Raw genomic sequence first — 72089 nt, 5'->3', positions numbered from 1 at the left:
CTTAAACAGTTATTACTTGAATATGAGCACTTATTGCCAGACGTTCATACAAGGCCAAATAAAATCTATCGTAACAATGAAATTGTAAATTCCACTCCTGTTTAACAACACCCGCACAGGATGAACAGTCTCAAACAGGAATGTTTAAAAAAAGAAATTCAATATTTGCTGAAGAATAATTTCATTAAGCCTAGTAAAAGTGACTGCTGTTTACCATATATTATCCGAAACCAGATAATACTTTCCACATGTGCACTAATTATAGAAAGATGAACAGTGTGACTAAAGAATGTTCATTTCCGTTATCAAGAAACGATGACTGCATTGATAAAATTGGAAATGCAAAGTATGTCACCAAATTTGACCTTCTGAAAGGAGTTTGGCTAATTCCACTAACGGGAAGTGCAAAGGAAATTTCGGCATTCGTAACTCCAGATGGACTTTATCAATATAAAGTGATGCCGTTTGGGATGAAGGGTTCGCCTAGTACTTTTCAACGTTTAATGTACACGATTACATCTTATATAGATAATTGTGATACTTACATCGATTTCAACGACACCTGGAAAGATAATTTAGCGACAGTTCGGAAATTCTTTGATAGACTCACTGATGCTAATTTGGCAATTAATTTATCTAAAATTGAGTTTTGACGTGCTTGTGTAACATTTCTAGGACATATCGTGGGACATGGACAAATTAAACCTATAGACGCTAAGTTAATGCTATCTCTGAATTCCCTGTGCCTATCAGTAACAACAATTGATGCGAATTTTTGGGTATGGCTGGATATTCTGTGCAAATTTTATACTTGCTGAACCCCAGACAAATTTATTGAGCAAGAAAACCAAGTTTCGTTGGTCTTAAAAATGTCAGGCGGCTTTTGATAAGTTAAAGGCCATACTTAAGAGTGCACCAGTTCTTACAGCTCCAGATTTCAGCCAATCATTTAAACTGTTGATGTATAGTTTGTGTCATTCATAAGATTTCATCCTATGTGTTTCTTACCACATGTTTATTTGATCTATAGTAAAAAGAAAGCGTTACTGTATAATTCATTCTATTTCTTTATGAGGGGAACTGTTATGCATATTTAATTTAATTGGGTTTTTTTGTTAGTTTTTTTTTCTAAAAATAATTATTTTATTTATTGCATGTTATTGTAATGTAACATTGTATGCTGAACTTGACCTTGTCCAAAACTGAGTTCATTTCTGCTTGACCTGATTGACTTTTTTAAATTGTTTTATTTCATTTTATGTCACGAAATAATACCTAGCTAAATTATTCTCTATGTGTATGATCATAAATCAGGATTTTTATTCAAGTACACAAGAAGTAAATATGTTAATTTGGGTCAGGTTTTGGAGTTTCTTAGTGAATTTTACAGGTTATTGTGTTGCGTAAGTAAACAAGGCCCATCAGATCATTCTAGAATGGTTTCTTCCATTAGGTGATATAGATTTTAAAAAATGCTTATTGTGACCTGAGGTCAGGTAGATAACTATATAATCTTGTCATCGAGAGAACTTGGTCATTGGTGCTTTACTATCTAGCACTTTCGAGTTGTATTATGCTGTGACCAGTTCGAACTGAATTTTATTTTCTTAAAATTAATGAATTCAAGTGATTAGTTTCTCTAGAAATACAAAAGTGGTCTGATAAAATTCTTTGATAAAGATATTCACTGGTATTTTACTGAATTTTATGAATTGGACTTGTGCCTGTTATTTTTGGATTATTTTGAGATTTAATTTGCTATATCGTAAGTTCTTTTTCTTTCTTCTTCTCATTTTCATTTGTGCTGTAGGGAAATAAAATTATTTGCTAAATTTTGCAAAACTTGTTGTCCATCACTCTTTTATATTACTTATATTAGGAGCATAGACCTCGTAACAATTAGACATAATACAGTCTGAGAACCCTAAACCACCATCGACGTCAACGTCATTGGGTACGACCACGCTCTTTACTCTATGTGTATCTCTGATAGAGCTCTGGATAAAACTGCCTATCTGCTTTTCTGCCGAACTAAAACAATAGACTCTAAATATAGACCTTTCATGGACGGTGTTTACGTAATAGCAGTAACAGGAATCCATATCGAAAGCAGATCTGCTGCTGATGCCTATGTTCCTTCTCCCGACCTAACCTTTATGAAAGCCACATTAAGGACTGTTAGGGCATAGGTTCAAAGCCGCAGAAGACATTCCTCCCAGAGCTAGGAATAAACAGTTTTACTTACGCACCTTTTTCATCGGATGGCCGTACCCTACATTATATCACCTGATCTCGAGGACTTGACGTGCCGGTGAAGCGGGAAGAGGTTGACACCACTTACAGTGATACCTATAAGACCTCTAGCCAGTCTCCATGTAGTTTTGTTACATCATCAAACCACGTGATGGTAAAACAAAACTGCCTGTGACATACTGAGAAACGAACGCGGTGGTCTAACTTGGAAAATGCCCGGATGAATAGATGATATATCCCATTAGTAGAATTAGATTACCCACGCCCTTTGGTGACGACGCCTTCCAACACTACTGCGTTCGTTCCAAGAGGCTAATGTCTGTCATAAAGTCCAGAGCAAACGAAAGTCACCGTTTTCGTCCACAACCTGCAAACTATGACAGTCATTTGCTGATGAGAACTCTGGGAAAGTCCTTAACGACAGACAGTAATGTCATTTCATTCATCATGGCGAATTATGTTATATTTTCTCTGAATCAGCATCATTTTATAGATAGCTATCAGTTCTTATCCTGAAGCCTATCTAAGCTGACTGATGACCTCGTCCATGACGGCTTCTGCATAACCCAACGATATACTGCACACGATGTTCCTCTTTTGACCGCCAAGAGCGTATATACGCAAGTGTATGTGGATGGGTGATATGACGTAGATACCCAACCAATCCTTTCTACAGATCCATTAACCGTACTGGTATATTATCTAACGACAGTTATAACGCTCAAAGAGTATTAAATACCTTTAGTTGCAAGGCGATCGGCAACTCTCATGACATGTTCCTTAAGAAAGACACGTTCCTTCTGGCAGATATCTCTGAAGCTTTCTAGGTCACCTCCTTGAAAACGTATGGCACACGGATCTTATCCACTACTTTTGTACCCCTAGGATGAGCTGGGACGCTCAACTCGAAATCTTAGCTGTAGTGGTTGTTGAGTATCTTCCGCTACAACCTGCTATTCTTGAACGACTCCAGGGTCAGGTGGTCGATCACCAACTTCATCAGGTGACTTTTCTGGGTAGTACATGACGAGCTGGCCATGCATTTCTCGTCGGTTTTATTTAACGTACGTAAACAGTGACCATCGGTCGATGATGCGGCAGTTTTCACACTCTAGATCGCCAGACGTGTACAAATAGGGCCAGGGCAATAACATTGAGGGGCTGGCCGGACGGCCTTCTCTGCTTCATCGCAGCTGCCGAAGTTAGGGCGTGTTTTGCGTGAACTGACCTTGCTCTAGTAAGCCAGATTACCTCTCCATTCAAGGTAGACATCAGAGTGAGTTCTACCAAACCCATTCCATGTTGCGCGCCGCCACCCATTTTTCAGAGAGCAATAGCTCGTGGACATACTGTTACCCAATAGGATTCAGCTGAGCCATCGGGTACATGTTTTTGGTCTGTAGACTCGCGTCATAGCTGTGTAAACGTCAGTAGCTTGCTTGCTTGTTAAGGACTCGCCCACCTTGTAGCGACTGGCGAAGTCCACCACAGTCAGCTATTACTTGTATATGTTCCATCTAACCTTGTCGTGAGGTAGGAGTAAGACGTCGGACTGGTGCATCTCGTTGTGAGGTCGAGAGTCTAAAGCTCAGAGCGACAATCTCGCGTGACGCTCTCATGTAGATCTGTCACATGATCTGTTTTCCTAGGCACTTCCTGGCTGTGTCTATCAGAGCCCTTGTGGCTGCTGCCGTTATTTACCGCTCGCTTCCAGTAACTGTTTGCCGAACTCAAGCTTGGATTAAATTCGCCTGTAACAAGTTTGCCATCGGGTCGCTCGCTGATATCAAGTCCCTGATGTCCTTCTTGCCACATATCAGGTGCACATCGGCCTTGAACCGTTCGTGCATGTCATTGCCGTGCGAGTACAACAAGTTGTACAGGTAGCACGCGGCTTCCATAGATATCACACCCAGCTTGAGGCTGGTGAAGGCATCTATTATTATGTGCAGGTGTGTCATACGCCCTCAGTAGTTATAGCATGCAAATGCTTTCACTCAGAATGTTTACGCCGGGCAGCCATGGTAGATTTCCGAGTCTAGAAGTGACATCGCCTCCGAGCTATTGTGTCTTACCAACACACAAAAATTTGGCATATATCGCAGGTCTCCGAGAGGGCACTCGCTCCGCAGATTTATAACAAAACTGTGCGCTAGAAGATTTTACTCCTGTGAACAGCCAGTGGCATAAAGCCTGTCGAAGATGAGGTCACCGTCATAGAAGACTCGATAATGATCGTCGCTAGCGTCTACAACGCACCTGATCCATACGACCTTGATCGTGAAAAAAAACAACGTTATTGTTTACTATGAAGTAATGCTGGAAGGTCATACGAATTTCAACAGCCTCTTTAGACGCATGAGGGACATAAACATCGACGTACTGCGTCTAGCTCATTTGTACTCCCACATCTCGAAGGTGATCCGCATAACGCCAGTACGGTAAGCTTTTTTCCATGGCCTGCGAAAAGAGCCGTCAATGTGGAATAAAGAGTGTTCCGCCTCATTTTTTTATAGAGGCCATTGCAGCGCTAGGCATATTTGCCTACGTATACCTGACAGGCATTGGATTGGTGAACTGTCGGTGTTACATTCGGGTTTAAAGGACACACAAGCATCAAGTAAGGGTCCTACAGCTTTATGAAAAGTAAAACTAAAATCTTCACAAAAACTATAAACCAGCGTTGCTTACAGTACCAAGTCCATAACTGCCCGCTCTACCACTCTGCTCTTGTTTTAGTAATTTTTAGAAATGAGGGAAGATAAACAACAGAAACGGAGCTTTTGACAGTCTCTGGTATCAAATATCCAGAGTGCTGCTATTAATGTTCTGGCCAACGGTCACTACTAACAATTATAATCTGCTAGAATCCGATACATGCACTGAGCGTGAAATCATACTTATAACACCTCCCTTCTTAAAAGGAAATGTTATGTTTTTGTTACAATAATTTTCTTAAAAATAACTTGCTGACTTGGTACATCAGTAAAATGATAAAACTTGCATAAAGCTTAAGTTACTACTAAAATGCATAAAGCTTAGAGTCACTACTATTAACCTCTGTAAAAAAAAATGAGTCTTGAATTCCATCAGTGACCATTCAGAATAGCGGAAATCCTACAAATTGGTTACCGTCTATATCCGTATGTATTCATTATGATTCCAAAAGCACAACACAGTGAAGTTCGAAAAATCCAGAAATCCTGAGCTATTCTACAAGGCTTCTCAGCGCCTTTAAAGTGTATCAAGGAAGCCAGTATCTTTTGTTGTTTAATTCCTACATACACAGTTACATGCGCGATAATCCATCTGCATTCTCATCTTGTTTGCCGCTCCTTTGCTTTATAATGAATTTGTAAGGCTCGATTACCAAACACAATCTGAGTAGACGCCGATTCTTCCTTTGCGTTTGATTTAACCTTGTCAAAGGGTTGTGGTCAGTCACGATTTCAAATGGTGTCCCTGAGAAACAACACCTTAATGAATCAATCGCCCACACTATCGCAAGACATTCCTTCTCAATAGCTGCATATTTCTACTCTGGCGAAAGAAGTTTCCGGCTTAGATAGACCACCGCATGATCTTCACTGTCTGGCTTTTGTCAAGTTTACCCCCAGCATAACGTCAGCGTCACAATCAACTGCTATTGTTGGAAAATTAGTATTCAAACCATCATTCTCGTCTGCTTGTGTCGCCAGCAAAACAGCACGCTAATACCCACGCAGTAACTTTACACGATAGGTAACCGTACTGCGCCCACCGGACACAAATACCTGGTAGTTAACATGATTTACATTTTGGTCCACACGACAGGGTCCCTGCCATTGTGCCTCCACTTGCACAAACTCGACGGCAAGAGAATAAAGACTTCATCCCCATGAATAAATTCTCTTGTCTTCATGTGACGATTATACAATACTCTGATTTTCTGTTGGCGATTCAATTGTTTATCTTCGAGAAGAGCTCCAATATCGGCCATCTTTTCATGCGTATTCACAATATGCTCCACGGCTGACTTTTTGCTGACATCCTTTTCTACCGTAAACAAGCCTTGTAAAATCTGCATTGGCCCCCTAACTGGCCAACCATGCAACGTATCAAAGAGTGCAAATCCAGTTTCCTGACGTGGAACTTCGCGGTATGCAAACTATAAAACTGGTAACATATCATTTGATTCATTCTTGTTGTCTGTACAGAACTTTCGCAATATAGACTTCAACGTCCCGTTAAAACGTTCTACCTTTCCATTCGCTTGTGGGTGATTACGCGTTGTTGTAATTCCACGGATTCCAACTAGTTCATCCAGCTGTTTCAATAAGGTGATAGTGAAATTGGTCCCTTAGTCTGTTAATATGACCTTTGGAAAACCAAAACGGCTAAACAACTCAATCATTGCTTTAGTTAGATTCGTTGTCTCCATATCCTTGAGAAGAAAAGCTTCGGGATACCTGTTTGCATCATCAACTACCGTCAGAATGTATTTGTGTCCAGACTTCGTTCTTGATAACGGTCCTAGAATATCCATTGCAATTTTTGAGAACGGTTCTTTCATCACCGATGGACAAACCATTGGTGCTTTCTCATCTGCAGTCCGTATCGCTGTCAACTGACATTCATGACACGATGTACAATATCTTTTCACATCGAAAAACATTCCATGCCAAAAGAACGATAGGAGAATCCTCTCTTTTGTTTCTACAAACCCAAGAGACCTGCAAGGGGTCAGTCGTGTGCCAACTCCATTACCATTTTTCTTTTCTTTTCTTGTTGGTACAACAGTTCGCTCCCCTCCACGAGAACCATCACCAGATGGCCATTTCCGCCGCAAAATAGCATTCTCTCAGAAGAATGTCATTGGCTTCTCCTCAGCCTCTTCACAAGTAGCAAAGGACTTCTCTCTAATACTTTGCAGTGAAATATCCGCAATCTGTAGTTTCAACAACACGTCGCCATTCATTGCTGAAAGTTTGTCAACTTCAGTGTCATCACGCTGATCAGTATCTTCTGTCTCGATGATGTTGTTGACAATTTCATTCTTATCCTCAGCCTCACATTAGCCAGTATTTTTCACAGTCCTCTCATCGTCGAGTCCTTTTACCATCGATATCGTAATAACAAATGACCCTTTCTTGCTAAGTATATACATCCCATGTAGGGCTTCAGCGGCTAAATTTGAAGCAAGTAATAGTCCATCAATCTAATTAAATATGATGGATCCATTTGTCGACTGCTGTTCCAGAACAACGCCATCAACAAAACCCATACCGGTCGTTAATAAGAGAGCTTTTAATTATATTTATCACCCACCCTAAAGTGGAGACAAGGACGCTATTGTGGATCACTCTGGAACCGATCACGTCGCCTAACACTCAGATGGTGTCGAGGCAGACGGAGTTTGACGGTGGTCTAATACATAGCTACATTATAAGTAGCTAACTTATTCTCTATGTGTATGAGTTTAATATTAGGATTATTATTCAGGTACACAATAAGTAAATATGTTGATTTGGGCAGGGTTTGGAGCTTCTTAGTGAATTTTACAGGTTAATATGTTATAAGTAAACAAGCCCCATTAGACCAGTCTAGAATGTTATTTCCATTAGGTAATTTAATTTTTTAGAAAATGCTAATTGTGACCTGAGGTCTATTAGATAACCATGTAATCTTGTAATTATGAGGACTTGGTCATTCGTGCTTTAATATCTAGCAATTTCAGTTTGTATTATGTTGTGACCAGCATTGCCTGAATTTTTTTCCTTCAAATTATTGAATTCAAGTGATCAATTTCTCTAGAATACAAAAGTGCTCTAATAAAATTCCTAGATCACAATATTTACTTCACTTTTACTGAATTTTATCAATAGTACTTTGTCTGCTATTCTTGGATTATTTTGAGAGTCAATTCGCTATACCGTAAGGTTGTTTCTTATCTTTTTGACTTTATACTCTAGGGGAATAAAATTATTTGTTAAAGTGTACAAAAAAAAGCATGTTGTCTTTCACTCTTTTCTGTAACAATCAGACATAATACAGTCTGAGTACCCATAAACCCACCATTGATGTGGATCACCCTGGAACAGATCACGTCGCGTACCAATCAGATGGTGTCGAAGCAGGCTGCGTTTTATGCGGTCTTCCGAAGCCGATCGATGCTTCTTGCAGTCTCGACTTGGAGGTCTTGGTGGCTTCAGTACGGTTCTACTCAGTTGGCAGTTGAGCCGTTTGGTGACCTCCAGGCCAAAAATTGGCTAGTGTTTTAATCCAACCAAAGCTTGATCTCAACGCCATTAGATTTCCGTTGGGTGCCTATGAGATTACCGTCAGCAGCAATTTCCAGATTAGATCATTGCGCTAGTGGTATGTGGTGGCAATGGCAGCAAAGTAAATTATCCACGCGGACGATCCTACCTTTCTGTATGCATAGAGGTCACCATGCTAATCTATAACGTAGAAACGGCGCGTTCCAATCTTCGTCAGCTACTGGGGTGGCTGGAGGAGGTGGACGCCACGAATGTTGTTGTGAAGATCAAGCCTACCGTCGCGGTTTACGTTACCTGTAAAGCAGGGAGCGGCTTCTAAGTTGCTTGAGTCTCCTGACAATAGGAACGCCTGAACACCGGAGGCTGCTGACAAACAATTAAAGTCTAACCTCAGCCTGCTCATCGATGAGACCCGAGTCTGAACTCGACAACCACTACCAGCAAGAATTTCCACTCACCAGAATATTGAAGGCAGACGCAGAGTGGTTTGGGGCCTTTATAAAAAATAGAACAGTGTCACCGGCGTGATCGATGTCTACGTTACGTTGAACATCATATCCATGGTGGGCACTGGTGTCTGCATTGTCCTGTTTACCGCTATTGTCTGCGAAGTCATCGAGGTTGGCTTTGAGTGTCTGTCTTTCGACTGAGTTCTGCTATCCCTGGTCGGGACGCACTACAACTACCGATTCACCGCAAAGATTTTAAAAAACTCAGAGAAACTCGCGTCCTGCCAAACGCCAAACACCATCCCAGAACGCTTATCCCGGACGCTAGATGACCGCTCCATCTCCGAAGAAGAATTCCACATCATCTTCGACGGGATTGACAGGTACAAAACTAGATCTGAGAGAACGGGTAGATGGACCACGACGCGGTTTTCCCATAGCGCTCCGATGAACCTTGGATGAGCAGGTCGACGACTCTTCTAAGGTTGCCGTTTTTATGGATCCTCAAGCCCATCTACATTGTTGATAAAGGTTTCTTCAGGGGCGCTAAAGAAAAGTTAGTGCAGGGTGACTATGGAAGTAGACGGATGGAATATCCCTATTGTACAAGGTAATGGCCTTTGGTTCAGTCTTGGGTGAGATCGGTGACTCTCAGGCGATTTAAATAAATGATGACTGGAGGGTTTCTGTTGGATCTATGTAGTCTTCATCTACCTCTTCGTAATAGTCATTGGACTCTCCACAATCAAAGGTATTGTCTTGATCGCTACAGAACTCCTCACCTACGCTGTCTTCCCGCGCATAATGACGGTATCCTATAGACCACTCGCGTGGAAAATTAGCATGTTGGTGATGGTTGACAACCTACTGTTATGCTGTCATAACCACAATTAGCCGGCCTGTCTAGACCCACCCTCCTTTCACCACCACCACCACCCACCCACCAAAGGACAACGGTATTTAGTGAAAGCGTTGCTACTCCATGATTTAGCGAAATGTCATGTATGGTGGTATAAAATCCCCATTTTACTATTACTGCATGAATTATGAAAAGAAGAGCTTAATAATACCAAATCTAAAGGTTAAAATAACTCTTGACGAAAGAAACTTTTAATGAGAATTTTTTATTTATACCCAAGACTAAATGACTGGACATTGATTGAACTGTCAATTAAGCAAGCGAAACAAGATTGGGAACTTCAGCTAAGACACCGTGGCATCAGGAAGATGCAGAAATATTACGAATCGTATGCATACTTGGCACTTATACAAAGTGATAGATGAACCCACCAAGAATAACTAACATAGCTCTACATTATTCGATTTAATACTTAACGGATGTTGTGCTAATTTGTTGTGAAAAGTTGGTCTTAGATACTTTATGTAGTGTGCATTGTTCTACAAACTTTATGAATGGTTGGCAACGTATTGTTAATTGACTATAAAGTCTCTAATTGCGACATGTTAGAGACTATACAGAGTTCACTGGGATTTTTATAAGCTTGGACTAGATGAACAAGACAGTAAGATTTCTATCAAAATTTAGAAACAGCCGGTTCCGCTAATACTGATTAGATACAAAATTAGGAACTAAATTGGATAATGGAAAAGAAAACGCCGCTTGGCTAAAGGAACCTATATTTCTCTACACTGGACATAATTTAGAGATGTTAAAAACTCCGTAATGTGCACCGTGCCAGGAGAAAAGCTTCAGTATTGTAATAAATTGGCTAATGCACATAAAACTGTTACTATCGGTTCAAATGTTTGGTGTAATATTGCCAAAACAATTTCTGAACCAGAACAAAATCTCTTCCTTCAAGTTTTGATATGGCAAATTTATTTAATTAGTACATGCCGGTACATCTCCTAACACTCCTTTGCAAATAACGCACCACACTCCTGACCGCTACAACGCACTTCTCTTAACAATCCTTTGTATATAACATGTCCACACCCCTGAACTTTACAACAATCCTTTGTATATAACACGTCTACATCCCTGACTATTACAACAATCCGTTGTATATAACACGGCCACCCCCTAGACATTTACACCTCCTTATAGCATGTATCCTTGCAATTATTTACATGTTGAAGCGATATGACTGACAAAATGATAAAGCTACGTTAAAAATCCAAATCACACACACACACACACACACACACACACACACACGTGCTGAAGCACTAATAATATGGCTACCTAAGGAAGGCAATTCCTGAATTATCTCAACAGTTATCATAAATGTATAATAATTTGCTTCATACATATTTTTCAAAAGCGTGAAAATGGACAACGAACAAGGTTCGATAAGTGTCGAGTGTGGCCCTGCCCCCCCCCCCCCGCCCCAAATCAGATTCCAATGAAAGTCACATAGATAAAAGAGCTTCTCTCTCTCTCTCTCTCTCTCTCTCTCTCCAAAATATGTATTTAATTATTATCCCGGATAGCTTTTAATAAAGAAAAGAAAACCTACTATTACAAAGCCAGGAGTTTTCTCATCTGTTGTGGAGCCAATTGTCATGGGTTATAGACAGCATGGCTAATACACCCTTATGAAGCTGATTGGCGAATAGAGAGATACATATTAAATTCTGAATTTCCACACAGTATGTCCGATACTCAAAGATAGTATGTGGAAATATGTATGTTTCTTTTCAAACATTGTGTAACTTACATTTCTTTACATTACGTACGGTTGATTACCTTTCACACATATGTCGTTTTCGATTAAACAGTAATGCTTATGTCTATGTTTAACAATGGCAAAGCATATCAGAATCTTCACTTGATTGCCACAGAATAGCAATTTAAATATTTCTTTGCCGTAAAATACACCCAAAACCCACGCAGATCTTTTTTTTTGTTTTTGTTTTTGTGCAGTAGCAATCGCTTAATGTGGCCACAGTGCATAATTACGAATCGAAACAAAATGCTCAGAACATCAGTGATCAAAGCAGTTTTGTGTAACAGTAAAGTGCAAGCCGTCGTTCTTACTTTTCTGGATGTCACTTTTTGGGTAGCTGGAATGTGCACGAGCTACTGAACGAGGTTCCGTCTTGCCTGATCTCTCGATCTCTCAATATATATATATATATATATATATATATATATATATATATATATATATATATATATATATATATATATATATATATATATATATATATATATACACACAGGGCCGTAGAGAGTGATTACGTATGTATGTATGTATGTACGTACGTATGTATGTATGTATGTATGTATGTATGTATGTATGTATGTATGTATGTATGTATGTATGCATGTATGTGTGTGTGTGTATGTATGTATGTATATGTGTATGTGTGTGTATGTATGTATGTATGTACCTACCTACGTATGTATGTATGTATGTATGCATGTATGTATAAACACTACTACCCTTCGTTTGTCTTCGTATATATTTCACCCCTTCTTTTTGCAAACTTTCCACTATTTAGCAGTGTATATAAGTATAGTGTGTGTATATCATCTTAACTGTGATCATCTGAACGCACACGAGATATTAAGAATCAAGCATTAATTTGCTACGGTTCAATAGTTAACAATTTTCGATATTTTAGGATTAATGATGGTGATTTATATTACCTATGCAGGTCACGTTAATAACAGATGACATGGATTTAAGTGGATTTATATTTTAAAAAAACTAGGTTAAAATCTATTCTTGATGAAGATCTTAATTGTTACGATTCTGCACTCACGAACTTAAGTAACAACAGAAGCTAAACCAACAAGTTTTGTAAAACTTAACAAACAATTTAATTATTAAAGTGATAAATGAAAAATGCAAGAGGAACTTACAGTATAATGAAGTTGTTACGAGTCTATGCTCTGAAAAGTAACAGAAAAGAGTGAAGACAACAAGCTTTGTAAAAGTTAACAAATAATTTATTTCCCAAGAGGCTAAGTGAAAAACGAGAAAAGAAGAACTTACGGTATTACGAATTAAATCCAAAAATAATCGAAGACTTAAAATTCACAAGTCCTATCAATGAAAATCTCAGATCAAATCCCAATCAAATGCAAGATGGAAGGCAATGACGTCTGTAATAGTCAGCGTTGTACTGATGTGTCAACAGTCTCTTGTTAAGTCACGGAAAATATTATTCCAGTTTTGAATTCAGTATAAATTCGAACGAATGTCTTTGTCCAAGAATTTTGTCAGACCTTTCTTAGAAAAAATAATCTCTTGACTTCGTGTCAGATGTTAAAGCAAGACTGATAGAATTCTTATCAAAACATCAGTTATACGACTAACTAAGACCCAAAACAGATTCTCGGATGAGGGTCAAAAGGTCATTCTTCTGGGGAAAAAAGAAGTTTGTTACCAATTGACACGTGCTTCATATCACATAATCAAAGTATGACCATGACTCAACGAGTCTTACTCTGAGAAAGATAAAAAATTAACAACGTTGTTTACCAAAAATGTCACTGATTTTGGAACAAGGTCAGCAGCTAGATATAATTTTTCTATTATTAGTTGTTTTACATCGAAAATAAAAATAAAAAGATTTTTAAAAAATCAATTAGGTCAAACAGAACTGAACTCAAATTGTGGACAATCTCGAATCCAGTGAACAATGTTACATTACAATAACGTGCAATGGAATAAAAAAATTAAAACTAACAGACAAACAATTAAATTAAATATACATGACTCTTCCCCCACCCCCCGAAAAAGAAAGCTTTATATAATAAGGAACTCTTTTTACCATATGCCAATTATAAGTGTGGTAGATAAAATATAACATAAGAAGAAATCATATGAATGAGGCAAAATGTACATGAAATAATATATTTCTATACAAGTAAAAGTGTATCTGCTATTAAATTATCTTTTCCTTTGATGTGCCTGATGTCAATACTATATTCCTGTAACAACGAACTCCACCTTAATCATATATGATTTTTGTTTTTCATCTTGCCGACGAAAGTAAGGGAGTTGTGTTCACTAAACACATAAATCAGATAAGGAGCTGAACTAATGTAAACTTCAAAGTGTTGTAATGCCAATATCAATGACAAAAATTCCTTCTCGACTGTGGAATAATTTATCTGGTGCTTTTTTTATTTCTTTAAAAAAATAGCACACTGGATGATCAACACAATGTTTATCTTCTTGAATCAATACTGCTCCATCCCCAACATTACTTGCATCAACAGACAGTTTAAATGATTGACTGAAATTTGGAGCTGTAAGAACTGGTGCACTCTTAAGTATGGCTTTTAACTTAACAAAAACCTCCTGATATTTTTCAATCTAATGAAACTTTGCTTTTCTTGCTCAATAAATTTGTCACAGTCTCAGCAATTATGGAAAATTTGGAACAAAATTTCAGATAGTATTCAGCCATACCCAAAAATCGCATCAGTTGCGTTTTATGGATAGACACAGGGAAATTAGAGATAGCCATGGCCTTATCATATATAGGTTTAACTTGTCCATGTCAAACGATATGTCCTAGAAATGTTACACAAGCACGGCAGAACTCACTTTTGGATAAATTAATTGTCAAACTTGCATCGGTGAGTCTGTCAAAGAAATTCCGAATTGTCGCTAAATGTCTTTTCCTGATGTTGTTGTAGAAGATGACATCATCACAATTATCTAGACCAGATGCAGTCATGTTCATTCAACGTTGAAAAGTACTTGGTGAACTCTTCATCCCGAATGGCATCACTTTATATTGGTAAAGTCCAGCTGGAGTCACGAATGCCGAAATTTCCTTTGCCGTTTCCGTTAGCGGAATTTGCCAAAATCCTTTCAGAAGGTCAAAGTTGGTGACATACTTTGCATTTCCAATTGTATCAATGCTGTCATCGATTCTTGGTAATGACAATTAATCTTTTTTAGTCAAGCTTTCTATACTTGGTGCACATGCGGAAAGTTTTATCTGGTTTCGTAAGAAGTATACATGGTGAACTCTTTTACTCGGCGCTATGAAATCATTATATAGCAAATAGTGAATTTCTTTTTTCAAGCATTCCTGTTTGAGAGGGTTCATCCTGTAGGAGTGTTGTTTCACAGTTGTGGAATTCAAAATTTCAACATCATTGTAAATTTTGTTTGTTCATATAGGGCCATCTGGAAATAAGTGCTTATATTCAAGTATAACTGTTTAAGTTCATTCCTTTCTTGTTGTTGCAAATGTGAAAGTTTCTGGTCCACATTATTCATAATATCTGAATTCCGAAGATTTGTCACTACAAAATCATTTGAGTCCGGTTGCATTCCTTCGCTTATATCCTCAGTTTGTGGGACAGTTACAACGAACTTAATTTCATGATAAACCTGGATATCTCTTTCAACATACTCCATTAACATATTTATGTGGTAAAGTTGTTTTTGTTTTTGACTCCCAGGAGTATTTATGATATACTTTAACTCAAGTATCTTCTTTTCAACCGTGTAAGGACCATACACTTCGCCTGAAGAGGATTGTGTGGTATGGGCAAGAGTGCCAGAACTCTATCACCAGGCTGTAAACTCTTTTTCATTGCATTTTTTATTCTAACTTAATTTTATTTTTAACTGAGTAAAGAGCTGATAAGTTCTTGCAACCTTACAAGCCTTTGACAACATATACTTAAAACTGAAAACATAATCGAGAAGACTGATTTCAGTATCCTTATTAGAAAGAAGTTTCTCTTTTAACAACTTCAGTAGTCCACGCAAAGCATGTCCAAAACTAGTTCAAAGGGACTGAATCCTAAAGATTCTTTAACTGATTCGCTAACAGCAAACAAAAGTAAACGAATGACGTAATCCCAATCTTTAACTGTATCGAAACAATATGACCGAATCATATTTTTCAAAGTTAAATGAAATCTTTCTAAAGCTCCTGGGCTGTCAATGTGATAGGTAGACGATTTGAATTGCTGGATACCTAATTTGTACATAACTTGCTGAAAAATTCATTCCAGACATAATATTTGATCCTTGATCAGATTGGACAGATTAAAGAAGGCCAAACTGAGTTTTAAAATAATCTTTATCAAAGCTTTAATTTTTGTTTAGGTTTTAATATTCTTCAAAGGAATTGCCTCTGGGAATCTTGTTGACGCACACATTATTGCCAACAAGTATTGGTTACCTGACTTGGTCTTAGGTAAGGGACCGACACAATATATCATTATTCTGCTAAATGGTTCGCCAAATGCAGGAATATGTTGCAGATGAGCCTTAGGTATCTTATGATTGGGTTGTCCTGCCATTTGACAAGTGTCGCAAGTTCTGCAGTATTTACAAACATCTCCTTTCATTTTTGGCCAATAGAAGTGATTGGAGATCTTGTTGTAAGCCTTCTAAATCCCTAAATGACCAGCCGAAGAAGTTTCATGGGCCAGACTAAGCATTTTTCTGTCTGTACGATTTTGGAACTACAATTTGGTAGTTTACTGACTACTCATCACCAGCAGGTACCTCAGGAGGTCTCCATTTTCTCATATGAATCCCATTTTTAGTGAAATAACAGACAGGTACTTCAGTGGCGTCAGTTTCACTAATGGCCCTATGAAATAAACAGGGGATCTCGGATCTTTTCCTGTTCAACGACAAGTGATTGACGTTTGTTACCCTGATTAGAATAAAGAGAATGAGTAGTTAAAAGAGGATCACTGTGATCAATACCTTCTGATTGATCCAAACAAGCAGTGAAAGCGACCTCATCAGAAGCAGGATCAATACATGCGTCAAATAAAGGAATAATTTCCTGATCAACGTCAGTCTCAAGAGTTTTCTTTCCCATAGCTCTAGTAACTGCACAAGCTGGATATAAATCAGAGAATTCGTTTTCAATAGGATCGACTTTCTGATCCAAACAAGGCTTGTCAGTTACAAGTGGATTAACCACAACCTTATCTCCAGCTAGGTCATTGCCTAGTAATAATTGAACACCCCCAACGGGTAAAAAATACACTGTGCCGACTCTCACGGGTCCTGAGACTACGTCTGATGACAAATTCACACAATGGAGAGGAACATTAACAAAGCCGCATTCGACTCCTGAATAAGAACACTCTCATTAGAAGAAGACTTCTCAGAAAAAGGCAAAGTACCTTATAATAAAAGACTCTGAGAAGCTCCTGCGTCCCTTACAATTTTAATAGGGATGGGATTGGCGGAATCACTCATGAGTGAAATAGAACCCTTCGATATGAATGATTCATAATTCTCCATAATAAAATCTGACTTGGTTAATTACACCCACTACATGTGTTGCTTTGAATACATGATCGTGACCTTGACCTCTTAAGACTAAGAGCATTTGGAATAAGTCTGTTTTAATTCTGATGCTTATGTTTCAATATGTAGCAATCAGAAATAGCGTGTCCTTTCTTCATGCAATATATACACGTAAAAAGAGATAAGGATTTCTGATCATTCCTATCAGAAACTTGATTTCTAAAAGTTGTGACAGATTGAAATTTAAAAAGGCTCATATTAGGTTAAAAAAAATTACAATAAGATTGCTGAGTGGAAGACTTGCTTGCAAAAGAAACTTTAAGATCTAAGGAATACTCGTCAGCAGTACTAGCATCATTTTCCAAGGTTTCGACCTTATGCTCATCAAGATAAGTCTTAATGTCACTAAGGACACAATTCCTGAACTCTTCAAGTAATACGAGTTGTCTGAGAATTTCGTAATCTTTATTACCCTGTTTAGAAGTACACCACCTATCAAACTGTAGTGCTTTTTCCCATGCAAATCCGACATAGGTCTTGTCAGATATTTTCTAGAATTCCTAAAACCTTGTCGGTAAGCTTAGGGTACCAACTCATAACCCTTCAAGATATAGTCTTTAACCACATCATAATCAGCATTCGGCTGTAGTGAAAATGAAATGTAAATATCACGAGTTTTACCAGTAAGTACACATTGTAACAATAAAGTCCAGTGCTTTCTTGGCCACTTCAAAATTGCAGCAATTTTCTCAATATAAACAAAATATTGATCAACTTCTTTTTCCAGGAAAGGGGGTAATAACTTGACACTTCTTAAGGCATCAAAGGTGATGGAATATTTTCCATTTGCCAGCTCTGATTCTCTTAATCTAAATCGATATTCCCTTTCTTTCCTTCCTCTTTCCATTTGCATTTGCATTAGCCTATATTTTTCCTTTCTCCAATTGCAACTGCATTTGTTCATCTCTCTCTCTCTCTCTTCCTTATCTAACTGCATTTCTTTCTCTTCTTTCTGCAACTGCATTTGTTTCTCTCTCCACTTTCTCCAACAGCATTTTGATTTTCTTCTTTCTGTAACTGCTTTTGGTTCTCTTCTTTCTGTAACTGCATTCGTTTCTCTCTCGCCTCTTTCTCCAACAAAATTTGATTTTCTTTCTGTGAGAGCATTTGTTTCTCTTCTTTCTGATACTGCATTTGTTTCTCTCACTCTCCTCTTTCTCCAACAGCATTTGTTTTTCTTCTTTCTGAAGTTCAAGCTTTCTTAATTATAATTCCGTCTTGTATTTAAATTTTAATTCTTTTTTTCTATGTTGGAGATTTACTGATCAAAACCAAAGCACTTTTATTCAAATATTCTTTTCCTCCAAATAGTGGACCAAAATATTTTTGATTTCTTGCTTCGTTAAAGAAGCTTTTACCTCAGAAAGATCATCTTTTATTTCCAAGCTGAAGCAATTCGTCGTTTTTCAAAAACTCTAAATGTTCCTGTTTAGGATTTTAAAATAGATCTACACTTTTGATGACATTGTAAAAAGCTTGCTGATTTCGCTAAAGATTTCTAAAATTTGAAATAATATTTGGAATGTAATATTCCGAGACCAGGGGAATTTAAATTTCAAAACCAATGTTTTCTGACATATTTTAGCACATTTCGTATCCCGGACAAACCCCCAATTTTCTGTTACGAGTCTATGCTCTTAAGATAAGCAACAGAAAAGAGTGAAGACAACAGGCTTTGTAAAATTTAACAAATAATTTATTTTCCTAGAATACAAAGTGAAAAATGAAAATAAGAACTTACGTTATTGCGATTTAAATTAGATAAAACCTTGTCTAGGTGACATTCCTTCCAAATCTGATGACTCAACCGTTCCAATGAATATGTTAAAATGGGTTTTCTGTGATTGTTATTAAAACCACACCATCGCAAGTCCAGTATCCCCAAAGTCTATATCTAATAGATGATATAACCTACGAAACACTTCTACAAGTTCATGAAGAATCCACATTGTTGCCAGAGGAACCAACCAATGTAAAACTTTAATAGAGCACGTCCTAAGAAACATTCCTACCTAGTTTAATCAAAACTGACACACTTTTACGGGAGGAAAAAAAAGTTTTAAAAAATAAGGGGTTCCCCTGTTGCTAAGAAAGCCACGCCGTTGCTAGTGAAGCTGCTACGGACATAGTTTTCATTGAGGTACATTCGTTCATCCAAACTGAGCCCGCGTTATTTAAAATAAAAAAAAAATGTGTAAAATAATATTGTAGGTGGATAATAGACGACGCACAGCGGACCTCACACTCCAGACGCATGGTCATGCCATAAGCTCACTTGTCTGCTAGGTTATCGAAATAGCAGACACCATGCATTTTTTGTGTTGCCCGTGCAATGCTATATTAATTAAAGCTCTGACTGAAGAATTATTAGTGTGAGCCTAAACTTTTTTATCGCTATATTATTACATTTTTACGATAATGTCGATAACATAAAGACTTAATGTGAATTTTAAGATAGTAGTATATTACTCGGCCTAAATAAACACGCATGTTTGGTCAGGTGTTGTAGACAAGGTTACAGCTTTCTGAAATTTCAATTTAATACGGGAGAGAGAGAGAGAAATTATTCCCTGGTAAATTAGATAATAAGCTGTACAATTTCATTATATAATCAGTTATAAACTACGGATATTTGATAAATTACAGTATAATCAGCCCCATTAGTTACTGGTAATGAACGAATGACACTATTACACGCATGGTGTCCCATACCCGATGTATCAAACACCTGCGTGAGCATAGCGTGAAAGTCCATGTTTTCACCACTTTCCAAAAGACAACAATTCTCGTCAGCTGAAACGTACATAAACGTGCAAATACTGCAAATGTTCTAGTGACCACAAACAATGAAACTCTAATTTCTCATTTTGTATGATTCACCAGCAAATCTCTTCCAGCCGAATAATACTATTTCACGCCATGCAATACAAAACACTTCCCAAACACCTAATACAAAGAATTATTCATATTTCAAATTACTAAACACATATACCTAAACATATTTAGATAATTTCCTATTTTGGCCTATCCGCCTTTCTACGGCACACTGCGAATAGTTCATACCGAAATGCACATTTAGAAGTTTTCCGGCTCTTGTTCAGACAACTTTTCAATGTAACGTAACAAATTCAACAGGGATTCAGACTTTTGTCAGGACCACAGTTTAAATGTTCCCTATACATTGCATATTAGTAATTAAAGTTAGTTTAACTCCTACACGTACATTGCATTAATTACAAAGGAAAAATATTGAGATCGCATACTACAATTAACAGATTGTTATATTGGTGTTTTATTTTAGAGATTTTTAAAAAAATATTTTATCGCAGGATGCCTATTTGAGACATGATATATAGCCTATAATTACTACTATAAAAATGAAATACCCGGGATATAATTGGAGATTACATACATTTACATAAAACAACAGCTGTCGTTATGGCTCATCGATTCCTAGGTCAATAAAACTATTTTCCAGCATCCGCAACAAGTTGAAATAAACTAGTTGAAAAATAATAAATTTAAAGGCCTAATTCTTGTAGAAACAGCTATGTAAAGTTTTGCAAACACAATGATTTTTGTGTTTTATTTGTTTGTCTTGTCTATGTTTTGTATTTGCTTTTGAAAAATACTCATTAAGAGTTCAAAGCGCTCAGGCTAGTGAGATACTAGTTTTGCACTATTCGTTGTCATTTTATTGCATTTATCATAATCAATCCCTCCCTGACACACGTGATCTCTTGCTAGATCCAGTGCACTTGAAACGACTGTTATTTGCCATATGATTTGTATTCTTTATAGATGAGATTGTGAACTCTGACTTCACATTGACATTGCATGTAATCACTACGTCACTTTGAACAGATGCAAATGCAATATAAATTACGGTGTACTCAGTAATATGACGTATGTCTGTAAGCTGGTCACTATTTAAAATATGAATTATGTATTGTTGCACAAATAAGAATAGTGGAGTGGGGAATAAACTTGCATCGTAGTGGTCTCTTGTAATTATTGTGTAAACAATATATGATAAACACTGTTTGTGGGTGCTTGATTTTCAGTACATCCATTACTCTTTAAAAGAAATCCAATAGGCTAGTCATCAGAAATGGGTATCTTTTATTTCCAAAAACATTCCTCAATATAGCATTTACACTTACCATACAGCCACCTTGAAATCAACAATATTCATCAAACAATTTTTGAGAAGTAAATTTTTCACAGCCGGCAAGGTCAGTACATTTTGGATCATACTCACAATTGCCCTTTTGCTAGGTTATGAATTGAAGACGACAAATTCCGTACACTTATCAAATATTACGATTAAAATGCAATTAATAAGTTAAATATAAATGTATATCCCATATTTGTCAAAACTTAATTCAAACAGAAAATATTTAATTATCATGTCTGCGCGAGAAAATACGAGACTGACTTTGACACGGACTACAAAATGGAAATGACACGCCTTGACAGTGTATCGTGTGAAATAAGGACTCGAAAAAGTAAAGTACCTTCGGATACGTTTGTAATTGATGAATGCTATACATTAGACTGCTAAACTGAGGTACTGATAAATGTAGTGTGGCGCGATCGCAGAGAATAAACTAGTTAACATAAAGCTTTGAGAACTGAATGTGACTCCTTCCCCATCTCTCTCAAAAAAAAATTTTTTTTTTTTTTTGGGGGGGGGGGGTATTTTTACTTTCCTGAGGGTAAGTATCTTCCACACTTGAAATTTGCCCCAGCCAAACTTGAGCAGGTCATGGGCGTCGGACAAATGAATTTGCAATGCCCTGAATAATATGTCCATTTGAAGAAACAAGTCTATCAAAAGTAAAATGTACCAGGACCATTTAATCCTTTTCAACCAATAATACATTATCAGAAATCATCATTCAGTCTGAGATACTCTGACATGATCTTTTTTATTTTTCATCCGAAGCACCATTAATGCACTGGGAAAGAATAATACGAAAATACATGTATGCGTTTTAATACCAAACAGTATAACTTTTTGCCCAAATTTGAACGTCCAAATTTCCTAAGCCATAAAGTTCAATTTTATTTCTCTTGAAAATTTCAAATCCATTGTTTTAAATGGCGCTCAAATAAAACTGCATCTTTGACGGTCAAATGCGTCTAATATTTCCCAGCGTCAGCAGTACGTGATATACAGTAGACGGATGGAAGGAGTAAGATGTAAATACTGAACAGAATTCTTAATTTCAGGAGATGAGAAATTCAGACAATTCAACACAGATAGGATCTATAATTGATTCATATCAAAAGACAAATAAACACACATACACACGCACACATAAACATTAGATTATTCAAACATTTATGACTCGATTACTATGTACAAATTAAATGACTAGATTAGCCGCAATCCAGAACATTCTGTTGATTGCGACCATAGAAAACTCGCAATAGCTAAAAACTCGAACCATACTGTTCGCCCAGTATTCCTTTGCATTTTTGAAGTTCTAACGTATTTACAAACACACAATAAAAATCAAATATATCAACATTAAAACGTTTTCTTCCTGTTGACTGCATTGAAATTTAGTATGTTGTTTCATTGTGTCCTGGTCAATTAAGAGTGAACATTCTCACACCGCGTCTATTGATTAGCAACCTTAGTCTTTTAATCTAGTTCACGGATTACCTTTCTCTAAAAGACCGAAACACAATACCATTTAGGACAAATGAAAAGGTGAAGCGCTCCCATATCCGACCTTTGTTGGGAACTGTCATCATCGGGCACTGAACCGCGGTTACTCACCCGACCAGAGACGTTCACACTTTAGGCGACAAGTAAAATGAATACGTCATATCCCAATGAATGCAACGCGGAAACATTTCAGATGCCGATTATCCCTTTTTTGAAGATTGAACGAAGTGGATATCACGGAGAATAAGGAGGTGGATTGTCTTCACATCCCGACTCTGACACTAGTTGTTCACAGACTGTTGCAACGGAAATGGCAGTGTAGGGAGGTGGATTATCGTCACAATCTACATTTGACTCAAATATAGTTTGGTTTGTGTTGTACCTGGGATAACTAAGTTCTCCAGTGAAGGTGAGAGTGTAAGGAGGTGGATTATCGTAATATACCTCATTTGGTGGACATTGTATCTGGTTGTTGTAGCACGGATTTCTAAGTAATCCAGAGGAGATAACTGGAACCGTATCAGTTGGGAATACAACTAAATGTGAGGCGTTGGACTGAAAACAAAGAGAGATACAATTATATGTACATGTAAAACATTATTGGAAGAGTGATTATATTAGAAAATTGCCATTAACGAAATCATTTCACATTGACTGGTCGTTGTTGTACATACACGTCGATAACGGATTGTATATAAAACTTGCTGACAGGAGAAAATCAACGGCCTTAAGGTTCCTAAGGTTTGTCAGCCTTCAATGACAACTTTTTACGCTATTTTGGAGTAGCAATGCATGACTATTGGTGCTAGTTGTCAATTCTCTTTTGTACGTTCTGTTTGGATATCCTTTGACATGCATTAATATCAATGTAACTAATTTTTCAATAAAAATATAAGTACACACCATTCATGATCATACAATGCTACAGTAGCCGCACCCAGAAAAGATCTCGTAGGAACATGAGTTTTTACACAGATATTTTCCAAAGGTCCAAGTCATTCTACCACAACAACAACAAAACTACTAAAATATGCAGTCACACTTCTTTCCACGAGTACTATAACACCAATGTTACACGATAATCTGTGAAGTTTATAACAATTTCCTTTTACTGTGCTGTGCAACAATTTTAGGGTTATTATTATGAATTGAATGGATGATATTGACTTACCATAAAGGTGGTTCCTCACTAAACCACCCAAATCAGTTTGTCTTTTTTTAAATTTGCAAGATATTATGATGTGAACAGCTGAAATGAAATAATTTAGGTTACCATTTCTACCGGTGTTTTAGCAAGGACTGTCCTTTCAAGAACATTGGTTTGTCTTTAGGCTATTAATTTCGTTTTTATTTCATAACCGTATGCTTCGACTCAGTAGTTAGAACATCAAACTCGTAACCCAAGGGTCGCGGGATCGAAACCGACCCAGACCAGACCATTTTCGCTGCCTCCGTGTGTTTTTGGGAAAGATACGTAGCTCCACTTTCATCTACGTGATAATGTCATGCATATCTATATTTTTTTGGTAAATCCTGGTACATGATTTTATCTTATTTTTATCATTTTCATTCATGGCTTTAAATCGTATAAAATCTTTTTGATCAATTTCGCATGTGACCTGAGTATCTTAAGAGTTTAGTATTGCATAGGATCTATAGATAGATGCTAACGTATGTGTTGACAATTAATAATAATAATCTTAATAATAAGACTGAAATGGTACCTTTGGCTTAATTTCTCGTTAGCTGATTGGGTTTCGACGTTTCTGGAAGAATTGAGCAACTCTCATTGGTTGGGCTAGGTCACATGAACGGGCATATTGACGCAAGATGAGTAATGTGGTCCGCAGCGTGGGGTCTATTGCGAAATATAGTCGCAATAGACGGCGTATAAAAGGAGACAACTGAGAAATCAGTTTTATTCCGATTTTGGAGTCATTGGTTTTGCTTATTATATTTTACTTAGTTTGTGACCATAGAGTCGTAACAATATAGTCACTGATGTTAAAACATAGAAGATAGAATCATGAACAATGACTCTTCCAGACTACTTTGCAATCTTCTTCATGTCCCTACCGCTGAGTATCTTCGGAATAATATGTTGCAAATTTCTGTAACTTTTGCCTTTGTCTTCTATTTTATAACCGCAATTTACCTACGCTTCTGGCCGACATAAACCTGCGTATATAAGATTTTAATTTCACCTCTTGCACGCATATTCTTAAATCTCCTCATCTACAATTTTCTTCACTCTTTGAAAAGGTGGATCATCCAATTGCTTGCACGTTTAAGGGCATGCTTCGATCATTCATAGATTTACTTACTTTAAATATCTGTATTTACATCATTATGAAAACATTTTCAATCAAAGCGTCTTCATGAAAAAGATCAACGTTTGGTAGCTCTGGCAAAGACCCGTATGTAAATATTTAAGCAACAATCAGCTTTACCTAAAGCGATCACATGCATAGAGCGGTCATGTAAGTGTACAAGAGAATGGCCCCAGTTTGAATTGAAATGATCTTCAGCTAAACGGGCAAACAAAGCTGCCTTCAGCTGGACGGTTTGGATACGGCCATGACATTATTATTTTATTAATGAGAACGAATGACGCAAAATCTTCCGTATGGCAGACTTGAAATATTATCCTGAAGTTAAAATGCTGCCTTATGATTACTGCGATTATTTTTAAGTAAGATGTGGAATCAAGTTTTACAATAGAGGATCATACTAGCAAACACAGAATTGAACGAATAAATAACAGTACATTATGACGTCCTGCAATCTGTATTTTAAGTTCATGATACAACAACATTGATGTATTATGACGATCGCAATTCGACACTACCTTAAAACATGTCAATTTCATGTCATCTCACACTCAACGACATCGATATACACTGTCGACGTATTCGCTTTATTTTTATTATTATCAGTCATTTGTCGCACGTCCTTGTAATAAATATCATCCTAACTGTTTCGTCTAAAACTATTTTGCTGTAGAGTGCTAACGATTAATAGAAAGCTTGTCGGCATTAAAGAGAGTATATATATATATATATATATATATATATATATATATATATATATATATATATATATATATATATATATATATATATATATATATATATATATATGTCACTGACATAAACTCACATTTCTTTGGGGACGGATGACCCTGATATACAGATTGATGCACGATATGAAGATTCCCACACCAGCACATGCACCAAGTACGATCCCTACGATAGCGCCAACTGACAACGGGCAGTCGGAGTGATCTCCGCATGGATTATACCCATTACACATCAACTCTTCCGCAATACAATAATCATTGCTGCACTTATACTCGCCTTCCTGGCAGGTTCCTACAAAGAAACGATAAATACGTTAACGTGTTCATGAATCTAAATTTTTGTCTTCTGAGGTAGGAATTGATCCAAGTTTCCAAAATATAAAGTGTCCCAGAGATAACCCACTCCCTCTCGCTCATCTATGGCGTGTAGCCGTCTACATACGTATTGAATTAGTATTTAAGTTAAGAGCTTCTCTGAGAGAAGAATAAAATTTGGCCCTAGGTTAAAAATACCTGCCGCATGGACACTTTACCGAAAATAAGTTTTAAAAACTGAAGTATAGAATAATCATAGCAGCAGTGCGTCAAGACTGGTTCAGTCGAATAAATTGGTCGAGTGAGAGTTTATCTTGTCACTATTTTCTGAAAATGTTGTTCCTGTGTATGACAAAGATAATCGGTGCGTTACATGTGATTATAAATATTCGCTTCTTCCCATCCAGGGTGAGCGCAGCATGATGTGTAGCATCCGTCGTCCTGATGAATATTTGCAAATATGTCGTATCGAAGCTCAGCTGTATTATTCGATGACCTGAAGGGACATATTTTTCTTCGAATCTTATGTCTAGGTTTACTAACCTAACTTACTAATCCGAAAACTCAATTTACTAATCTAAGATCTCGATTTGCTAATCCCAGATCTATGTTTATTAATAAATAAACTAATGCGTCTGATTATTGAATCCAGATCTCAGATAAGTAAACCATGCTTTCAGATTTGTAAATCGTGATCTCAGATTAGAAAATTAAGACCTCGAAACGGTAAACAGAGATCTCGGATGACAAAAGTGTGAAGGGTGTCCCTTCAGGCCTTTCGTAGTTTTGCCTATAATTATGTAATGCAACAATTTTAAATCCAAATCAGTGATATAATCAAAACATGTGCCAACACGAACGGGCGCCTTGCACGCCACTGGGTGTATTTGCTATTGTTAAGTCCATAAAACCCAGACCCATACACAAATATCTACAATACCATACGGTCTTTATAAATCTTCCTGGTAAGGCAGTCATCCTAACTGGTAAGGAACTACTCAGTACCAGTGTGATTTTGTGTCACCTTAAGCATCGTATATCCTTATCAGTGCACGTCCAAGTAAGCAAAACGAAACACAGAAAATAAAAAATGCAACAAACAAGACCTCCTTACCCTTGTCAAAAGCATTGAAAATGATGGAAAATGAAGCATTGTCTGCAATGGAGTACTCGCCATCGTACTCTATTCTTAGAAATCTCGTGTAGGTTCTGTAAACACCGTCCGGTGCATCATCGCCACATAGTTCCTCTGGCAAACCTACAATACCAAAACGACAGATAAAGAAAACGAACAGGACAGAGTGGCAATTGTGACTTGGGAGGTGGAGGAGGATCTTCTGTTTATTGTCTTCATTTTATCTAAAGAATAGAATATTCATGATCAGAAAGCTACGAAAATATGAGTTTGGAGAAGATATGGGTTTACTTAGGTTTCGGTCATTGTTTGTTTATTTGTTTATTGTACAAAGAACATCCAAACAGGTTTATAGAAGGGTCCCGGATGGTCGAATGGTCTAACAAACTCGCCTTTACCAGTCACTGCCAGCTCATCTGTATGCGTGGGTTCAAGTCTCATGATCGGCCAATGTGGGTGTATGAGACAGCTTGCCAAGAACTTCCATCTGGATCGGTGGTTCTTACCGGGGGATTTCAGGGCTCTTCCTTCACCAATTACACTATTGTATGCAGAAAAATGACGTTAAGCCCACAACCGCAACATGATGATAGATGTTTGATTATGAGTAGAGTTCTACTGGCTTTTTGTAATGATACTTCATGGTCTATCTGACGAACGCATATTAATTCTTCGCATAATTTGCGGCTGAGTGGATATTGTTCAGAATTTCCTAGAATTCTGACAAGGAAATTAATGTCTCTAATATGTTTTCATTTTATTGAATCACATATCTCTACCTCCAAAATGCAATCTTCTTTGAACAAAGTTAAAAGACATTTAGAATGCTCTTTACACATCAATTCGAATTGTTTCTTAAACACTGAACATTTAGTATTTAAATTCAGTTTATGGCTTGAAATTTTGTAACTTAATTGCGAATTAAAATTGTTGAGGTTGCATACTACAACAACAGAAATAGTTCAAATGTAATTATAATTTAGAGATTTCAAAAGAAATAGTATTACCGCAGAGAGACTTATTTAAAACATGGTCCTAATATCTTTAAAATAGACATTACTTAGTTTCATCCTCAAACGTGATTGAACGTAAAGCTTACAGAAAAAATTTCCATCTCCTTATGGCTCTTACCGTCCACTTCCGGTGCTTGTGCTGATTCGCCATCTTTGAGTCTTAGTCTAGCATAAGTACAGTTGTAGTCCACTGTGTCATTTCCGATGTCCATTTTTTCAAAGTGAAATCCTATAAACGGGGTTGTGAACGATGCTTCCACATTGAGAGCGCAATCACGTCGTCCGTTTGAACTGAATACAAGTCGAGCTGCGTCTATACCTTCTGATATCATGGAGATTTCATTATTACACAGCCTTTGCATACGGTCTGAAAGGCATAAATTTGACATTTATTATTTTATTTTTATTAAGCATAACAAATATTGTGTGAGTACACAGACTTTGGATCATCCATCCGAAGCAGTGCCGCTATAACAATAGAATCGTGGTGTTTTTCTTTTTCTACCGCCTTTTTTTCTTCAAGAGAATGTTTTCCTTTTATTTTAAAAAGACGATTTACCATTCTGCAAAGACTGGCCTCAAACTTCAAGATTCTTGAGAAAAATATTCGACGATTTTATTTTTAAACAAGCGCTGTCTGATCCAGGTTTCACGTTGCTAAGAGTACACTGTGCAAGACCACAGCAACGTTATTTTTATACGTTATTGTGGTTACATTAAAATTGATGAAATAGGTCAAACTGATTTAATTTTCGCAAGAAAGTAAAAACCTGAACCACTGCTGATGCCATCAATTTTGTACAGATCATGCAATTTAAATATGTATTTTTGTAATTGATATGAGAAATATATATAAAGTTTAGTCACTCAAGGACATTAAAGACTAATGATATTTTCTTCTATGCTAAATAACAGAAATCGTGAAAATAGTGTAAGTATAGGTAACTTAAATTTTATTACGGAGGTCCCAAGAGGTCCCTGCTTATCTCTTTGAGTTTGTGTTTTTGTTAGATCGTCCGTGATGTTCAGCCAAGCTGCTGTGTTTGTATAATTGGCAGAGCAGTTACTAATTTACTTTTTGAAGGTTTTGTACCTGTCACTTTCATCTAAGTGTTTGTCTTTCTTTAGCGAATTTTGCTTGCAGGGACAACGTCGAGCTCAGGTGACAACCGGTGAAAAGAGCTACATATACCATGTTTGCTACTCTACGATACATCCCTTCTTTAATGACAGAACAGTGGTAGACTTTAGGCATCCTGTTCCATGGAAAAATTAGACATTGTCTTCTTCACTACACATACATCGCATACAAGCGACTCTCATTTTCAGATATGTACACTATGGGGCATACACGTCAACGGTGAAATATGACTGGCTCAAAAGATCACACTTTAATGTATACTCTCATTAATTTAACACGTTCAAATTATTTCTAACATGATGCGATCATGTTATTACCTATTTTTGCCTGGGTACAAATATTCTTCATTGTGAAGCTGTTCTCTGATGTATGGGTGTTTTTTAAGGAGAGAGAGAGACAGAGAGAGAGAGAGATAGAGAAACACACAATTTATGTACCGATGATTACAGACGTGTTACAACAAGGAGTCAGTCCAGGAAATAGTTCATACTGCTTGACTGATTGAACTCGTACCTTCAGTTACACAGTCAACACCTCACATTACTAGAGCAAGACGAATGACAACAATTACATGATAGATTCATTCAAAATCACGTTCCTATAGAACCATAGTTGTAAACACTCGTTGTATCCGATTACTGGAGCACATTTAATGTACAATGATGCAGAACCCAATAAGATACAATCATTATTGTTTATTAATGTTTAACTAGATTCCTTCAGGTACAATGATACTGAACTGCGGATATACCTAGTGTTTAACTGTAACAAAACAAATAAAAACTATCAGAAAAACGCACATACAACTTTATGCACATGCATTTTTGACCCTTTTATGTTCAGTAAAATTGGTGTCAGCAGTTTCCTCACCAGCTTTCAGTACCATGTCTTATTAAAAGTCTATTCCACAACAACATGCTGCACTTGATGCGTTGAGGCCGAGGTTCTTTCGTCAATCGGAAATAGACTTTTTGGCAGCTGTTTTATTTGATGTTTTTAATCCATTTTAAAGTAATTTTCTATTGTAGTTGTGATTGTTAGTGGTTATTTTAAATGTTGCCCTTGGGAATTTGGAATTTTAATTAAATCAACGTGCTCTTGTACACGTTTTAATTTGTGACTATACACATTTTACATCCAACATATTAGTTTATACCAGTCAGATATGTTTTGATACGTAAAACGATAGTAAACCAAATACATAAACGCAGAGAAAGTTGAAAACATGAACGACCAAGTTTGCAGTGTTTTGACATAGTCCAATGATATTGTAGCTAAATGGTTTAAAATATATTCGACTTCTTCGTTTTCTGGTGAATCTGTAGGAACTAAAAGATTAAATTACCTGTTAAATTGTTCATTGATTAAATACATTTTATTTATTTTTGTTTAAAACACTATAACCAGTGTGATCCTATCAGTTCAAATTAATTACAATTAACAGTGTGTGCATGAGCTAAAGTACATGGCGTAATGACAAAAGGCAAATAAACCTTAAGAAGTTATTTCTACGAAAAAGTACCATGTTCTTTTCTGATCTTAATGAACAGCTACTTCATATATGAGACCTTACATCTACCATCAGAGAACGTACGACGAGTTGCTTACAGTGTAAAGGCAGGTTACAAATCTCCCATCTCCAGAAGTACCTTCATGTCAAAACCCTGCCAACCGATTATGCGGTTAACTTTATATTTTCATACACATATTTCAGTCATCTACCTGCATCTATAGCATACAAAGTCCCAAATCTCCCACTTAACAAATGCGAATAAATAAATTCAAACTGAAACGAAAACTTACATATTTTCAATCCATAGACTGCACATATTGTGCATAGAAGTAGAACATAAGGAGGAAATATCTCCATGGTAAAGTTCATTTTAACAATGTTACAAATATACCGAAAACCGCACTGTTATGATGACCTTGTTTACTGACGATTCTCTTGTACGCGCCACTGATTTTATTGATCACTCGATAAACACTCCGTGATTACTTCGCTCAGGGTGGTATGCGGATATTGACTGCTCTTACCTGGATCACTATGTGACCATTAAAAAAGTGTGTTCCAGTCTAGAATGAAAAATCTACTCTAACATGTGACGACTGGATTTAGCGATGACATCAAATACTGCTGTAAATATGAGAAAATTAATATAAGAAAAGTTCCTAATTCAATTTTATATTAATGTGAAGTAACGTTTTGCTGTACTGTATAGCCATCATTATATTCATGGCCAGTACAGCTGGGTAACACGAACAAATACTGATCGTACCACGGTATACCACTTTTATATTAGGGACTAACAGTTCAATGTTTAGAGGCATGGACCTTATTTTGGGGGGTTTGAATTCCATCTGTCAATAGCTGGAAAAATATCTTACTCTGATATAAAGCAAATAACACCATATTATATCCATGACGTTATTTGGCAAATAACACCATATTGTATCCATGATGTTATTAGGACAAAATAACACCATATTATATCCATAATGTTATTAGGACGATATAACACCATATTATATCCATGACGTTATTTGGCAAAATATTATCTCGAGATAAAAGAAAAGAAAATAGTTCAGCTCAACTGAAAATCACGTAATCCTCCACCCAAAAATTAAGCGGACAGTACCTTATCGTCGAATAATTTGCTCTCCGTATGTTAATTGCTGTGTCCATTGGAATCCAAAAAGATGTTACGAAAGTTGGACGATTAAGCTTACACTAAGGCTGATACTGAGAAAGATATCGTGATGACATTAGAGATCCTATTGGTAACAATAGGAAGTGTTGATACTGAAGCGGGACCAGTGGCGTCACTAGTTTTGGTGTCACCCAGTGCGATAACTCATGGTGTCAGCCCCATGGACCTCCTTCCTGCACAAAAGTTCAACAATTTTATAGACAGTCATTTTGGTGTCACCCTCTCTGATGGTGTCACCCGGTGCGGTCCGCACCCCACCCACCCCCATAGTGACGTCACTGAGTGGCACGATTAAGCTTACACTAATGCTGGTATTATGAAAGACATCATGATGATATTAGAGATCATATTGCTAACAAAGGAAGCGTTGCTACTAATGCCTACAATTTTCTAGCTAAGCCATTGAAAAAACAGGCAGGGAAACTTTGAGTGGGGTGCCAACACCAGTGCAAGATATTTGTTACTGAGGTCCAGTAAAGATGAAACACACTTGCTGAACAAAAGAGAAAATATTTTGTGGACTTGAGAAATTACGTAATTTTCGGACAGAAAACAAGCGCGCTCCTGAAAATCGTACAATAATTCGCAGTCTTACAAAGGAATACACATGTTTTGCCATATTCACATACGCATACGCTAGTAAATAACTACAACATGTGCTTTTGTTTCAATCTTTCTTTGTTTTTTTCTGTTTATTTTAATCCGAAACTTGTTCCAAAAGCTGGATTTAGCCCGAATGTTTCACAGCATTCCCTTTGGCTAATGCGTTGGCATGCGTGTCGATTGTGAAATATATGATTAAAGGTTCAAAGATACAATTATATGTGTAATATTCACCATTAATTTGGGAGATACAAAGTTTTGTTCAAAAATATCATTTGTTGAATTTTTTGGTCATGAATAATGAAAATATGCTCTTATTATGATTAAAATAGCAACAACGAGATTCCTCGGTAATTTCTGTACAATTTTTACCGACGGAAACTACCGGCGTACCGGTACAGTGAAAAAATACCGTCGTGAGAAAAACCGCGGATAGATCTGTTTATCGTTATTGCTGCGCATCTCCAATGACTAGCATCTACTCACGCGAGGGCAATGCACGTGAGTTGCAAGATTCCTTACCATAACCGTTGATGCATCAAAAGAACAAAATCAGACAAATATATAATGTATAAGTATGCTCCAGAAATGCATAATTAAAATTTTTGTCACATTGTTGTGACTGTGATATTTTTCTAAGTTAGATGTTACATTTATGAAACCTATTTTATAAAACGATTCACAATTTTAAGGGATTTAAATATAATACTGTCTTTTGACCTGATATTGGATCGCCATATCTCCTGTCCTTTGTGAGCGCAAGATGTCACTGCTGTGAGCGGTCAGTGGCAGGCAGCATGTAAAAGACGAGTTCGGCACCGTCGAAGACACGGTAACGTTTCTTAATAGCTTCTGAGACGTCCCAGGGCAATGTGACCATGATCGTGACAAGAACAACGTTATTGTTCACTATGCTGTGATGCTGTAAAGACAAAACGATACCACGAGGCTCTTTATCCGCGGCAGGGACAAAAGGCGCCGAAGCACTGTGCCTAGCACATCGGTAATTAAACATCGCGATGGTGATCCATGTTAACACCAGTATCACATATCTCTTCTGCGGGACCAATGCTAAAGATATGTCTGACGGAGAACATAGTCGCGTACAATATGTTGCGTGACAAGATCGCCACCATGCAACTCAAGCAGTAAAAAACAGTCTTTGGGGTTGAAAAAAGTTCTCACCCGTGATTAAGTCCATCAAAACCGCCTCAAAGGCCGCCGCAGAAACACTTGAAGAAGTCAAGGACACAAACGGGCCATCGAGGTGGAAGAAAAAACATCGGAACACTAGCAAAAGTACCGCGCGGCATGACAAGCTTTATATGGATATGGAAGCACCACCAGGTACTCATCTCAATGACACTCGGGTGCAAAAGGTTACCCAAGTGGGTAGCCAGTATATCCTTTAACCTGGTGTCGCTGCGGTCACGGTCATGATCTAAGAAAACTAGCAAGAAATGCTGATAAACGAACGCGACAACAGCCTATCACCGTGAACGTAGTAGTTGTAGTTTTAAAAATAGTCAACGCCATAATTAAAATTTTTGGGTTGCGTAGAAACGTGGGATGGTGGGATGCGGCACCGCAGGGCGTTTGGGCCTTCGCTGATATGCGGAATATAAAAATTGAGCAGGCTCCAGTGGAACCTGGGGAAGAAACCGTCAGCTTGCAGAGTTAAGTAGGTTAAGTAACTGAGGCATATGAGGCGCCTACCGAAGAAGATGAGTTTTTCGACGCATGCGAAGTAACAGAGCAATTGCCGAATTTTACAGAAGAGGGTAAGAAATGTGTTATTTAAAAAATCGGGTAGTGTAGGGATGGAGGGCAATCAACCCAAATACTATAAATCCTTGTTGGTATTGCTCCCAACAGATCAAATGAAGAAGCATGATTGGGCTGATCTTGTATATGAAGATACCGGTGTAGGTACTAATTAGGAGTGGAATGATTTTTAGCGTGAGGTATCAGATACACGGGCAATTACAGAAGGGGCAGAGAAGGAAGCAGCGCAGAGTAAGTCGCTGTAGCAACAGCAGACACGTACGGACAAAGCAAAAGACCACCTGGGGTTGTGGCTTGGAGTGTGGTCTTTTTCCCAGAGAACGTGGATAAACTTGTCTGCAGCATAGAAATGCTCTTCCGGCAGGCCGACATACTTGTTGCTAATGAGATTTTTCATGATGTTTATGACTCACCCTAAAGCGTTAATATGGAGGCGTCCGTGCACACCATACGTTGTATTGAAGAAAACGTGTTGGAACAGTCGTGGATACTCGAGGAGTAGACCGAGCAGCGGACCATTCAGATGGTCTCAGTAAGCTCGAAACAGCCGGCTTTTGACATGGTTTTCCCAAAGTCGCTCGAGAGGTCTTGTAGTTATGACATGAAGATCTTGTTGAAGTCTCTGTGGGTCTACTACAGATGACATAACGTTCGCGCCGAGCCATTTGGCGGCCTACCGGCCAGTATTTAGCTAGTATTTTTCTCCGACTGAAGCGTGGCCTAGAAGTTCATTACGTGCCTACGAGATTGCCGCTATCAACATGGAGGTACAGCGGCAGATCACTGCGCGGATCAAGTGGAGTGGCAATAGAAGCAAGGTGAGCATTCGCGAGAACAATCCTATCCTTTCTATAGCCACAAAAGTCGCATCGGCCATCTGCTTCATAGATATGGTTCAATCGAGTATGTGAATGATCATGGTGTAGTGCGAAGAGATCGACCCCGCAGACACCGTCATTGACCCGGGTTACCATGTCGCGCCACTCATCGTGCAGATCACGTCTACCATTGTGGTGAACCTCACACGTGACGCAGTGATTGGCTTCTGTATATACTGAGTATCTTAATATGCCAATAGAAAACATATAGGTTGAATTTATGCATTATTTATTGACTACGAAAAAATCTTTTTATCTTAAAGTTCGTAGTCTGCCGTACAATAACTTGTTTATTATAAATATAGGTAATAAGATGCTAACTGTCCTGAAGGCTGTCTGTGAAAATATTGAATCTTGTGCGAAGACGAATTAAGACTTGACTCAAACATTTAACTGCCCTGTTGTTGTCACTAATGACGTATTCTATCACCTATCGTTTTCTCGTTGTTTTTAAAATATTTGAATGTCATATTTCTTTTCTGAATCGAGATATTGTATTGGAATATGTTCGTTACTTGCAAAATATTATTACGAGACGCGACGTTCTCGGGTTATGACCCGGATTTCTGATGCTGCAACAAGACGTGATCAATCAGTTAAGATCAAATTACTATGACAATGAAAAAAGTTTGTTTTTGTTATATACCAGTCAATTTTCAGATAAATTGACAAAGTTCTAAAATATAACTAAAAACAGAAATTGCTAAAGATTTCAAACTGTTTGATACTAACTTCTTCTTAATCATAACCTAATTTCATTTTTAAACAGTTGGTATGCTCATAAATACAAGCATCAGTTTCATGAATGACGCGTGTATAACGACCGTTACTCATTTTCACTAATATCACTGTTAATAACACGGGTTCTTCGACTCATAGGGGCAACAGACCCATATATGTGATTACCATATATTGAGCATTTGTCAGATTTTGCATCACGAAAGGTATCACCGGCTAAATAACTAGCAACGTTTATATCCAAGGCCCATTCGATAGATTTTGAACTGTTTATGGTAGGACATTGTGGGAGGCTCAGACGGCACGGTTGCGACAGCATTATTTTGACAGTTATTTACAAGGGGATTTAACAAATTGTTGGAGCCTGATTATACACATTTGTTACACATAATACTATTCATTTCCATGTGTATGTTAAGTGACGCTTCGGCATGGGCATTCACGCTTGTAACCAAGAAGACTCGAGATAAAAGTAGTTCCAGCCTCGTTTGAGAGTACGGTAATACTGAATCAGAAAAATTGATAGGCATATAATAAAAAAGCTATAAATTACAGTTAATTTGGTGTGATAACTGATTTTTGTGAAAATCAAGTTAAACATTTCAAAAACCTTCTGATTAATCAGAAGGCAGAGTACGAAAGTATTTTTTTTTTTTGTTTTAAATCAATGATGAAGATATTTTCTTGCAAGAATCGAACGGAGATGTAAATACACTGGAAAAAGCTAAAACAATTTAACAGGAAAATAAAGTACTTATAACGTTTGTATTACATGTATTAATATTTCGTAAAGCGTTTGTTTATTTTGTGTTGTTGTTATTGTTGCAGAGTTTAACGCCATTTTTCAGCATAAGATTGGCTATAAATGGCGGCCAGTATAAATGGCAGAGGAAGACCCCTGGAAAACCACAGAAAGAACCACCGACCCAAGAGAAGCTTCTGGCAAGCTTTCTCACATACCCACATTTTCCGAATCCGAGACCCAAACCCACGAAGATAAAGGTGAGATGGCAGTGATCCGTAACGGTGAGCGCTTTAGACCACTCGGCCACTCGGGGCCCCTTTATTTTGTGTGGCCACAAGTGCAAACTATCGTTCTTAATTTAATCAGATTTAAAAACATTAAAACGACAACGACTCTGTTCTATTTGGTACACATACTGATGATGAATATCAATGTACACCAGCTAGAGAAGATCTTATATTCCGTCAGAATTCTACATTGATACTACTTGCCAAAGGTTTACCACTTAACGCAAAGGTCATATTAACATTAGAATTTCTTGCATAACTTGGTTGAATGCCTGGCTAAATCAGTGAAGATCTCGTACGTAAATTATATCATGCTAGTAATGCGTCCGTACCAGTTTTAAATGTATTAATGAAATTTGAGCAAATGGTTGTTGTTGTTGGAGGTTTAACGCCATTTTTCAGCACACGATATGTTATGCATGGGGGCCAGTAATAATGGTGGAGTAAGAACCCGGGAAAACCCGGGAAGAACTACCGACCCACGAGAAGCTACTGGCAAATGGTCAATGTTATAATAATAAAGGTTCTGATTATAATCTATGCTTTATATACTGACATTTAAGTCAAGTTCAACTGGAAGCCTCACAGACCCGGAAGCTGACAGCACATAATGCGTCGGAAGATCTGAATTATACCACTTTGTTAGGAGTAATCAGTAGAACAAACACAACAGACCCTGATCTGTTGACGCAATATGCGACAGCAGACTATGGTCTCTACAAGGGATTTCGTTTGCAGCTGGATTTAATTTATAAGCGAGTATATACGGTATTAGTTATTTCATCACGTGTCAGATCTAATAGATGTTTTAATGGAGCAGTTTCAAGTTTTTGATTTTCTGTTATTTAGATTTTTGTTAGTTAGATTTTTAAAAGTAGCTGGGATCAAAAGTCCACGCACTGGTTTATTTTGGCAACTTACACGATTATTGTCGTTCCTGAAGCGATAATGATGATTTAAAAGTCAACTCATCTGATTTTTATAACCATTCACATGAGCAGGACACAGTTAAAATCTTAAAGGTAATCGTTCAAACAATACGACATACAGTAATTCATAGGAAAAGTTTACCACTGAATAAGCAGTTTGAACAACGTCAGTGGAGTACAAATGTAGATCACATTTTCGTATGTGTGCATTAAGGGTGAAGTAATTATCGAACTACATCCCGCCGACAAGTTTCACTATGGGTAGGAGCTAAGCGTAATAACTTAAGAAAAGATGTAATATTGGTCACTATAAGCTTTCTTGGCCTCCTGTACGGCTGTTGTACTAAACGAGGTACATATCATCGTCGATTTCACGATTCTAGTATAAACACGGTCATGGAAATGATTATAAAATGCCCAAAAAATATCCCAAATTAATGACACGTAAGGTTTATGTCATAATGACTTACTTCTGCTGTAAACGTTTAGTGTTCATCAAGATGCACCCCTCCCCAATTTTCATGATTTTAGATATGATGGCATGTGTATAACATTTATAAGGAACTATGTGGCAAATGTAGATCACCTTGGGTTTTTTTTAATTGTTGTTTTATATTATTTGTTATTGTTTTTTGTGGGGTTTTTTTTGTACATATGTGGCGCTAATAGTGAGATGTATAGAGTCATCCAGTTATATGTTTTTTGTACATATGTGGCGTTAATAGCGAGATGCATACATTCATCCCGTTAGATGTGTTTGTACATATGTGGCGCTAATAGTGAGATTATACAGTCGTTCAATTAGAAGTTTTTCAAATACAAAGATTTCCACCGCGAAAAGTCTAACTTGATTACATCGTCTCCACTTTAATTTAAAACGAAAAACACCATCATATTGTGGAATTGTCGAGGACTTATAACCAACTACAATGATATTTTTCTGCTTTTAATTGAACATGATCCTGCAGTACCATGCCTGCAGAAAACATTCCTAAAAGATATTGACAATCTATAATCCCTTGTTAACACATACACTAAAAATGTTGATAAGGCATCAGGAGCGAGTTTTGTTTTTGTTGTGAACAGTATGTCTCCAACAGCGTTATTCTACAGAGCAAATTACCTTTTGTTCTATTTATATACCACCAAACACCAACATACCGGCAAACAAATTTGACAACCTTGTTCAAAAACTGCCCGCGCCATTTTTCTCCTCGGGGATTACAATGCCTATAACATTTTATGGGGATTAAATTATATAGTTGACAGAAGCCACAAAGTAGAAGACTGCATTTTCAGACACGATTTGTGTCTATATAACACCAAATCACCGACATATTTACACCCAGGAGCGGCTACATCCAGGTGTATCGATATGATAATTTGTTCTCCTTCGCTGATTTTGGACTACGATTAGAAGGTCTCTGATGACCTTCATAACAATGATCACATTCCAAACTCTCGTAAGAATAGTAACTCTGCAATTGATGAAGCAGTTCTACAATAGAACTTAAAAAAGGCCGACAGGGCCAAGGTTGAAACGTTTTGTAAACTATGCTTAACAAGGATACCATTTTAAACGTTAATGACCCTATTCAACATTTTACTTCTATTTTAATTGAGATTGCAGAAGAACATATTCCCATGTTCTCGCCGAGCTCGAAAAGAACCCATTACAAAAGCTAAGAAACCATTAAACAACGACGAGAAGCAGTGAGAAAATTTATTAATCGTCCAACGGCCGAAAATTTAAGTAAGTATAGTACTTATTTTCCGGGCTAAAGATCTCCGCACGATTAAAGAAAGTGAAAGAACATCATGGAAAAAAAATATGTTTCTACTTTAAACTCATTCCTCTATGAAGAATTTATGGGATACGATCCGTATAATAAATGGAAAGGGAAAAAGCAATTCTTTCCGACGTCTGAAATTAAACAATAGCTATTTCAGTTCCAAACACGACAAAGCAAATATACCTGCTGATATATTCTCTAAAAATCCCTCATCATCTAATTATTCAGAAGCCTTCCGAAGAATGAAATATCAGAAAGAAAAACACAGTTAAAATTCACATCCAATAACTCAGAAAGTTATATTCAACCGTTTTCACTATTGGAGCTCATGAAGGCTTTGAACAAATACTTTCCATACAGTATGCCCTCAAACTAAGACCAAAACCTATGAACCCTGCTTTTCGGTCTCATTTCAGCCCAAATACAAAACATTATGTAAAAAAAATAAACCAAAATGCCATACATTTGGCATTAGAATCATCATCCTGTCTTGACAATATAAAAATTGACCTTTCTAAAATCCGGAAGACGTCCATCTCCAAAATACCTTGCTGGTTACTCAAACAACCAAAAGTACTTTTTACGCTACACGATGAGACAAACCCTTCTATCTTCCACAACTGTTATCAGGAACTCTTCACTGAATTTAACAAATACATTGATGGATCAAAGGATGAGGAAAAGGCTGCTGCAGCCTTCGTTAATGGAAAATACACACACACACACACACACACACACACACACACACACACAAGAATTCGCTTACCAAATGGTATATCGACTTTCTTCTGCCGAAATCAAAGCAATAGACCTTGATCTGCAAAATATCGAAGCTAATATATTTTAAACAGCATCGTTTCCTTCTACTCATTATCAGTACTTCAGTCACTACACAATATAAAATTGGAAAACCCATTACTAACCAATTCTCTCATCAAACACACCGAACTGTTTTCCACACACAATATATTATGCTGTTTTTTTACACAACCATATTGGTATTAAAGGTAATGAAAAATGCAGATTGCGCTGCTAAAATGGTGCTATCTAAAGAACCATATGATTTTAAAATACCATACACTGATTTTAAACCGAGTATCAAAAACTCCGTGCAATAAGCCAAACCTAAGAGACTGGACTCCTTCCTCCAGAACCAACCCAGGGGACGATGTAGTCATTGAAAGAATTATAATTGGTCGTATTTATATAACCGATTTGTAATTGCTAAAAGGTGTACATCGATCAGAATGCGTTTCTTGCAATGAACAATTCACTGTTAAGTACTTTATGGTGAATTGTGTCAATCTCCAACCTGCGCGCGATCGTCATGTTTATCACATGAAGGAAATTTTTGATACAATAAACGTCATGTATTTTAAAATTCCTAGCATTCCAAGCATGTATGCTAAGATAGAACTTTTATGTTATCACTCTGAGTATTTTTTGTAATGTATATACCGTTGTTTATACCAAATACCTTTTCATCTAAATATTCATTGACACATCATTTACATTCCCGTTGATTGGGAAGCTTTATATATTACACTCACCATCTAATCGTTTTACTTTTAACTGTTTGATTGTATTATCGCTGATCGATAATAAACCTTTTATCAACTGTAAATAAATTTACGTACATCTTTTATATGCAGATAAACGGCCTTACGTTGCTGATGTGCGGTAAAACTACAATCATTCAATCAAACACAAAGCAAAATTTCATGAAGCGTGAAATCTGGGTCACATTGACCTAGTTTTGTGATGAAGTGGAACACGTATCAACATTCATCTCTGACCATGTTTAATTAGCACAGATATATATAGCGATAGAAGGTCAATTTGACCTATATTTCATATTATAATGGCTTCAGTTAAGCTTTTGCGTTTGGTGGTGTGTATACAGCACACAAGAAATATATTTGGTCTTGAGCTAAACGCTAAAGCTTAATCTAAGCCAGTTAGATGTGAAATAATGGTCACAGTGACATTCTATTTTTTAGGGCTCCGGGTGGCCGAATGGTATAAGCAGCTGTCCTGTACATATCTCTCACACATCACACCTCTGTCCCCGTGAGTTTGAGTTTCAGTTCGATCAACGTGGGTATGTGAAAATGCTTTAAATTAGCTTCCGGTGGATCGGTGGCTCTTCCTGGGATGTTTCACCGCCAAATATACTGGCATTTATATATAGCTTATTATGTACTGAAAAATGTCGATGAACCCACAAAATGAAACCTTCTGTTTTAAGGACATGGTTCTAGTAGACGCGAATACCCCATTTTAGTGTAAAGATTGTAACATGAACGTGGATTGAAACAAAAACTACAAACCTGGAACAGTAACCTACTTTTGTAATGAGAGTGTCGTGCTCTTCAACATGCACCATGAAGTTTCATGATTTCAAGCAGAACAGTTTATTCAGGGTGTATAAAAAAATAAGATGCATGCATAACTGAACCTAAGGGACAACTTTCTTACATGCACGAACCCTAACTTCCTTTTCTCTCTGGTTTTGCTACTTCCTGTTTTACACCCAGAGAAATATTTATCCAGTCGCGCTTTCTTCTCATTGTTCTTTATTAAATCAGCTGGTGGCATATTGATAATTTTTTGACGAATATTGATCTATCCGCCACAAAATCAGGAGGCGCATCAGCGTAAGAGTATAATTGTTTAAATACAAAATGTCTGAAAATTTTATTTTTCATTGCCGTTATCACTCTCTGTTACAGTGACTATGACTTAGTTTTGCGCAGAGTTGGCTTGAATTCCCTCAGCTTTAAGAAGGTGCTGAACATCTTTGACTCTGAATACTTGACACAGTTTCGTTCATCTGGTTTCCGTTCCTATTGAAAATAATATTTCAGTGAATATGTTCCATCAACCCCTTTTCTTATCCTTCACTTTCTGACTCCAAAGTAACTTGGGAAAGACGACATTAAGCATTAAAACATATATGTATTCTTTGTTGAATTTGGCGAATTGTTGGTGCATGGCAGATTACATCCGCAAAGTGAGAGACATTTCTATATAAGTCATTGCCTTTGTTAAATTCGGTTTTGTTGGTTGGTCATTGTTAATCTTTAATTCCATTTTTGATGAATTTCTTTTTATAGAAGATTTAATTTCTTTTTTTATGAAGATTTAAGGCTTTTTTTTGTTGTTGTTAGGGTATTTATGTTGTTTAGTCTTTTTCTGGGAAAGAAAATATATATAGCAAAGTGCTTAAGTTTGTTCAGTCCTTTTTCTTTTAAGCTCTACAAATGTACCATGTTTTGTCGTGAAAGGGATTGAAACTATAAGTTACGCGGACGTGAAGGAAAGCGTACCTTTCTTAGTACAGTTTGCAGTCCTTGTGTTCGTTCTAATCGTGATTGCTTTATATCTTTGTATTTTAGAGGTCATATGTCTTCTTATGTAAATTCATGCATCAATGGACAGGCGTCTCGGGACATCATCCTTTAGGTTTTCTGAACTTTAGCTTTTTTACTTCATACAAACCCAAATTCACTAGCTTGAAGAAATCAAAATACAAGAAAAACAGACACTCAGTACTGTAACACCTCTGTCTCTATCGATGTGAGTGTGTATGTCAAAATCTTTGAGTGAGATATTTTAAAAAAAATTGTCAGTTTAAAAACTCGAACCAGTACTGTGTCTGTTCAATATAGACTTATTGTGGAAAGAAGAAATGGTACAATACGTAACAGAGTTATTGTAAGTTTACACTCTAGTCTCTCTGCACTGCAATGGTAACAACGCAAGAGCGTTGGCATTATTTTGCCACACTACCTTAGAACAAAACAATGCTTAACTCATCATAAACGATTTAATTGACTAGACTTATTTTCTTACCGCGTTTGCTTCGAATTGACTTCAGTAGCTCTTCGCACACTGACAAGATCAGCCGTGTTTTTTCTGCGGCTGGCCGCTATACTACTTGCCCTGAATTTAGAACCAAACAATGTTATTCGTTGTAAGTGACTTACTGGTTAACCAAAATTTCCACCGCGTTAGCTTCAAATTGGTTTTAGTTGTTATTTGCACGGCAAGAAGATCAGACGCGTTTTTCTGTACCACTAGTTACTTCACAAGCAATAAAACTAACACACAAACAATCACACCATGGGCAACTCATGGAAATTATGTTAGACTTAATACGAAATACATCATGGCTTGTTTGGATGTACTATTCTAGGGGCACTTTATAACCACATGCGTCTTCAGTTCACTCTTGTAATTTTTTTAACGGTGTATTTTTTCTGTGGATGTGATTATCTAAGTGGAAGGAGTGTTTCTTTGAAACTTTCATAAGGAAAATATAATAATAATAACAATGAGGACTTTGTATAACGCCTAATCTTTGGAAGCGCTAAGCGCTTTACAACATTAGACAACACCTATAACATAAAAAAGAAACATATATAATGATAGTATTACAGAAAACAAATAACATGAAATTAGAAAACACAAAAACATGCTGTAAATATTTAAGGTAGGGAACATTATTAGGTCTTTAAGTTTGTTCTTGCAATCGAAATAAGTGAGTTTTAGGAGCACTCTTGAATGGGATCACTCTGTCTTTGTGTCTAAGTTCAGTGGGCAATTCATTCCACGTTGCTGGGCCTTGGTATGCAAAAGAACGTTGTCAATATGACTTCGTTTTCGTAGTGGGAATAATGAGTATACGATTGTCAGAAGAGAAGCGTAAGTATCTTGCTGGTGTGTACACATGGGTGAGGTCGGATTGGTATGTTGGACTGGAGTCCGTCAGTGAAACGTAGCACAGAGAACAAATTTTGTGTTTGATTCTGGATCGAATGAATAGCCAGTGTAGGGTACAGAGCAGCGGGAAGGTGTGCTCTGTTCGTGGTACTCTAAGTATGATCCTAGCAGCTGTGTTTTGAACTTTTTGAAGTTTCTGAAGTAGATATTGAGATGAACCAGACAGAATTGAGTTACAATAGTCCAGTCTTGAAAGTACTAATGAACATACAAGTTTTTTAGTGGCATCACCTGAAAGATATTTGCGAATGGAGCTGATGCGTCTCAGCTCAAGATATGCATCCTTGCATATGCTCATGACATGTTGGTGCAACGTGAGAGGACTGTCCAGAGTAACACCTAGGTTTCGTACTGACTGTGAATTTAATGTTCGTGTTACTGATATTTATTGTTTGAGGTAAAGGATTTTACTGAGTTTGAACTCGCCTGTATGTCTCGGGTTTAGCACACCAGCCGAATTAACTTCTTCACAACGTTTGAGGGCTATTGAAGACGTGCAGACCAGTGGCGTCACTCGGATTGGTGTCACCCAGTGTGGTAGCTCATGGTGTCACCCCCATGGTCCTCCTTCCGTAACAGACGATACAGAATCCTTAGTAATGTCATTTTGGTGTCACCCCCTCTGATGGTGTCAGCCGGTGCAGTCCGCACCCCCCGAATCCCGCTAGCGACACCACTGCTGTGCCTGCTAGCCATGTATTTAACTATGATCGGTTATCCGCTTATGAAATCCGACTAGACCGAGCAGTGTGTGCTCTGTAAAATTTGCAATTTTTCATTTTGGTGTCACCCATCTGAAATGGTGTCACCCGGTGCGGTCCGCACCCCACGCACCCCCCTAGCGACGCCACTGGTGCAGACGGTGAGAGAAAAAGTTGACATCACCAATGGAAAGTGACCATTTATATGGCATACGTTGTACCTGCATGGGAAGAAGACGATGACTGAACTTGATCTGCTTACCGATAAGTGTACCTAGCAAGATGGACATAACAACAGATTTACGAATGAAAGGGGAGTACGTGAAACATCTGTGCTGGAATAGAAGTTGTAGCTGACCAGATTATAAAAAACGTGTGTGATGGATATAGAAAGAAACATGAAATTTGTCCTATTTGATTGTTACTTGTTTTGTTTAACTTTTTCTTATAAGTGAACATTTAATGTAAATAAGTTGTATATGAAGTGATTTTTAGAAAGGCGTGAGCTTTAATTTTAAAAGTAGTTTACTAGAACCATAAACAAAATAACTAGTAAATAGGTTTGTTTAATGTCGAAATGTTAATGTATTAAATGGATAGTACTTAAACCAACGCACAGGCCAGAGAGCCCATGCATATACTTGAATAAATGTTTTGCACCCATACAAAAGACTTTTCTTTTTTATAGACTCTATTTTTCTGTGAGTCTTTCTTTAGAACATTTCTGTCCTCTTTTCTGTGTCTGTTTTTAATCTTATTTGTTTGAACGTGTCTTTGTTCGTTTCTGTATGTCTATGTTTGTCCCTATCAACCTTTGTCCCTATAAATGCACTTCACGATATAAATAATTTTGACCCTATAAACACCATGACGTCACCCATATTCAGTTCCCCAGGTGCCATTCCCGTGTTAAATTCCCATTGTCCCTATACATGCCCACCCACGCTAAATTCCCATAGACCCCATAGTGCCGGGACACCTTTTTGACTGGGACTTCGATGGACCCTATACAACCCCAAGGTTTTGCCCCATGTTCAATCTCCCATGGCCCCTAAACAGCCCCACGACCTTTTTGACTGGGATTTCCATAGACCCTAAACAGCCCCACTGTACTACTGCCGTAATATTGACCGCTCCGGTGGCCTAGTGGTTAGAGCGTCCGCCTCGGAAGCGGGAGGTCGTGGGTTGCAATCCCGGCCGAGTCATACCAAAGATATAAAAAAAAAAAAATGGTACTAACAGCTGCCGCGCTAGGCGCTCAGCATTAAGAGGTTAGTGTTAGGACTGGTCGGCCTGGTGTCAGGATCATGTGACTGGGTTTGACATCATGCTACATGTCTGCGGCATGATGCTCCAGTGCTAGACATCACTATAAATTGCCACACTGCAGACATAGTAGCGATATGACTGAAAAATTGTTAAAGCTACGTTAAAAATCCTAATCACACACACACACACACACACACAACTGCCGTAATACATATAACAACCGTACTGCGGCAGTTTAGAGATCTCGTTATAAATGATCATAACGAGCGATTTCAACTATATTTGTTCAACCATACAAGAATAGCCTAGACGATATCGTTAAAGAAGACAATCCGTCCAGTGTAATTTATGGAACACGTGTAAATAAGTACTTGTCGGCTTTCTTTATCTGATCTTTTATAACAATTTGATGAAAGAAACAACTTGTCACGCAATGACCATGAATATTTATAATCGGTCTGTCTATGTGACTCTTATGTGAGGTAAGTAAACATCACACAAATAACACATCAATAACAAATGCAACATTTAGTATAAACGGAAAATAAACGCACATTTACTTAACAAATTTAAATTCACAGAAATCAAAGAAATCACTTGGGGCACAAGTTCCAATTTCAAATTATTTTGTCACTTAAAAGAAGATATAAATACTCTGTTCCAAGGGAAATAACTCGTGTATCGTATTTGACTACATTGGAGTTACATTCAATTCATACTTGGGGCCCCGAGTGGCCGAGTGGTCTAAAGCGCTCTCCATTACGAATCACTGCCATCTCACCTCTGTCTGCGTGGGTTCGAGTCTCGGATTCAGCTAATGTTGGTATGTGAGAAAGCTTGCCAGTAGCTTCTCGTGGGTCGATGGTTCTTTCCGGGGTTTTCCCGGGTTCTTCCTCCACCATTAATACTGGCCACCATATATAGCCTATCGTGTGCTGGAAAATGGCGTTAAACCATACGACAACAACAACAACATTCTTGGGAATTTTACTTGAAGGTAGGGAGCGCCCCTTTCCTCAGTCTTCATTGCGTTTTAGCAAGTGAGTTAGTGAATAACTTGTGTGATTGGGGAACATTACAGGTTTTTTTATGTAATTTGTTGTTTCCTGTTTTGAAATTATCACTCCCGCAGAGGATATATTTGAGGATGTTATCTATCACGTCCGCGCACCAGACCCAGGACTATTTTCCATCACGTTCGCGCATCAATAGCTGCTCTATATATATATATATATATATATATATATATATATATATATATATATATATATATATATATATATATATATATATATATATATATATATGCAACATGGTTTACACTAGCTAATCAGATATTTGATCTTGCTGGTCAATTTACACTAGCTAATCAGATATTTGATCTTCTTGGTCAATTTAGAAAGACCGGTCTGGTGGTATAAGTGTTAGTCAGTCTGCCTCGGATGCGGGTATGCACGTGTTTTAACCCCGGCCAGGTCAAACCATAGTCTTATAAAAATAGTAGTAGCAGCTGCCTCACTTGGCACTCAGCCTTAAGAGGTTAGTGTTAATATGGTCAGGATAATATGACTGGTTGAGACATAATACTAAGTGTCTTCGGCATGATGCCCCAGTGCTAGACATCACAATAAACTGCCACACTGCAGACATCATAGCGATATGACTAAAATTGTTGCAGCAACATTAAAAATCCAAAAACACATACCTTTAAAAAAAAAAAAAAAAAAAAAACACAACCTCGATTCACATCATGTGGTGTTTACTTAAATTATAGCATATCTCAACCTTAGAACGTTATGAATGGATCTATGCACTATTGACATGACTCATCTTGCACAAACCCATTTATAAAGAATATTAGTAATTAAAATGTTATTAACTATATATACATACACAAACGAAGTCACTGAATAAATTATTTAGTGTGACAAACTGTATCAGTGCCGCTGTCGTTTCTCGGTAGCTCATTAAAGAAACAGAACAAAGCTAGTGAACTCGAATGAGGTCATCGGTTCAACTTACTTATCGCTCTATAACTAGAATAATCATTTCTACGGTACTTTCGGACCGCTCCGGTGGCTAAGTGGTTAGAGCGTCGGCCTCGGATACGAGAGGTTGTGGGTTCGAACCCCAGCCGAGTCATACCAGAGACTTGTAAAAATGGTACTAGCAGCTGCCTCGCTTAGCGCTCAGCATTAAGAGGTTAGTGTCAGGACCTGATCGACCTGGTGTCAGGATTATGTGACTGGGTGGGACATGATGCTACACGTCTGCGGCATGATCCCCCAGTGGTAGACGTTATTATAAACTAGCACACCGCAAACATCGTAGCGATATGACTGATTTTTGTTTAAAACTACGTTAAAAATCCAAATCACGCACACATTCACTACTGTAATTTCCAAGTTCCAAGACAATATTCTGAGCATAGAAAAATATATCACATCATTACTTTATATATACGTGTGATAATTGGCATGAATGGCAACCATTTTATCGTAATATACCACCTTTTTCATACACATGCTGTAAAACGTGGGTATTGGATTATTGAACAGGTGTTGGTTTGTAAAAGATGTATTAGTCCGTAAGGACAAGTGTTAGTCTGTCATTATGTCTGCATTTGTTCGTTTATCCCTATGTGAATCAATCGAAGTTCAATATTCACAGACTCCCATATTTTCGTTATCTGTATTTTCCTAGTTCTAGAAATGCACTCAGAAAGTACACCGTCAAACTCGCGATCCAAGGGTACCCGTCCTGGCCAGTCTGACTTGACTGCCTCTTTGCGTTAGAAATGCACTTAGATGCGATTTTTCTCGGCATGGGAGAGCCAATAATGTGTTTGAAGTGCCGTTAGAACCAACAAAAAAAAAATGAACATAGAATAATAGCATACCATTTCCTTCATTATATATTGGATCGAAGGTTTAAGTTTAATCGTTATAACAGAGCATACGCCCTTTTCTACCTAGACTTATTACTTTTTACAAGTAGATACTAGATTGCAAGAATGTGTGATAGGTTGTAAGAATGGGTATTTGTATGCACAATTAAGTGTTTGTCGACCATTTGGTGTGCATTAATTCTTCTCTCCCTGTGCTTGTCTATCTATGTTAATTTTCCGTAGGGTACCATACTTTCATCCGTAAAGCTAAATTTTGATAGACTCGCGCAAAGGAAACACGATCTTAAAATATCCATAGGACCGATCATTTCATCTGTCATGCTAAACTTCCATAGTGTCCCATCGTGTAATCCATATTGTCAGTTTTAATAGTCACGATGGTGTCTCACACATTCACATATTTTCTTTTATATTACTAAAATCTGCCAGAACTGGTATTGGAATATTTTAAACAATAATTATTTTTCTAAAACTTAATATGGAATGCCAAAAAAGGTATGTCTCTAGCAATATGAGTCGAAGTCGTAATTTCAAACAAGCTTTATTTTTATATGAATTCTTTTATCAAATGGTTTTGTAAATGAAAATTCTTCCTATTCAAGCACTAATATCAGCTTTATCTTCATACCTCAGACGCACGTTTACAAGTTGAGCTGCACCTAATGATCCAGCCAAAACTGTATAGGAAGCCATGTTACATCTGGAAAGATAGAGAGAGACTGCGCAAAACTTTACAACCACCGAGCCATAATACGCGCAGAGGTACTGAACGTCCCTCCAGCTACTAACAACCACTACCACCGTATCCTACGTGAAGAAGTAGAAGCCGCAGTGAGATCGCTGAAAAAGAGGAAGTCAGCAGGAGTGGACATCATCTCAGCAGAACTGATCCTAGCTGGAGAAATAGCAATGATTAACGCCTTCACAAACATCTACAACACGATCTGGCAAACAGAAGTATGGCCATCGCCGTGGACCCAATCACTGATCATCACCCTCCCCAAGAAAGGCGACTTGAAACAGTGTCAAAACCACCGTACAATCAGTCTTATAAGCCATCCAAGCAAAGTCATATTAAGGATACTGCTGAATAGACTAAAGCCACAGGCTGAAGAGATCATTGCAGAGGAGCAGGAAGAGTTTAGAGCAGGGCGCAGCACAACAGAGCAGATCTTTAACCTCAGGATAGTGTGTGAGAAGTACCTCCAACACCAGAAAGATCTGTACCACGTATTCGTGGATTTCATGAAGGCTTTGACATGGTATGGCATGCAGCCTTGTGGGAGACCATGAGACTGTACCAGTTCAATGCCAACCTCATCACAGTAATAGAGCACCTCTATGACAAGGCCACCTGGGCAGTATACTTCAACCGCAGCATATGGAACTGGTTCAGAACGACTGTCGGAGTCAGACAAGGCTGTCTGCTCTCTCCCACACTATTCAACATCTTTCTGGAGAGAATTATGGCAAACGCGCTTGAAAAGCATGAAGAGATGGTCAGCATCAGAGGCAGAACAGTCACCAACTTACCTTTTGCCGACTACATTGATGGACTAGCAGGAAATGAGCATGAATTAGCTAGCTTAGTAGAGAGCCTCGGCAAAACCTCTGCAGCCTACGGCATGTAAATCAGCGCAGAGAATACCAAAATGATGACCAACAACACCAAGGGCATCAGCACTAACATCAGGATCTAAGGTAAAAAGCTAGGAACAGTCCACAGCTTCAAGTATTTGGGAGCAACTGTAACAGATGAAGGATCGAAACTCGATGTACTCTCCAGGATTGCGCAGACAACAACAGCGCTGACAAAACTGAAGCCCATCTGGAATCACAAGAACATTGCACTCAGTTCAAAGGTCAGACTGATGGACTCACTGGTGATCTCCATGTTTCTCTACGCCTGCGAGTTATGGACCATAACAGCTGGCTTAGAAAAAAGGATACAGGCCACAGAGATGAGATGTTTCCGAAAGATCCTCGACGTCACATCCAAAGACCATGTCACCAATGAAGAAATACGGCAAAGGATAAGACAAGCCACTGGGCCTCACGACGACCTCCTGATCATAGTGAAAAACGTAAACTGCAGTGGTATGGGCATGCCTCATGATCATCAGGACTTGACAAGACAATCCTACAAGGCACTGTACAAGGAGGAAGAAAGAGAGGCAGGCAAAGAAAGAGGTGGGAAGATAACATTCGAGAGTGGACAGGCTTGACATTGAGCGACTCACTGAGAAAGACGGAACATCGAGAGTAACGGAGGAAGCTGGTTGTTCGGTCTTGTACTGTGCGTAGCCCCAACGGTCTACCAGACTACGTGACTGATGATGATGATGATGATGATGTTATTACATTGCTTCATACACAGTGGCAACGTCGTTGTATCTGCTTTGCTGCGTTGTATATAGCCAGAAAACAATAAATACACGGTTATGTATGTGAAACCCGATAGAAGTATGTTGAAATATGCCCCATTTCCTAGAAAGTATTTAAATTAGCAGTATCTCTCGAAATAATTTCTACATATTTAAAAAAAATTTAAAACAAACAAATGCAAGTTTGTCAAACATCTTCAAGGTTTCAAGATTAAAGCAGCGTTCAAAACTACATCTTTTTAGACAGTGCATGTGACTATTATCAGAAAAAAAACAACACACTGTCTTTCTATGAATAAAACAGAAATTAGTCTGGAACTAACTCTTCTCATGAGTTGGTGGTTCTTCACGAGGTTTTCAGGTTTCTTTCTCCACCAGTTATACTAGCCTCCATGTATAGCTTATCCTGTGCTGAAAAATGGCCTTAAACCACATAAAATCAACAACAACAAGAACCGACTCTATCACTTGTGCTTTACAAAGTTATAAATTTTCGAAAGCTAGTTTCCCATCTCAGTGCACTTCGCCTGGCTTAGTTATATATATTTTCAAATGGTTGTTTCCTATCTCAGTGCACATCACCTGGCCAGGTCATTTATTTTCAAAAGCCAGTTTCCCATCTCAGTGCACATGGCCTGGTTAAGTTATTTGTTTTCAAATGATATTTTCCCATCTCAGTGCATATCGCTTGGTTAAGTTATTTTTTTTTTCAAAAGCTAGTTTCCCATCTCAGTACACATCGCCTGGTTAAGTCATTTATTTTTAAAAGCTAGTTTCCCCATCTCAGTGCACATAGCCTGGTCAAGTTATGTATTTTCAAAAGCTAGTTTCCCATCTTAGTGCACATCGCAAAGTTAATTGCTTTTTGTTTTCATGACTAACTAATATTTCACAGCAAAATAAAAAGCACACCTGAATATATGCTAATGAACTTTGCGGTGTTCATTGTGGCACGTTTTTCGTCGTGATTGGACCAGAAAACTTAGAAGGAAAAATGCCGAGGGACTAGAGCATGTGTTAGTAATCTATTTATAGTTAAATAGATTTCTTTGGTGAATGAGCGCCTTTGTTACATGTTATTAGATTATTTGTCTCACGGGTCCGTTATTTTACTTTTAATGTAATCGTTCTAAGCACATACCTCAAAGCTTTAGAACATGTTTATGTGCTCACTTGAAGATTCACTTAAAGCGATAATGTCTAAATTACATATATCACTATGATATTAATATAGTTTCCGGCATATTTCTATTTTGATTGGAAACATTAATTAGGTGCGAAAGTAAAAATTGTTAATTATGCTATGTTCGTTACGATGGAAAACTTGCTATTGAAATATTAACTTGATAAAACATGATTTACCGTTGAACACGACGAGTTTTTCGTTCTATATACCAATATCATTTTCTTTGTGAAATCAATTGTTATATCGAGTAATCATGTATGCCTTCCTTCCACATGGCTTGATAACTGCATAGTGTGTGTATTTATCTTTAATTTGCAAGCCTATCCATTTTCCTTTAGTAATTTTCTTGTAATACAAATCGTGAAAAGAAATGTGCACATCGTGATGAATGACTGTTGGGGTCATAAAGTGTATTGTTTGACATTCTGAAATCCCCATTATGTCATCCAAACTTAAGCTTTTTCGTGAACGGTCGGATCAAAAGTGTCACGGCTTAAACCGCTGAAGAAAGCAAAAATCTTGAGGTATATAACGAATTAGGCCATGGTTTGAGTGCGATTCTAATTGGCAACAAATATTACGGGGACGCACATTCACCCATGTTTTGTTTGAAAAAAGTGGAAAATGAAACACTATATAACATTCCTGGTACCAAATTGTGAACCTCCACTTTACATCCGGAAATTCTTCACACTGTTTAATGGCAAAACCGGATAATATGCGTGTGAAGATTACCAAACGTGATATCCGCTTTGTTAATGTACATTGTGGAGTATTTATGCATCCAGCTATCAATCACCGGCACGAACACAGAACAAACGGTCTTAAAGCATTACCAAGCGGTCTTAAAACAGGATAAACAAAGCGGTATTACATATTGACTTCAAGGTAAGATTTGAAAAAAAAAGATAACCAGGATAACAACTATTTTGAACCGCATGAAGCTTTTGATAACCGACGTTCTTTCTTCAAAATTATCACATAACGAAAGGGTTTGCATTTGCGCAACGCGCATCACACTTTCTGAAAAGTGAACTACGGTCCTGTGCAGATTAGAGACTGGGATGTATAAACGTCTTGCATCTCTTGCAGAAACAGAAACATATCAAGTGAAATAAACTATATTTTCCAAAAAGTTCACATCGTAACTATTACCAGCCACTTTGGATCTCATCACGGAATATTAATTATGATGCATTTTGTACTAACAAAGTACACATAGAGAAGTGTTTGTACAAGAAAACTGATATATATATATATATATATATATATATATATATATATATATATATATATATATATATATATATATATATATATATATATATATATGTCTCTCTATCTCTGTCTCTCTGTCTCTCTCTCTCTCTCTCTCTCTCTCTCTCTATATATATATATATATATATATATATATATATATTCATTCTCTTGCTGTTTCATCCAGTTTTGGTCATTACTTATTGTATAATAAGTGCCTCAAATATGTCAATGCACACAACAAGTGTCTGAGATACACTTAGTAGCTATGATTGTGAATTATACAAGACAGTATCAAAGGAATATTGATTACACGCAATAAATATGTACACCAGTGAAACGCACACAAAGATGTGACTGAAGAGACTGATATATGTATAAATCTCGTGCGTGACTCATGGTCATAGCCACTAGCATTATTAATGATGACGGTTGTAATGTTGACGACAGGTGACATCAGATTCTCTTGCCCAAGGGAAAGTCTAAATTCTTCTGCCCCACACGACTGTCGGTTTTTTTTTTCTCCAAAAAAATTCCTTTCAACTACTATTTCGTAGCCACAGATGCGTAAATATATGACCTAAAAGAGGACGGTAGCTTGGTTTATTTCTTTGAATGCTATTATTGCGCGATGCTTCACTAGTTTAGTCTCTGTCAGGCGTTTTCATTTCTGACTACTCTTGCAGCAATTTATTTCAGACTGCTCTCGTTTTCTTGTCTCCAGTGTTAAAATAATAACACATTTTGTGACCGGAAGCATGTGTCGAATTGGGATTAAACAAGTGTCTTGTCTGGTAACTGTAATCTAACATGGAACTTAATAATTTTCTGGCATTTGCAATTTGAAGTTTGCATTGCTATCATCATAATCGTCGCCATCATCATTTATTATATCATCGTCGTTAATAGTAGTAGTAAGATCAGATTTTCCTTCAATTTTACAAAGAGCATTTTTTGAAAAATACAATAGTTTGCTTAGCCATGAAAATTAGTCTGTTAAGTTCCTTGAGAATTAGTCCGTTAAAGGCCCTGAGATCTAGTTTGTTAAATTCCACGAGAACTAGTCTTTTAAAGGCCCTGAGAACTAATCTGTTTGGTGACCTGAGAACTGGTCCGTCAAAGGACAATCAGTTGCACATAAAGAAGTAATGTATATACGTGATTACTGAATAATAACATAAATAAATTCTGTCACCAACACCATATTCTACGGCTAAAGAATCCTGACAAGTTCAAGGATAGACTTCTGACTTGTAATATTCGTTAAATTTAGCTAGTTGAATAGAATCTCCGCTTCCATTTTACTAATTTTGACCTGACATCTGCATAATGTATCCTACTTGATAAATAGTTTCTAGTAAAAAAAATTTAAAAAATATTTTCTCAGTAACTTAACACAAATGCGTGAAATACGTCAGAAATCAAACGTGAATGATATTTAATGATATTTAATGTTTCTAAAATTAGGAGAATTGTTTTACATCAATGCCTACTATTATAAAATAATAAAAAGGGAGATAAGCAAAACGTGATTCTTATTGGTTCCGAATTTAATTTAATACAAATCTAATCAAATGCACACCCAGATACACACACACTTATATACACTCGGCTTGGTCTTAGTGTAATAAGTTATTTTTAATACAACAGCCAGTGCTTTCCAGACGACACAAAAATGCGCCCTTGCAATTAGAACCCATTCAGTTATAATCGTACAGATCAGATTAATGCGCAGCAAACAGATCAAAACACGGTCAGGTTATACTCGATATTCCAAAACAAAACCTGAATACGTGAAATAGAAAACATCACGAGCATAACCAGTCGTCGTAATTGAGACAAATGAACAAATACACACGCATGCGCGCTTTATTCAAAGTCACGTCTTTAACAGTTCGACATATCAGATTACTGGACACATTCCATAATAGGTTTTGTTCGGGAAGCAATAATGTGTAACAGAGTCTGATGTTGAACTAAATTTCCTTCAATAAGGGTAATATTGGACTCCGGGCATATTTAACGTTCAATATAAAAAAAAGAGAACAAAATAATAATAATATAAAACATACAATTAGATTTGGATGAATTTAAGTTACTATTTTTGCCATGGCGCTCCTCCATGCCATTTATATTGCGCCGCATTTCAGTTCCATGTCCGCACCGCTCCGCTGGAATATTGGTTAGAGCGTACGCCTCAGATGCGGGAGGTGGTCGGTTCGATCACCGGCTGAGTCATACCAAAGACTTATAAAAATGGTACTTACATCTGCCTCGCTAGGCGCTCAGCATTAAGAGGGACTGCAGATATCGTAGCGATATGACTGAACTTTTTTTAAAGCTACATTAAAATTCCAAATCACACACACACACACACACACACACACACACACATATATATATATATATATATATATATATATATATATATATATATATATATATATATATATATATATATATATATATATATATATATATATATATATACATACATACATACATACATACATACATACATACATACATACACACACAGTTCCATGCCTTTTGACAAACGCCATGGTTCCACAGTGCCCCTTTTCCCGCTGACAACAGCCTGAGTTCGGTTAATTAGTACGCTTTCAACATTCTTAAAATGGAACAAAAAGGTCACTTATACTCACATTAATTAATGATAGCTCGAATTACCTAGAAGACGTTTAATTATGCTTTCTACTTATCATGCATTAGACTTCTACATATATATTTTGTTAAAGAACAATGAACAAATGAAAGTTAATACTGACAAAGACTGTATCAAAGTTTTACTACTTGACAAAGACTGTATCAAGGTTTTATTACCTGCAATTTATTTTGCTGGTCTACATATGAAGGTGTGGATTTTAAGAACTATACAAGTCTATGATTCCCTTCCAAATTGAAATGATTGTATTACTATTATTGTTATTATCATTATTATTATTATTATTATTATTATTATTATTATTTGTTGTAACACAAGGCGTCGTATCGATCAGCAGTTATGCATTCAAAGTTTCAGGTTAGGAGAATAATTAGTAAACCTTTTTTATGTCTTGCAGCAGCTATTTTATACGTGACACCTTGAACAACCCCCAGAAAATATATTTGAAGTCTTACCTCTAAGCAGAAGATTATACATATTCCATCTCTCCAGCAGCATCGCATGTGAAAGTATATGCTAGCGATTTCTCTCTCTATGTTTGCATTTTCACGGTGACATTTTGTTTAAAAAAAGACCAAATTTCCCATTTACAATTATGAATATACAAATTTAAATAGAGAAGAAAACTTACATATTTTTAATCCATTGACTATGGATACTGTCCAAAGAACTAGAACACACAGCGAGAATATAGCCCCCTTCATTTTCACACATGCTGGTCTTGTTTGAATGCTGCCATCATTATGTGTGTGACCGATTTTATAAATCTGTCCACTTCGGGCAGTCTGTTTGTACCTGGGCAAATGGGACACACCAGCTGACAAATAGCAGCGTGCCCCAGAATGTCACGTCAAAACTATTAAAACACTGGATACTAGACTAGTCAAGACATTGGATATTGCAGTCAATCTAAGAAAATCCTTATGTAGAATGCTCCCGTTTGATTTATTAAAAATTATATTGCCATTAATATTCATGGCCAGCATTTACTCGCACGAGTCTACTGCGCATGAGCTACAAGTAAGTATGCATAGAGCTCAAACACAATCACATGTTTAGATTATGTTAGAGAAATAAATTGCATAACTCTGATAGTATTAAAACTTTCCTTTATTCTTCTGTCAGAACTTTTATTTTCTTCTTATAATAATGATCTTTCCATCTTCTTATTATAATATAACTTTCATCTTCTTATTGTAACTATACTTACATCTAGCATTTCTTTCTCAAACTGTAGCCCCCCCCCCCCGCCCCAGTAAATTACATTAAATATCGTACGTGTTAAAATATTCTTGATAACCAATAAAGGAGGAGAGAATATTGTATTGAGTCTTATGTTTGTTCACATCATATAAAAAAATACAAGTTGAACACTACAGAAGTTGTGTTGATAATCATTTAGTCTCGTAGGTAATTAGTCAATTTAGTAGCGAGTGAGTTGTGTTGATAATCATTTAGTTTCGTAGATAATTAGCCAATTTAGTAGCGAGTGAGTTGTGTTGATAATCATTTAGTCTCGTAGGTAATTAGCCAATTTAGTAGCGAGTGAGTTGTGTTGATAATCATTTAGTGTCGTAGGTAATTAGTCAATTTAGTAGCGAGTGAGTTGTGTTGATAATCATTTAGTATCGTAGATAATTAGCCAATTTAGTAGCGAGTGAGTTGTGTTGATAATCATTTAGTTTCGTAGGTAATTAGCCAATTTAGTAGCGAGTGAGTTGTGTTGATAATCATTTAGTCTCGTAGGTAATTAGCCAATTTAGTAGCGAGTGAGTTGTGTTGATAATCATTTAGTCTCGTAGGTAATTAGCCAGTTTAGTAGCGAGTGAGTTGTGTTGATAATCATTTAGTCTCGTAGGTAATTAGCCAATTTAGTAGCGAGTGAGTTGTGTTGATAATCATTTAGTCTCGTAGGTAATTAGCCAGTTTAGTAGCGAGTGAGTTGTGTTGATAATCATTTAGTCTCGTAGGTAATTAGCCAGTTTAGTAGCGAGTGAGTTGTGTTGATAATCATTTAGTCTCGTAGGTAATTAGCCAATTTAGTAGCGAGTGAGTTGTGTTGATAATCATTTAGTCTCGTAGGTAATTAGCCAATTTAGTAGCGAGTGAGTTGTGTTGATAATCATTTAGTCTCGTAGGTAATTAGCCAATTTAGTAGCGAGTGAGTTGTGTTGATAATCATTTAGTCTCGTAGGTAATTAGCCAATTTAGTAGCGAGTGAGTTGTGTTGATAATCATTTAGTCTCGTAGGTAATTAGCCAATTTAGTAGCGAGTGAGTTGTGTTGATAATCATTTAGTCTCGTAGGTAATTAGCCAATTTAGTAGCGAGTGAGTTGTGTTGATAATCATGTAGTCTCGTAGGTAATTAGCCAATTTAGTAGCGAGTGAGTTGTGTTGATAATCATGTAGTCTCGTAGGTAATTAGCCAATTTAGTAGCGAGTGAGTTGTGTTGATAATCATGTAGTCTCGTAGGTAATTAGCCAATTTAGTAGCGAGTGAGTTGTGTTGATAATCATTTAGTCTCGTAGGTAATTAACCAATTTAGTAGCGAGTGAGTTGTGTTGATAATCATTTAGTCTCGTAGGCAATTAGCCAATTTAGTAGCGAGTGAGTTGTGTTGATAATCATTTAGTCTCGTAGGTAATTAGTCAATTTAGTAGCGAGTGAGTTGTGTTGATAATCATTTAGTCTCGCAGGTAATTAGTCAATTTAGTAGCGAGTGAGTTGTGTTGATAATCATGTAGTCTCGTAGGTAATTAGCCAATTTAGTAGCGAGTGAGTTGTGTTGATAATCATTTAGTCTCGTAGGTAATTAGCCAATTTAGTAGCGAGTGAGTTGTGTTGATAATCATTTAGTCTCGCAGGTAATTAGCCATTTTAGTAGCGAGTGAGTTAGCTAACAAGTTTGGTACTTAGGTACTTCATTACCAATCTTTATTTTTTTTATTTTTAGAGAAAATGATACAAACATTGGAAAATGGATACAAACATTGGAAAATGATACAAACATTGGAAAATGGATACAAACATTGGCATGGTAAGAGAGAAAAAGAAAGGAACAAATGCATTAGTTATACATAATTACCATAGATGAACATGAGAGAAGTCTCTTCGAAGCGCAGCTTCCCTTTGACGAGTCTCATATCAGAGCACTATATTAGCCGAGTAAGGCGTACTCCTGCGAAGCCTATTACTTAATTATTGTCCACGTCATACTTAATTATTGTACACGTCATTCTTAATTATTGTATACGTTATACTTAATTATTGTACACGTAATATTAATTTTGTATAGTCGTTAATATTTTATGTTATCCCATGAATTGCGTATCAGAAGATATGACTATCATGTTTTCCATGATCACATGTCTTACAAATCATGATAATTTGGAAATCGATCAATAATTACGAAAAGAATCAATGTATTACAGATGTAGAAAACACTGAGGCAGACATTATAAAATTTCTTAGTATTTCGGGCTCGTCTAAAACTACACCGTTGCGAAATTCATTACCAAGAGATGCTGAATCGATTCCTCATCTGATATATTGTGAACGAACACACCAAGACGAAAGTCAAAGTTTTGTATGTGTCCAAAAGTAATTCGCTTTGTCGTAGAGCTCTTGGACGGGAAATATATGCACGGAATATGACGTCTGTGTCTGTAGCGCTTACAAACTTGAATGGTTTTAGTTGGAACACTGATCAGATCGTGTGCAAGGGATGTAATTATTCGTAATTATCCTTTTGTTTGGGAGTTTGCCATAAAAAAAATTATTATATAGAAGAATGAGCATTTTTTTAAAAAATCTTTTGCAGGACATGTCAATGTGGATCAAATTTGTATAAGTGCTTGTTCTCATACTTATGAGCGGCATGTTTTATGTGTTTCTATCGTATTTTTCCTTTAAATACTTTTTCTCTTGCAACACTTTCCATAATTTCATAAATATTATATTTGTCCAAAATATTACATATATCGAGAATAGAACCTTTCTGATCTGTAACATCTTTTCTAGAAAGATATTAGTAGTATATGGGGTCACCCTAGCGTCAAGTGGACTTACCATGCAAAAACAGTCGATTCACTCTGGCGTCAAGGGGAATTTAACATGGGAAATTTTAACATGGATGGAACTGTAGAGCGTCAAGGGGAATTGAACATGGAAATTGAACAGGACCGGTACTTTAACGTCAATGGGACTTTAACGTTAAAATATGGGGTTTGCACTTTGTCGTAAATGGAAATTGAACATGGGAATGTCACCTGGATGTCAATGGGAATTTAACTTTGGGTGACGTCATGAGGTTTATAGGGTCAAAACATTTTATAGGGATTTTAATGTATTTGTAAGGACAAAGGGTAGATAGGGACAAACATACAAATACACATTTAAACACACAGAAAAGACGACAGAAATGTTCGAAAACAAACCTCACAGAGAGAATAATGGCTCAAAAAAGAAAAGTCTATTGTATGGGTTCAAAACATTTATTCAAGTATATACATGGGCTCTCTGGCCTGTGCTTTGGTCTAAGCACTATCCATTTAATACATAAACATTTCTACATCAAACAAACCTATTTGCTAGTTATTTAGTTCTTGGCTCTAGTAAACCTGTTTACATTTAATGTTCATTTATAAGAAAAAGCTAACACAAAACAAGTAACATGCAATCAAATAGGACAAAGTTCATGTTTCTCTCTCTCTATTCGTCTCACACGTTGTTAAAAATCTGGTCAGCTAGCACTTGTGTCCCAGCGTAGATATTTCCCATCACTTAATCCGTTTCATTCATAAATCGGCTGTTATATCCATCGTGCTAGGTACACTTATCAGTAAGCAGATCAAGTGCAGTCATCGTCTTCTTCCCATGGAGGTACAATGTATACCATATGAATGGTTACTTTTCCTTCGTTGATGTCAAATTTTCCTCTCATCGACTGCACGTCTTCAATAGCCCTAAAAAGTTTGGACGAAGTTATTTCTGCAGGTGTGCTAAATCCGAGACATACAGGTGAGTTCAAACTGTCGCGATACATAGATAGGCTCAAACGACCTCGCTCTTTGACTTGGCAATGACATTTGAGTTCCTCTAACAGTGAGTCAAGTAGGTCCGTAATGAAACCTGCTACTTCCTCGGCTGAAATGTCAGACGCGAAGTCTCTAAATTTCACCGTGTAGGTGTAAGTTGTCGTTCTAAATTTTCTTGAGGTCGCTGTCTGAGTCATTTGGATGCTAAAATACTCCTGTAGGTCTACTGAATCCTTTCCCTTCTTGGACGCACTTTGCTGTGACGGTATGGTAGTGAAAGAGGTCAGTGATGTTTGTTCCTTCTCTTTTTTCATCTGCGTAGAGTGATTCATCTTTCTCGTTGCTTGTCCTCGCAATGAAGTGTCGTTCTTGGAAGTCGTCCCTTTTTATACTGGGTGATATCAGTATGTCCATAAGGTAAAGTTTTGTGGTCTGGAAGTTTCACTAGCTGCACGTAGTTTGTCATGGCGTTAGTACATAAATAACTAAGATGTGTTACTGCATTGGTGATGTGATAGTGAGGCAAAGAATCACACCCGAGTTTCCCGTTGGACTTGAGTCTTACGCTCTATACTTGCTGTTTGAAGGGATTCATTTTTTCTCAATTGGTCTTAGTAGTGACAATGAACTGTTGGTCTTGGACGTTGTCCTTTTTTATATGCTGACCAATATTGATGTGACCGTACGGCAAAGTAAAGTGGTTGGGAAGTCGCACTCGCTTCTGGTACACGATTTGATAGACTTTTTCCAAGGGTCGACTGACGATGTGGTGAGTGGGTAAACGTACAATCTTGTTCGGCTGGTAGGTGGTCACTTTAAAGTTTGCATCCTCTCCAGACTGCAATGCTTCTTTCAATACGCCAAAGTTGACCACACGACTGGTACGATAATTCAGAGTCAATCCTTTCACTTTACACTCTGTGTGCACTTCTCCTTGTGGGTCCCGGTATTCGTAGCCGTAATTTTTAGGACCGCCACTCGCGAAACTTAGAATCTTGTCGTCAGGATGTTCGTCTGTCCAGGCTCCTAAACGGTCTCCTTCGATGTTAGGGTGTTGCTGACCCGGTCGATCGATGTAGATGCAACTGTCCGTGTCAAAGTACAGGACGCGATCCCCTAACAGTTCTAAAGCTTCGTACAATTTTAAGCGAGCATGAGCTGTCACGTAAGCCGCAATGATGACATTTCCAAAAGGGTCGTCTTGTACAAAGTCCAGATCTTCTTCGTAATTGACCAAGATTAAATTCTCTCGAACGACGTCCACGTGTTTCATGTATTTGGTTTTGTCGTGAATCATCTGAAAGTAGCGGGAAGGTTCTGTCAAATATTCCGTCTTGGGTAAACACGGTCGTTGTGCCATTTTACCCCACAAGCAATTTAACATCACTTTGGCAAACGATCGCCTGCCTTCGTTTTTCTCGATGTGGTCTAAAGTGATGCCTTCTTGTTCCCGGTATTTCTCTTTGAATTGTATTTGGTCTTCGGGAGTGTGACACCAGGAAGGATAGCCGCTGGCTTCTTGCTTCAGTTTCAAAAAGGCATCCACGTAGTCGGCGAAAATGCCTTTCTGAGCAGGGTCACCCTTGTGGTATTGTTGTGTCTTGGGAAAGTGGCAAATTTCGTACACTTCTAACAGTTGGTATCCCATGTCCAGAGCTTTGAACAATTCTACGCTGACCCAGGTTCCCGTCAAGGCCCGTTCTTCCTGGGTGTGCTGACAAGGCTGATCTTGGTTGCACGTTTCGGCACAAGTACGGCACAAGGGAAACATCAGTTTGCCTTGACAATGGTGAGGTAAGACGGGATGGTATAGGTTCGTGGGAGGCAAAACTTTGCACTTGATCAAGCCTTCGTATTGTCGAATGTTGACCAGGTCGATGTGTTCCGTCAGCAATTGCGGGTGCCCTGTAGGAAAGTGACAATATTTGCACACGTAGGGATACAGCGAACACACATCCAAGTATTTGATTTCTTCTCCTTTCTCTTCGTCGGCTTGGTACAGCAAACAGGTGGCATTGGTCCTTCCTCCGTACAAACTATCCCTCGGGTTCAGGGGGTCCATCAGCTTGTAACTTTCCACGACACGTTTAAACTCGGGATCGATTTTCAAACGGTGATCGTATTCGTGTTCCCACATTTCCACCACTTGGTATCCTTGCTGTTCTAACTTCAAGCGTCGCTGACAAGTGTCCTGGTACAGGTCTTCCATGGTCCGTTGTAAAAACTGATTTTTAGTGTCACGGTCAGGGTAGCAGACGGGACATCCGTGAAATAAGCAACCGTTAAACTCATACACGATCTTGGGGTTTTTTAAGTCCCAGCCATCGACCGAATACGTTCCGATGGTCCTTTCGCCTCCTCCGTTGCGGGCATGCTGAATCCATTTGCCTTCCTTGTCGCACAAGTAATGTAACCAGCGTAGGGCTTTGACCGAGTATTGACGCTTGACATAGTTGGTCGTTTGAGGACTGATGACAGCCACGGTCTTTTGAGGCATGAATCGTTGGCGGTACACTAAGGAACACGCTTTGGCAATGGTGCAAGCTTCTTTCAAAGGATCGACCCCTCCGTGTTCCATGAACAGTTCTCGAAATTTTCCACAGCAACGTCGCAAAATGTCCACGTCGGAACGACAATACTTTAACATTTCTTCCTGAAAGTCGAAGGGGTCAGAGGCATGAGCCTGGTACCAAGCGTAGAAATCTTCTCGTTGTTCGGTACGCATGTTGTCGGGGTCGTAATAGTGAGCCTCAGGCAAATGGGGTAGAACGGCATGTTGATTGGCTTCCGTATTGAAAAAGTGTGGAAAGTACCCTTTAGCCATTTCTGTCATTCCAAACGTTTTAGGCATTCGACTCAAAGGCATGGCCAAGTAACTCATCGAATCTTTAAACTGCACTTGTCCCACTTGCATGAAAATGATTTTGGCTCCGTTCAAAGTGACTTTAGGACGTTCGGTGCCATGTTCCGTATAGTACCTCAAAAGAAACTGTCCATCGTATCCGGAGAAATTGTGAGCCATCACTGTGGCATGGCGATGACAATCTCGGTAACGTTCGATGTCCTCTTTGCTCCATGTCTTGTCGATGGGGTCTAAGACCCATTTGGCAAAATCGTCTAGCGTCTTTGGTCCTCGAAAGATTTTTTCACGCCCTCCAGGAATTTTGCTGCAGTGAGGGCAATAACTGAAGATAGGTTCTTGAATACACTTCTCGCACGCTCGATGAGCCACGCAGAAATTAGGAATGTGAATGCCAGTCTCTTGCATGCATTCGAAATCGAAAAAGATGAAATTGCCTTTCTTCTTGTGACCGTCCTCTTTCTCTGGTGGGGGTTGGTATTTTTGCACGTAACATTGGTGTTCCAAGTCCACAATGTGGTGACAAATGTGACATTTTTTCTTTCCTGAACATACGTGTGCCTTGACACTATTGGTACGTATGCCTTGTCCACACGCGGGGCACAATCTCAGCAGTTGACAAGCGCATTTCTTCTGTGAACCTTGCGTCTTCAAATGTTGTTGGTAACAGGTAGGGCTGACAAACGTGCGCAGACAAGTTGAACAAGGCACTGGTTCTTCGCTCAGACAGGGTTGAGAGGCCAAACATCCTGAGCATTTCCATCCACAATGTTTGTGTTGCTCTCGATTATTATAACCACAGTCACATTTCTCACAATAATAAACATATCCCAGGAATCCAGTGATACTGGTAATGGTATCGAAATGTTCATCGTGATGATAAAGGTGAATGTATTTTCCGTCCTTAAAATGTTGGCCTCGAAACAACAGAGGCCCGCGCATTTCTTGAGGGTGCACTTTCAAGGTGTAGCGTGGAGCTAGGGCATCTTGCAATTTTTGCATCTCAGGAATGCCACAGGGTGTGTCTTTGGACAGTCCGGCTTGTTGTAACAGGAGTTCTGCTTCATTTCGTTGTTTGGCTCGGTCGGATTGTTGAATAGTTTTCCAGGTTCTTTTCCATTCTACCGTGTCGTTCTTGTTGGCATAGGTTCGTCCCACCACGATGGCACGGGCTAAACACATCTGGTCATGAGGGTTGTTAATTCGGACGAGACTTGTTTTGGTGTTGCGAAGGACGTCCACCAATAAGACCTTTTTGCGTCCTGTCCCTTGAGGAAGAGAGACGTGAGCCATTTTCAGTGTGGCTTTACCATCGGTGATGTCAAACTTGTCATTGGATTGTTGCACCTGTTGTATCTTGTCCATGACTTTGGAAGGGGTCAGTTCTGCGGGTCTGCTAAACTCGATCCAAACAGGGGATTTCAAGCTGTCGTGTTGTATGGATAGTGTCAAGCGATCGTCTTCTTTGGGTTGACATTGTTGCTTGAGTGCGGTGAGCAAAGAATCCCACATCTCGGTGATGAACCCTTCTGCTTTCTCCAACGGTACGTCGGACTTGAAATCTTTAAACTTCACCGTGTAGGTGTAAGCCGTGGTTCTAAATTTTCTAGAGGAGCGCTTTTCCGTCTCTCGAATGTGATAGTACTTTTCAGGGTTGACTGGTGAACTTTGGTTTGGAGTAGACTCTCTCTGTCTGGTCGCAGACGTGGAAGGTGTTGGTTCAGGTTCGCTCATGTCTTCTATTTGAGCGAACACTTCTTTTCGTGTGTGAGGCGATACGTCACTTCGCTGCCTCTTACGTTCTTCTTCTCTCTCACTGAAATCGTGCGATCGTTTCATCTCGATTGCTGATTCAGAAATGATTTAACCAAGTTCATTCTTTCCATATATACCCTCTCTACCTCTCGTTGTGACAATGACTTGGTATATTTCACAAGGCAAGTGAAAGCCAAGCATATAGGAACCCAACGACAGCGTTGCGTCTTAAACACCTCATGCATCTTGACGACCCTTCGATTCAAACCCTACCACGAAAGAAAATAGTTGCAAGAAAAATAAAACAGACAGTTGGTGTCTTCAAGAGAGCTAGAGACGGCACTGTGTCGCTGGGACACGTACGTACGTACTCCAGAAAACTACGCTACTCGACAACGTGAGTGTGCTTGTCAAAATGTTTGAATAAGATTAAAAATGTTTGTCAGTTTCAAAACGCGAACCAGTACTGTGGCCGTTTAATATTTGATGTGGCAAGAAGAAATGGTACAATACGCAACTAAGGGTTTGTACGTTTACACTCCAATCTGTCTGTACTGCAATGGTAACAGCGCTCTTGCGTTGGTATTATTTTGCCACACTACCTTTTAAATAAAACAATACATCACTCATCATAAACGATTTCATTGGCTATACTTATTTTCTTACCGCTTTCGCTTCGAATTGACTTAGTACCTTTTCGCACAGCGACAAGATCGGACGTGTTTTTTTATTCTGCGTCTGGTCGCTACACTACTTGCCCTGAATTTACAACCAAACAATGTGTTACACATTGTAATTGACTTCATTGGCTAACCGATATTTTACACTTCTGTCTCTGTTGATGTGAGTGTGCTTGTCAAAATGTTTGAGTAAGATTAAAAATGTTTGTTAGTTTCAAAACGCGAACCAGTACTGTGGCCGTTTAATATTTGATGTGGCAAGAAGAAATGGTACAATACGCAACAAAGGCTTTGTATGTTTACACTCCAATCTGTCTGTACTGCAATGGTAACAGCGCTCTTGCGTTGGCATTATTTTGCCACACTACCTTAAAAAAAAACCCAATGCATCACTCATCATAAACGATTTCATTGGCTAAACTTATTTTCTTACCGCTTTCGCTTCGAATTGACTTCAGTACCTTTTTGCACAGCGACATGATCGGACGTGTTTTTTTTATTCTGCGGCTGGTCGCTACACTACTGTCAACAAACCCTGAATTTACAACCAAACAATGTGTTACACATTGTAAGTGACTTCATTGGCTAACCGATATTTTACAATTCTGTCTATATTGATGTGAGTGTGCTTGTCGAAATGTTTGAGTAAGATTAAAAATGTTTGTCAGTTTCAAAACGCGAACCAGTACTGTGGCCGTTTAATATTTGACGTGGCAAGAAGAAATGGTACAATACGCAACAAAGGGTTTGTACGTTTACACTCCAATCTGTCTGCACTGCAATGGTAATAGCACACTTGCGTTGGTATTATTTTGCCACACTACCTTTAATAAAACCCCAATGCATCACTCATCATAAACGATTTCATTGGCTATACTTATTTTCTTACCGCTTTCGCTTCGAATTGACTTCAGTACCTTTTCGCACAGCGACAAGATCGGACGTGTTTTTTTATTCTGCGGCTGGTCGCTACTCTACTTGCCCTGAATTTACAATCAAACAATGTGTTACACATTGTAAGTGACTTCATTGGTCAGTCGATATTTTCCACCGCCTTAGCTTCAAATTGGTTTCACTTGTTATTCGCACCGTGAGATGATCAGACACGTTTTTCTGTACCTGACCATTAGTCACTTCACAAACAATAAAACTAAAACACAAATGATCACGCCATGAGCGGCTCATGGAAATTATGTTAGTCATGTTACGAAATATAGCACGACTTGTTTGGATGTACTTTTCTGTGGTCACTCTTTAATTACATGCGTCTTCAGTTCACTCTTGTGATATTTTTTGTAAAGGGTGTATTTTTTCTATGGATGTGATTGTGTTATGTTCTATATGTTCTTTTATGTTTTCAGTGATTTTACTTTATATCTATATTTTAATTTAGATGTATAGACTATGTAGTCTGAAATAAAGAATTCTTATCTCATCTTATGTAAATGGAATTATGTGTTTCTTTGAAACTTTCATAAGGAAAATGTGCCATAAAAACAAACGTACGTGTCGTCATATTTTTAAAGTAGGAATACATGATCTCTCTCTCTCTCTCTCTCTCTCTCATTGTAGTTTTGATTTATACCCTAATGGAATATGTTCCCGTTTGAAGATACCTCTCCAAAATTGTGATCAGTAGTCACCATAATTACGTGAACTGATCGTCATGTCATTTTTTTCAAACGTTTACACTCTAAAAAATTGTAGAACGATTTTTTTTTCTTCCATCAGTAAATCTTTGTATGAAATAAAAGCTTGAGTTTGCACAATTCTGGTATCTTAACTTTATCCGGTTTTGGAACTGCAATATGTCACGCAATTTTTTTCTTTTAACGTTAGATTTACAGTTTTTCAGAAAAAAGACAATCACACGACTTTTTTTAAGAATGAAACAAATGACATTGCACTGTATAACCCTGCCTATGGTTAACTCTGAATTCTAAAGTCAAAAGATGGGTTCAGGAAAAAATGTAACAATGTTCGTCCTATCCTCAGTGTAAACTGAGAGAATATAGGACGAACATTGTTACATTTTTTCCTGAACCCATCTTTTGACTTTAGAATTCAGAGTTAACCATAGGCAGGGTTATACAGTGCAATGTCATTTGTTTCATTCTTAAAAAAAGTCGTGTGATTGTCTTTTTTCTGAAAAACTGTAAATCTAACGTTAAAAGAAAAAAATTGCGTGACATATTGCAGTTCCAAAACCGGATAAAGTTAAGATACCAGAATTGTGCAAACTCAAGCTTTTATTTCATACAAAGATTTACTGATGGAAGAAAAAAAAATCGTTCTACAATTTTTTAGAGTGTAAACGTTTGAAAAAAATGACATGACGATCAGTTCACGTAATTATGGTGACTACTGATCACAATTTTGGAGAGGTATCTTCAAACGGGAACATATTCCATTAGGGTATAAATCAAAACTACAATGAGAGAGAGAGAGAGAGAGAGAGATCATGTATTCCTACTTTAAAAATATGACGACACGTACGTTTGTTTTTATGGCACATTTTCCTTATGAAAGTTTCAAAGAAACACATAATTCCATTTACATAAGATGAGATAAGAATTCTTTATTTCAGACTACATAGTCTATACATCTAAATTAAAATATAGATATAAAGTAAAATCACTGAAAACATAAAAGAACATATAGAACATAACACAATCACATCCATAGAAAAAATACACCCTTTACAAAAAATATCACAAGAGTGAACTGAAGACGCATGTAATTAAAGAGTGACCACAGAAAAGTACATCCAAACAAGTCGTGCTATATTTCGTAACATGACTAACATAATTTCCATGAGCCGCTCATGGCGTGATCATTTGTGTTTTAGTTTTATTGTTTGTGAAGTGACTAATGGTCAGGTACAGAAAAACGTGTCTGATCATCTCACGGTGCGAATAACAAGTGAAACCAATTTGAAGCTAAGGCGGTGGAAAATATCGACTGACCAATGAAGTCACTTACAATGTGTAACACATTGTTTGATTGTAAATTCAGGGCAAGTAGAGTAGCGACCAGCCGCAGAATAAAAAAACACGTCCGATCTTGTCGCTGTGCGAAAAGGTACTGAAGTCAATTCGAAGCGAAAGCGGTAAGAAAATAAGTATAGCCAATGAAATCGTTTATGATGAGTGATGCATTGGGGTTTTATTAAAGGTAGTGTGGCAAAATAATACCAACGCAAGTGTGCTATTACCATTGCAGTGCAGACAGATTGGAGTGTAAACGTACAAACCCTTTGTTGCGTATTGTACCATTTCTTCTTGCCACGTCAAATATTAAACGGCCACAGTACTGGTTCGCGTTTTGAAACTGACAAACATTTTTAATCTTACTCAAACATTTCGACAAGCACACTCACATCAATATAGACAGAATTGTAAAATATCGGTTAGCCAATGAAGTCACTTACAATGTGTAACACATTGTTTGGTTGTAAATTCAGGGTTTGTTGACAGTAGTGTAGCGACCAGCCGCAGAATAAAAAAAACACGTCCGATCATGTCGCTGTGCAAAAAGGTACTGAAGTCAATTCGAAGCGAAAGCGGTAAGAAAATAAGTTTAGCCAATGAAATCGTTTATGATGAGTGATGCATTGGGTTTTTTTTTAAGGTAGTGTGGCAAAATAATGCCAACGCAAGAGCGCTGTTACCATTGCAGTACAGACAGATTGGAGTGTAAACATACAAAGCCTTTGTTGCGTATTGTACCATTTCTTCTTGCCACATCAAATATTAAACGGCCACAGTACTGGTTCGCGTTTTGAAACTAACAAACATTTTTAATCTTACTCAAACATTTTGACAAGCACACTCACATCAACAGAGACAGAAGTGTAAAATATCGGTTAGCCAATGAAGTCAATTACAATGTGTAACACATTGTTTGGTTGTAAATTCAGGGCAAGTAGTGTAGCGACCAGACGCAGAATAAAAAAACACGTCCGATCTTGTCGCTGTGCGAAAAGGTACTGAAGTCAATTCGAAGCGAAAGCGGTAAGAAAATAAGTATAGCCAATGAAATCGTTTATGATGAGTGATGTATTGTTTTATTTAAAAGGTAGTGTGGCAAAATAATACCAACGCAAGAGCGCTGTTACCATTGCAGTACAGACAGATTGGAGTGTAAACGTACAAACCCTTAGTTGCGTATTGTACCATTTCTTCTTGCCACATCAAATATTAAACGGCCACAGTACTGGTTCGCGTTTTGAAACTGACAAACATTTTTAATCTTATTCAAACATTTTGACAAGCACACTCACGTTGTCGAGTAGCGTAGTTTTCTGGAGTACGTACGTACGTGTCCCAGCGACACAGTGCCGTCTCTAGCTCTCTTGAAGACACCAACTGTCTGTTTTATTTTTCTTGCAACTATTTTCTTTCGTGGTAGGGGTTTGAATCGAAGGGTCGTCAAGATGCATGAGGTGTTTAAGACGCAACGCTGTCGTTGGGTTCCTATATGCTTGGCTTTCACTTGCCTTGTGAAA

The 72089-nt window shown here is 37.7% G+C and overlaps 1 protein-coding gene across 2 annotated transcripts; it reads right to left on the bottom strand.

The window, feature by feature from the left end:
• Window positions 1-21343: 21343 nt before the first annotated feature.
• On the bottom strand, window positions 21344-58164 carry LOC149782885 (uncharacterized). 2 transcript variants are annotated; one of them, XM_089934431.1, is made up of 5 exons: window positions 57881-58164; window positions 28582-28830; window positions 27430-27573; window positions 26081-26292; window positions 21344-23476 (listed from the first exon to the last, which is right to left on the bottom strand). In XM_089934431.1, exons 1-5 carry the CDS (start codon window positions 57951-57953, stop codon window positions 23156-23158), a joined length of 999 nt encoding a protein of 332 aa, XP_089790557.1. In that variant the 5' UTR covers window positions 57954-58164; the 3' UTR covers window positions 21344-23155. The 2 variants fall into 2 exon arrangements, with proteins under 2 accessions (XP_089790557.1, XP_089790556.1); XM_089934430.1 differs by lacking the exon at window positions 57881-58164 and adding an exon at window positions 31408-31514.
• Window positions 58165-72089: the final 13925 nt, after the last annotated feature.

Source organism: Sinohyriopsis cumingii, chromosome 15, assembly GCF_028554795.1.
Source record: "Sinohyriopsis cumingii isolate HCF-2022 chromosome 15, ASM2855479v2, whole genome shotgun sequence".
Lineage (NCBI taxonomy): Eukaryota > Metazoa > Mollusca > Bivalvia > Unionida > Unionidae > Sinohyriopsis > Sinohyriopsis cumingii.
The sequence above is the reverse complement of the archived record's forward strand: the minus strand, read 5'-3'. Positions and strand labels throughout refer to the sequence as shown.

Coding starts and splice junctions, on each gene's coding strand:
- LOC149782885 (XM_089934430.1), bottom strand. CDS start 31,486: ATGAACTTTACCATGGAGATATTTCCTCCTTATGTTCTACTTCTATGC. Junction 27,574..28,581: donor ACAAGCACCGGAAGTGGACG/GTAAGAGCCATA, acceptor TTGGTATTGTAG/GTTTGCCAGAGGAACTATGT. Junction 26,293..27,429: donor TTTCAATGCTTTTGACAAGG/GTAAGGAGGTCT, acceptor GTTTCTTTGTAG/GAACCTGCCAGGAAGGCGAG.